General features: G+C 38.2%; 10 protein-coding genes across 17 annotated transcripts; 4 read left to right on the plus strand and 6 right to left on the minus strand.

Moving 5' to 3' along the window:
• Positions 1–757: 757 nt before the first annotated feature.
• On the plus strand, positions 758–6,631 carry LOC114821547 (uncharacterized protein At4g06598-like). Its single transcript, XM_070813469.1, has 5 exons — positions 758–942; positions 2,043–2,785; positions 4,729–4,808; positions 4,925–5,047; positions 5,950–6,631. The coding sequence occupies exons 2-5, from the start codon at positions 2,064–2,066 to the stop codon at positions 6,159–6,161; spliced, it is 1,137 nt and encodes a 378-aa protein (XP_070669570.1). The 5' UTR covers positions 758–942; positions 2,043–2,063; the 3' UTR covers positions 6,162–6,631.
• Positions 6,632–10,259: 3,628 nt separating this feature from the next.
• Positions 10,260–11,099, plus strand: LOC114821447 (agamous-like MADS-box protein AGL103). Its single transcript, XM_029093567.2, has one exon. The coding sequence runs from the start codon at positions 10,260–10,262 to the stop codon at positions 11,097–11,099; it is 840 nt and encodes a 279-aa protein (XP_028949400.1).
• Positions 11,100–11,812: 713 nt separating this feature from the next.
• On the minus strand, positions 11,813–14,971 carry LOC103402570 (COBRA-like protein 6). Of its 2 annotated transcripts, none has more exons than XM_029094549.2 (6): positions 14,838–14,971; positions 14,663–14,742; positions 13,613–14,060; positions 13,022–13,175; positions 12,475–12,758; positions 11,813–12,385 (listed from the first exon to the last, which is right to left on the minus strand). In XM_029094549.2, exons 1-6 carry the CDS (start codon positions 14,890–14,892, stop codon positions 12,099–12,101), a joined length of 1,308 nt encoding a protein of 435 aa, XP_028950382.1. In that variant the 5' UTR covers positions 14,893–14,971; the 3' UTR covers positions 11,813–12,098. The 2 variants fall into 2 exon arrangements, with proteins under 2 accessions (XP_028950382.1, XP_028950381.1); XM_029094548.2 differs by having other exon boundaries at positions 12,475–12,761.
• Positions 14,972–19,032: 4,061 nt separating this feature from the next.
• On the minus strand, positions 19,033–22,253 carry LOC103402540 (ubiquitin-like domain-containing CTD phosphatase). The gene is made up of 7 exons (XM_008341286.4): positions 21,827–22,253; positions 21,592–21,730; positions 21,382–21,496; positions 21,229–21,292; positions 20,068–20,233; positions 19,449–19,703; positions 19,033–19,338 (listed from the first exon to the last, which is right to left on the minus strand). Exons 1-6 carry the CDS (start codon positions 22,114–22,116, stop codon positions 19,458–19,460), a joined length of 1,020 nt encoding a protein of 339 aa, XP_008339508.1. The 5' UTR covers positions 22,117–22,253; the 3' UTR covers positions 19,033–19,338; positions 19,449–19,457.
• Positions 22,254–23,137: 884 nt separating this feature from the next.
• On the minus strand, positions 23,138–28,038 carry LOC103431810 (zinc finger transcription factor YY1). 2 transcript variants are annotated; one of them, XM_029095116.2, is made up of 6 exons: positions 27,762–28,038; positions 27,032–27,090; positions 25,617–25,819; positions 25,210–25,299; positions 24,348–24,491; positions 23,138–23,844 (listed from the first exon to the last, which is right to left on the minus strand). In XM_029095116.2, exons 1-6 carry the CDS (start codon positions 27,845–27,847, stop codon positions 23,542–23,544), a joined length of 885 nt encoding a protein of 294 aa, XP_028950949.1. In that variant the 5' UTR covers positions 27,848–28,038; the 3' UTR covers positions 23,138–23,541. The 2 variants fall into 2 exon arrangements, with proteins under 2 accessions (XP_028950949.1, XP_028950948.1); XM_029095115.2 differs by having other exon boundaries at positions 25,617–25,822; positions 27,762–28,034.
• A 1,985-nt stretch (positions 28,039–30,023) lies between these two features.
• On the minus strand, positions 30,024–31,640 carry LOC103431811 (serine/threonine-protein kinase-like protein At5g23170). Its single transcript, XM_008369980.4, has one exon. The coding sequence runs from the start codon at positions 31,409–31,411 to the stop codon at positions 30,356–30,358; it is 1,056 nt and encodes a 351-aa protein (XP_008368202.4). The 5' UTR covers positions 31,412–31,640; the 3' UTR covers positions 30,024–30,355.
• Positions 31,641–32,598: 958 nt separating this feature from the next.
• Positions 32,599–33,777, minus strand: LOC108171239 (serpin-ZX-like). Its single transcript, XM_070813063.1, has 2 exons — positions 33,608–33,777; positions 32,599–33,442 (listed from the first exon to the last, which is right to left on the minus strand). Exons 1-2 carry the CDS (start codon positions 33,775–33,777, stop codon positions 32,599–32,601), a joined length of 1,014 nt encoding a protein of 337 aa, XP_070669164.1.
• Positions 33,778–35,876: 2,099 nt separating this feature from the next.
• LOC103416436 (uncharacterized) lies at positions 35,877–37,401 on the minus strand. Of its 3 annotated transcripts, XM_070813200.1 has the most exons (3): positions 36,908–37,314; positions 36,094–36,806; positions 35,877–36,043 (listed from the first exon to the last, which is right to left on the minus strand). In XM_070813200.1, exon 2 carries the CDS (start codon positions 36,794–36,796, stop codon positions 36,101–36,103), a length of 696 nt encoding a protein of 231 aa, XP_070669301.1. In that variant the 5' UTR covers positions 36,797–36,806; positions 36,908–37,314; the 3' UTR covers positions 35,877–36,043; positions 36,094–36,100. The 3 variants fall into 3 exon arrangements, with proteins under 3 accessions (XP_070669301.1, XP_028950504.1, XP_028950505.1); XM_029094671.2 differs by having other exon boundaries at positions 35,877–36,806; positions 37,313–37,401; XM_029094672.2 differs by having other exon boundaries at positions 35,877–36,806.
• Positions 37,402–37,507: 106 nt separating this feature from the next.
• Positions 37,508–39,094, plus strand: LOC103416435 (large ribosomal subunit protein eL30). The gene is made up of 4 exons (XM_008354679.4): positions 37,508–37,800; positions 37,916–38,017; positions 38,655–38,723; positions 38,824–39,094. The coding sequence occupies exons 1-4, from the start codon at positions 37,674–37,676 to the stop codon at positions 38,862–38,864; spliced, it is 339 nt and encodes a 112-aa protein (XP_008352901.1). The 5' UTR covers positions 37,508–37,673; the 3' UTR covers positions 38,865–39,094.
• An 8,999-nt stretch (positions 39,095–48,093) lies between these two features.
• Positions 48,094–52,434, plus strand: LOC103402544 (transcription factor TCP8-like). 4 transcript variants are annotated; one of them, XM_070814070.1, is made up of 2 exons: positions 48,094–50,530; positions 51,782–52,434. In XM_070814070.1, the coding sequence occupies exon 1, from the start codon at positions 48,695–48,697 to the stop codon at positions 50,513–50,515; it is 1,821 nt and encodes a 606-aa protein (XP_070670171.1). In that variant the 5' UTR covers positions 48,094–48,694; the 3' UTR covers positions 50,516–50,530; positions 51,782–52,434. The 4 variants fall into 4 exon arrangements, with proteins under 4 accessions (XP_070670171.1, XP_070670173.1, XP_070670172.1 ...); XM_070814072.1 differs by having other exon boundaries at positions 51,793–52,434; XM_070814071.1 differs by lacking the exon at positions 51,782–52,434 and adding an exon at positions 51,232–51,613.
• Positions 52,435–69,115: the final 16,681 nt, after the last annotated feature.

Genomic DNA, 69,115 nt, shown 5'->3' on the forward strand with positions numbered 1-69,115 from the left:
TATAAGATTCAAAGCTAGTCTATCCAATTTTTGATCAATTTAACCCATGTTACCTATAGATGACACACTTTATGAAGTAATACCGTTATTGTCTTGTCAATAAACCATTAATATTGCATATATATTACGAATCAAATTGCCAACATACCCTCCAAATTTAACTCTATACATTATTTTTTCAAGAAAATAAGTTCTTAAACGCATTAAAACTATTAACGTATACTTTAAACTGTATTACATGTAAATCACGTGACTCGACAAAAAATTGAATAGAATAGCTTTGAGTCTTACAGTGGAAATGCAATTGACAGATATAATGAGTTAAAGGGCTTATTTTTCTTAAAAAAATAGTTCAGGAGCTGAATTAATAATTCATGAACTAAACCAACACATTATTCTAAAAAGAATTATAGTTAGTAATAATTGTAACGATTCAAGGACTAAATCGGCACATTATTAATAATTACACACAAAAAAAAAAGAGATTGTCTAAGAAAACAAACAAAAAAACTTGGTTACGAAATGTAAAATTTCTTTGTGGTTTCAACTTTGTTGACCATCTTTAATCCCAGAATAGGATTTTAGGTAGGCAAAAATGAACTGGAAAGGGAGAATAAAAAGGTACCACTTGCAACTTGCAAGGCTGTGCATCCAAAATATCTTTTCAACATACAAAGTGGACAATTAAATTTTACAAAAAATATTTAAAATAATAAAATAAAATAAAATAAAAAGGACAAAAAACAAAATATAAGTTCAATCCAACCCCCAGACATTAACCAGAAGAAATAGTAGACAGAGAGAGAGAGAGAGAGAGAGAGCTTCGTCTCCGAAGAGGAGAGCGGTATTAAATCATTGATATCTCAGAAACCCTAGGACAAATAAACAACTCTGAATCTTTGATCATTGCGTTTCAAGATCTCGATTGTTCGTTCAATACAGGTAAGCAATACATATATTTGTTTGTGTGTATTTTCTCAAAGCAAAAGGAAGCATTTTTAGCTTCGTGTGTGCATCTCCGTTTCTGTGTTTCGTTAAATCAGCAGCTGTTTGTGATTAGTTTTGCTGATAATCGCACACATTCTCAGCATTTCGTCCAATAAATCACTTGATGATTATCTTTTTCGTTGCAAATGATGATTTTTGAGGGCTCTTTCTGTGATTTTTCATTTCGGAAATTGTGAGATTCATTGTCTGTTTGGGTGATGAGAAAATGTGGGAAAATGAAATGAGCTTTGCAGGTTTGAATCTCTGAAGATTTTTGTTGTTTGGGGCTGAGAAAACAGAATCCCTCATGTCAACCAACTGTGATTAGGACCTCATTTGTTTAGGAGATTCTATTCAATTCAAAGGTTTCCATCTTGTATCTCTTCTTTCCATGTTTTCTTCAGGAACAAATTTGAGGGTTTGAGTCAGAAGCGTGCGGTGATTGGGAATTTTTGGCTTTTCATTAACACAGTTAGCCTTGTGGTTGGGCCCTCCGATTCATTTAGAGTGTAAGTGTAAGTGGTGGTATTTAATGGGGAGAAAGCGGAAAACCCAGTTGGATGGCAGCTTTAGTTTTGTGTTTGTTTGGGTTTCGATGTTATTATAGTGATGAAAATGGTTTCGTCGTGATCACCATACTCCTCAAAAAGTTGGATGGTTGTAGTGTTGTCCATTTGAATGTATTTCTATGCTGGCATATCTGTGTTTTAAGCTTGTGTATGTTTGGGTTTCAAACTCGTATGCCTTATGAATCGTATTGATAATTTTGAAGTTTCCAGTAGACGTGTTCTTGCCCATTGATGTACGTGTGTATTCATGTCAATGTGGAGAAGGATATTAATAGCAGAGTTATAGTTATTACGTCATCTTTCTGTTTACAATTGTTTAGTGGCAAGTTATTGACTTTATCCCATGTTTTTCTTTTCCTATTTTCCTTTGTTGATGGTGACATATTTATCAATTGGCTTGTCAACACTGTGCTTTAGTTATACATTTTTTTTCCCATGTTGTATACCTTTTCTGCCTCTGTCATCTTACACTATATCGTTTGACAGGGACTGGTTTGTGCTTCAGCAATGGCAAACTCCAAGAGTTCATCAAATATCAGAAATTTTATGTATTCCGGAAAGCATCCTTTACTTCCTCCTAAAAGTCCATTTCCTAGTGTTGCCCCATCATATGCAGATTATGTCTTTAGTCCTGCAATTGGATCAAAAATTGTTCAGAAGCCTAGAGAGGGAAATGCACATCACCAGAGGACTTCCTCAGAGAGCCTACTTATAGAGGAACAGCCTTCTTGGCTTGATGATCTCCTTAATGAGCCAGACACACCTATACGCAGAGGAGGTCATCGTCGTTCATCAAGTGACTCTTTTGCATATGTGGATGCAATTAATGCTTCCAACCTTGATTATTCCACTCAAGACGAGTACAAATATCATAATATGATTTCTGCACCCTCTTGGGGATCTCAAGACTTTGATCCTCGAAAAGATTTACGACATGCTTCATTATACACAGAACTGAACTTGGTGAAGCAGAAGAATAAAGCGTGGGAGTCTTCTTTGAATAGTGTAAATAACCTGGGTGGCCTTCCTTCTGCCAGGGATAACATTGTTCTTCAGAGTTCAAGATCATTATCTACACCACAAGAAGCTGATGGGATTGCCTCTACAGCAAATGAAAAGCAGGATCATGTTGATTCTGGTCTTCATGATCCAAAGGCTTCTTCTGAGAGAAAGGACAATTCCAATGCTAAGCCTTATGCATCTGAGACAGATGCAAAACGTGCTAAACAGTATGTAGTTTCTTTAGTATTTTACCTATACTTTTACTCATTTTACCTGATATCAACAAAGCGACATTAATCATACATAAATTTTGGTTTTCTCTTTTCCTGCCTGTACTTCATTTTTTTCCTGGTTGTTGCGTAGGTTTTCCAGATGAATTGATTTAGTATTTCTTTGCTCCCATACTCATTTTATCTGACATCAACATAGCAAAATTACTCTTACATATTAGGTTGTCTCTTTGATCTGTCTCTACTTTTCTTTAGGTTGTTTTATAGGTTTTCCAGATGGAATAAACATACACCCTCTATCTCACACACTCAATTTATTCCAAAAAACATAATTCGAGGCTGCTTTACAAAAGTCTTTACTGTAGTTAGAATGCATATAATTTGTGTGGATAAGAATTGTTCCCTTAAATGGATCTATGTGATGACTAGCATAACGGAATGTAAATAATTGGGAAGAGCACTTGAATAGATGAAATAAGGACTATGGTACTTTTCTAGTATGGTACGGATACAGGATCTTTCGATGCTTTGTATGTGGTATGTTAGGGGTAATTTGTTGCTTCTCTGCAACTTGGTTACTTAGTGGGCTACATGGGGTTGGGATTTGCATTGTTACATCTATGTTGCAAGTGTGCAACTTCAAGTGCATCCATACAATCATACACAAATGCATAAAACTTACATGCAAGCACATCACATTAATATACTGCAAGCATTTAAGTATATAAATAGCTGTATTTGGACAAATTTGTCCTTAATTGCAAGCATACACCTGTAATATATTACAAATATGAAGAAAGTTTAGTCTATTTACTTTAGATCACCTGGTGTTAGGCATGAAATTGAGTTGTTGGCCAGTATGTGGCCCTGAGTATTAGGCGTGACTAGGTATGTGGAATACATTTTTGCGTGATTACGTATGAGGCGTAGCTTCATATACTTTTCTAATTTGGGAAGACAATACAGCATGAGAAGCTAAATGTGGAATACTACCTATCATCTGTTTTATAGCTAATGTGGAGAAGTACGTATGCTAATTTAATAGTTTTAATTTATATAGTTTAGTTTTCTGTAAAACCGGAGGAAGATAGTTGAAGGACTGGACTAGGACTGTCCCTTTGCTCTTAAGCATTTGAATGCTGCTTGTTCAAATCTCAAGAGTAATTCACTTACGGGCTATCTCCATAAGTTTTAAGTTAAATTTCCACAGATTTCTTTTCAAAATTGGGGTGGAGTGAAAGAATTTTCTTAAACCTTGATAAAATTTTGATGAAAGAAGTTTTTCCTAATTGTTTTACATACTAAATTGTGAATACTGGCTCTTAGTGACTGCTTATCTGGATAACTCCTTCAGACTGCTTATCTCTTCTTGGCGAATATCGTTCTTTGGCGTGCAAGGGCAAGAAGGCCAGGGTGATGTGGGGTTGCCTGGTCTTGGTGGTGATATGGGTGGTTTGGATGGAGAGAAATAGGAGAATTTTTAAGCTTACGATGGATTGTGTTTTGAGGAGCTTTGGGACAGAATTTGTTTTCAGTCTGCGCTTTGGGCTTTTGTTTCCTTGGAGTTCAGAGATACCCCTTTATCCCTAATTTGGATTGATTGGAAGGCTGCTATTTATTTATTTTTCTCTAGGGTTTTGTTTGGATTTTCAGTTTTCAGTCTTGCTGCGGTTTTTTCCTTCTCGTTTGTGTGTCTCTGGTTGTTTGATGTGATCTTTTTGACCTCTCCTTTGTTTTTTTCCCTTTCTTGGGTTTAGTATAATCATTTCTTTCTCAACAAAATTATTAACTCGCTCTGTATCATGATGCAGATGTTGGGTTTGATATAATCATTTCCTTTTAACAGCACTAATGTTGATAATTCTAGAAACTTGGTTGGTGTATTCTTGAATTCAAATATTAAACTATATTTTAGTAGACTGAAATACTAGTTATTGTAGGCAATTTGCTCAACGTTCACGGGTTCGGAAACTTCAATACATAGCAGAGCTGGAGAGGAATGTGCAAGCTTTACAGGCAAGTGTCAGCAAAAGCTGGAAGTACTCTATTTAAGTTTGAATTGGGTTTTCTTCTGAGGTGTTTTATGATAATTTATGATTCACAATAGTGTTCCTGCATGTGTTACTCCACAGGCAGAAGGGACTGAAGTTTCGGCTGAGCTTGAGTTTCTCAACCAGCAGAATATGATTCTGAGCATGGAGAACAAAGCCCTCAAGCAGCGCTTAGAAAGTATAGCACAGGAGCAGCTTATCAAATACTGTAAGCTTCTACCTTGAACATTCAGGTTTTCATAATCTATGCATTTTCGGCTTCATCTGTTACTTGAATTTGGATAGAGTTAAATTAGAACTGTGTATTAGGATTTTGATTATTTGAATCAGAAGCTGAAAAAGTTATAAGCCTGAAGCTTTCTCAAAGTACATTTTACACTTCATACCCATGGCAGTTTGAGGATGATTGGTACTCAAATGGAGAACAATGAGAAACTATGCTTTGAAGATCTGGAGAAAATTAGATAACACATAGGGGATGTTAGACTTCAACATAATATTTAACAATTTGAGTGCGAGGACCATGTGGATTGTAAAAGCCTTGGGTTTGGAATTTAAACGTTTTACCTACCGTCACTCTTTTATCACCTGAATACCTGGAATTTTTGCTATAGTGGTATAATACTCACTTTTTAGCAGGCTCAAGGTACATTTTACACTTCATACACATTTTAGGGAGAATTCAAGTCAGAACGTTTGCATTTAAAATGCATGTGAATGCCCTCTCCAGGGCTACCTCACAATGTAGTTCAATGTCAAATGGATGTTTCCAGTCATTATTTCTTAAATGCAAAAATTCTCACCTGAGGGTTCCTTTTATACAGGTTGGTAGGTCTTGGCTAAACAACTATGGTTGATGAACTGTTTTTGTTTAGAATTTGGTAGATGTTAATGTTTCACGGGTTTGCAATTGGATGCCTTGGCTCTTCCTAAAATATTGAAAGTTACAATAAACATGATTTAAACTGCGCTAAAAGATGCATGGAAGATTTGAAGGCCCATGTATCTGGAAGCGGTTTTGATGTATCTGTCATGTCAACAGCAGAACTTTCTTTACCCCTTTTTGGTATTCATTATTTAATAAGGTGACTAAGATGTTTCCATTTTCAGTGGAACAAGAATTATTGGAGAGGGAGATTGGGAGGCTACGAGCCTTGTATCAGCAACAACAACAGCAGCATCAACAGCAACAGCAGCGACCTTCTTCTAGCCATAGCCACTCTAACAGCAGAGACCTTGATTCCCAATTTGCAAACCTGTCTTTGAAACACAAGGATGCAAATGCAGGTCGTGACCCTGTAACAGGCGCACTTCGCATTTAGATGTCCAATGTAGCCAAAAGTTGTGTTTTGCCTCCACTTTTCTTCCACTGATCGATGTTGCATGCCACGCCTGACCAAGTTTCTTGCTTCCCTTGTGTGGGATAAGGCCGAGCTATTCCATTCCCGGCGCCTTCTTTCTCTGTCTCTCTGTCTCTCTCCTCACCTTGTGCGATTTGATTTCTGTTTATTGCCCTTGTCTGTTAAGTTAATGTCGGTGCACCTGGTAGCCAAATCCCAAAGTAAATTCTACTTGGGGCAGTTGACTTACCGGTGGTGGTAACTCAAAGCAGGTTCAGTATTTCAATCGTTATTGTATGTCTGAAGTAAATCATTTATTCATAAAATGTTGTATGTTCCATTTTTTGCCCGTTGCAGAGTTCAGCATAGTACAAAAAGATGGGCCGATTGGATGGTAGCAAAAAAAATGTGAACTTGTAAAATGTTTCAAATGAAATCTGTGGTTTCTTTGATTTTGTTGTCACTGTTGGTATAATTGATATGCACGTATCGCACCTGTTCAAAATTTTAGTTATTTTTCTGTACAATTCTCGTATGCCATGTCAGCATATTGGACAGAAAATTTGACCACGGATTTAACTATAGGAGATAAAAGTCGGAAACCCTCCCTCCTCTTAGTGTAGAATATCGTTTGTATTTGAGAAAATGACTTTCAAGGAGTATAGTGGCTTTCGTGAATACTTTCAGATGCATCTCGTCTCTGACCAAACACGCATGTTGAAAACATTAACCTTGTAAGTACAAAGATTTGAGAACGTCCAGCAGTTGGTGTTTGGTCTATAGAGGATGTGGAAATGTCAAAATGATGTAATTTTTAACGGAGGTTTGCCGGTTGTGCAAATAGCAGTGCGTGTCTGCTGTAAACAATGGGTCGAGTATCAAGTGGCGGTGAAGATGAAGAGGCCGCCGGCTGCAGAAAGTGCAGCAGCGGACCGGGGCTGCTGCTGCGGATGGATTTGTTAAACTGAACTGTGATGGGGCCTGATCTTCTTCAGGAGAAGACAATGGCTTTGATTGGATAGTGAGGGAGATACGGCGGGGTGTTTCATCACTGCGGGAAGGGAAGGGATTGCTCCTTGTTGCTCAAGTTTAATGGCTGAGGCGGAGGCGGTGCGTGCAGGCTTAATAGGTTTCTAGTCTCATCTGCGTGCAGTGTCTTTCCGTTTTGCTCAATGGTTTTAATTATAATGGTGACGTGTAAATCAAGTAACAAAATCATAATCTCCTACGAGAAACAGCTTGGAATTCATGCCCAACGACAGTGCTCGAAAGATGGCTTTTGTAAGAGAAAGACTAGTGTATACAAGGAGGCCGACGAGCTCTCCAAACTTTGTGACGTTGGTGTAGCCTTGGTTGTTACGAAGCTGATCAAAAGAAGGGGATTAGGCCAATTCAGCTGGAGACGCGGCCGCAAGATCCAGCTGAATTCAATCGCATTCTCGACAGGTACAAGGCTTCCAAGGATGTTGCTACCCCGGTTTCCAAAAGAGAAGCTTCAGTTTGTCCCATTTTTATGAGGCCAAGAAGAAGAAAGATGATGGCGCTGATGATTGTGATGGTGATTATGATTGAGGACGGAGATGATGATGATGATGCCGATCCCAAGCTTCAAAAACAAGGCAAGAAGCAGATTTCCGAGGACAAGTACCCAATATAGGATGCTTGGATTGACCTGTTTCCGGAAGATGAATTGATTAAACTCATCGCTTCACTCGAATCCAAGATACATGCCTCGACACTGGAGATTGATTCCATGGAAAGATATAAGATTTATGCTGCAAAACAAAATTTAAAATTTATCCCGAACTGCGTCAAGCTCAAGCAAAACACCGGGACACTTGAAGCCTGCGAATTTTTACGTGCAGAATCCCCCCTCTCAAGACCCAGTAAAGCCATTCATTCATGACGCATTTGGTAAAAAAATTACTCACGAATTGGCCCAATGGGGTGGTTTTAATAAGAATTCGGTGAATGCTGCTACTACTAGTACTAGTACTAGTACTTCAGCCTTGCAATGGAAGAATCCGATGAGTACTACTTCTGCTACTAGTACTTCAGCCATGGAATCGAAGCCTCCACTGCCTGTGAAATGTCCAATGCTGCCAAGTGCGTGAATTTCAAGCTCAGAATCACACAAGAAGATTAATTAAGGACACCATCTCTAATCCTTGGTTATAGAACTTCTAGTCTTCTACTAATGTTTGGTTTTGTTTAGAGATTTGCGATTGTTTTGCAATTTTAATTCTGTTGGAAGACTATAAATAAATTCGAAAGGATGTGTGTACCTTTATGCGGAAGCTTGAATCTCAACATGCTCTTACAAACACGAATAACTATTCTGACTCTGCGTGCACATCTAGAACCTCGCAGGTTGTCGGGTTGGCTACGGTATATCGAGTTGCCCCTTGGTTTTCGCCTCCCAAGACCTAGAGCCAAAAGTGATAGCCCTAAAGACCTAACTAGAATATTTGAACCGTAGAAAAGCTTGTGTTTCTTATATCTTCTCTCTTCGCCAAAGCCTCCTTATATAGTGGTTGGGAAGAGTGTACAAAGACTGAAAAGCCCATGAAAATCCCAAGTATATTCTAATATGAATATCTCTTGATTTTCATCTATTTATCACATAGATAATTAGGAGGTTAATAACCTTATGTGGGTGGAATATCCTTTGATATTATATAAGATAAAGCCTACAAATTCAATTAATTCACTGTTGGAAGTCGGTTATTTCGCTTCTGCTTTCGTTCTTGATAAAGTTATCCTGCCAAATTGTGTGCAATAGTAATTAAAATGAGATGATTAGTTGCTGCAAACTGTCCAATTTGTCACTCTAGTAAGCCGAGCATGATGAAGTGCATCTTGTACATCTGGTCGGTTTTAGCATCTGGTTGTTTCATTTGAACACAATATGTTGGCCTGTTGCAAATTCATTTGAACAGCCATTATCGAGTCCGACTCAACAGCAAGAGGTAAGAATCCTCCATCAATTGCGAATTCCACCCCGGGTGGCAATTTGCACACAATCCACCTGCTACTCCTACCATAATAACCACATACTAATAGCTAATAAAACATGTTGATCAGTAAGCAACTCCCAGGTCAACTATGGTCACTTGAGATGGGAAAAAAGTGGCGTGCGATGGTAGGGGTAAAATATGAGAATTTACCTGTCTAATGATATTCCTCTTCATTTGTAAGTACGGGGTTTTAAGTTCATCTCACATGGAAAGCGATGAGATATTATATTTGGCTTTTTAGCCAAATGGCCTCTAAGATTGGCATAACTCCTCACTTTGATCCATGAAATTTAAAATCGGTAGCAGTAGTCTATGAGTTTGTCTACCGTTAATCATTTTGGTTATTTCGTGAAAAATCTCTGTTAAATAAGGACCAAAATGACATAAGTACCCTTAATTTTTTTAAATCATTTGGCCTATTGTTTATTGAATTGAGGGTATTTTTGTCATTTTGGTTCTTATTTAACAGAGATTTTCACGGAATGAAGAGATGTCACTTCTATCGATTTCAAATATCAAGAACCAAAGTGAAGAGATGTCAATCTCAGGGACAATTTTGAATAAAAATGCCTCTTATACTTGTGTTGAATTCGATGTATACCTAGTTAGTGGCCGGCCTATTGTGTGACCTAACCCAATCTTCCTCTCCTTAAATTGAATATCATTGAATAAAAAATAAAAAAAATTACCGGATGCCATTATTATCTTCCTTGCGGGAAAAGGGAAAGATGATTTTTTTCTTTAAAAAAAGGGTATTGTACATGGGGAAAAAAAAGAAAGATCAGAATGTCGATGACGTGTAAATCAAGTAATAGAATCATGATCTCCTGATATATTTGGAAACTAGTTTTCTCAGTTTAATTTCTGTTTCCTATTTGAATTTGGTTTCCTTGTACAACATGCACCTCTTCCCGTACTTCCCTCCCTCCCTCCCTCCCTCCCTCTATATATAACTCAATCACCACCCTATTTGCTTGCTCATTGTGTATTACTTACAATTTAGAAATCGGAATTCGGAATTTGGAATTTCAGAGAGATCGCAGAGAAGATCGAGCAGAAGAAGATGGTGGCTCCTACAAGAAGAAGCTTGGAACTCATACCCAACGAGAGTGCTCGAAAGATGGCCTTTCGGAAGCGAAAGAAAAATGTATACAAGAAGGCCGACGAGCTTTCCAAACTTTGCGACATTGATGTAGCCTTGATTGTCTACGAAGCTGATCAAAACAAGGGCATCAGGCCAATTCAACCGGAGACGTGGCCACAAGATCCAGTTGAATTCAATCGCATTCTCGACAGGTACAAGACTTCCAGGGAGACTGCTGCCCCTGGTTTTTCCAAGAGAAACTTCGATTTGTCTGATTTTTATGAGGCCAGGAAGAAGAAAGATGAGAAAGATTACAGTAATGGTGACGACAATAATGATGATGGTGATGATAGTGATGACGATGAGGATGCTCATGTTGATCCCGAACTTCATAAACCGGGCAATAAACAGATTTCTGAGGACAAGTACCCACCATGGGATCCTCGAATAGACCTGTTTTCACAAGATGAATTGACTAAACTCATCGCTTCACTCGAAGCCAAGATACAAGCCTCGACACTGAGGATTGACTCCATGGACAGATACAAGCTATATGCTGAAAAACAGAATCGAAATTTATCCCGGCCTGAGTCAAGCTCAGGAAAAACACTGCAACATCTGAAGCCTGCGAATTTTGATGTTCAGAAGCCCCCCTCTCAAAACCCAATGAATACTACGACGACTGCTTCTACTACTAGTACTTCAGCCACTCAATCAAAGCCTCCGACGTCTGTGAAATGTCCAATGCTTCCAAGTGCATGGATTTCATTCTCAGAATCACAGAAGACTTCATTAAGGACGTCATCATCTGGTGGATGAGTGGATCTAATCCTTGGTTATCCAACTTCTACTAATGTTTAGTTTGATTTTTCTTTTTGGACAATAGTAATTTTGATTGGTTCATCTTTTGATTTACCGTTTGGCTATAAATGAATTTGACCTTAAGTTTTTGTTTAGAGATCAATTAGCGATATATTGTTTCATAATTTTAGCTCCATTAATTCATTGTTGGAAATTGGTTATTATGCTTTTGCTCTGATTCGTGATAACATCCTAATAAATTTATCGCGAATGCTTTTGTCCAATCAATTCTGTTTGTAGTTGTACTTTGAGTACATCAAAAACAACAAAGCTAAGTGAGTTCGGCTGTATGAATATTAAAACACCACTGCGTTGAATGAAAAAATTTGAAGGAGCCCAGGTGAGTTTAGTTGTAAAAAAAATGGCTAGATTTGCATAATTCTGATGAATTCGGTTCGACAAATATATATAATGAAAATGATGGAAACAGATTAATTTTGAGATTAAGTTAATGTAAGTACACAAATGAAGTACATGGTTTTCATATTTCTGAAGTTGCTACAAAACTTAAACAGAATTGCATTTTATGGCTAGCCCATTGTGAGGTTTAGCCTACCTCCCACCCTTTATGTAGATAATATCGAATGTATTCAAATTAGAACTAGCCGTTAAATTGACTGGTAAGAAAGATGAAGTTGAAAGGATGGAATTAACTTAGGTTTCAACATATATTGGGGAAGGGAAATGGCTATGACCCATATTGGCTGCAATCACCAACCTATAAATTCTGGCTTAGATTGGTCTGCTGCCTTTGCATTGTCAAAATATATATACAGTGAAACTTGTCTGGTAAAATATATATACCATTGAACATTAAAACATTACTACTTTAATTAATCGCAAGTTTAACAACAGTAGACATGGTTTTTTCAAATTTCAACGGCGCTAGAAAACCAAAAACGAATTTCCTACAAGTAATGAATCGAAGATCATCAGCATTAATTCTCAGACAATATGTCAGAACACAGCTGCAAGGATCAACAGCGAGACAAAGACTACGATGGAACGCTTTGATGCTGTCGCACTAGGAGCCGCATTGGGAAGTCTAGGGTACTCGTCCGGAGGGGCCATCACACATTCATCCCCGTTGAATGAAATTTTCCTAGGAAAAGTCCATCCCTCTCTAAAAGTGAAAGTCCCTGCATCTTTGTGCAGTAGCATCTCAGTCTGCACGACCCCATTCTTCCCCCTAGTGAGTAACAGGTCGTTGTAGTATTTGATTCCCCAAAACATTCCTGTATCATCTGTAGAAAGCAAATGCACCTTAATGTTATTTCAAAGTTGTGTATTCTAAACAGAATAAATTATGGGGCTTTCGGTTTGTTTAACTTACTTATGGTTCCATACTGATTGAGAGGGTGGTAGTTGAAGCTGAAAAGCCGAGTCAAGCTTTGCAGACTCGGGTGCTGAACGACTAAGGTCCAGTAAGAATAGTTTTTAACGAAATTGTAATTGGAGATTGTAATCTTGACCCTCCAGTACTCCTTGTAACTCTGCTTGACATGCCAATGTACTCTTATTGGGCACATGTGCCGCGAACAAGTCACCAAAGGTGATGGTTCTTCAGTCTCATGGGTGTGCGGAAGTTGCAGAAGAGGTGGAGATTCTTCACCTGGCCTGCTGATTTGTAGTATACACAAAAATTGATTCATTGTAGAGAATACCAAAGAAATATTGAAGCACGAAGTATAAGACACAAGGTTCTTAAAAGCAACTATTTCCAACAAAGACAAATAAAAACTTCAAAGATTTGAAATAACATGTCCCAAAGCTGTTTAAGTTCTTTGTAAATGTTTCAGAAAAGTCTGCTTTAAATCATCAAAACATGTTTTAGTTTCATATTTCTTTGTTAGAGAATCGATAACCTAGATCTTTCTTACTTCACGCATTTCACTCCGGGAAGTCCTTGGCATCCACAGCTGCACTTGGGGCACCGAACAATGGTGCTACTGTAGAACGCAGACAAGGAAGCACAGCACTTTGGAGAAGGTGATGCTCTGATCAGGGAGTAGATGCAGGTCACATTCCATGTCTCTACAATAAAACCACATCAAACATGTTACACAAATAAAATTAACTCTCACTAACCCTAAAACATTTCACTAATAGCCAAGTGCTTCTAGTTTATTATTGACCCGAAAATGCTTTTTGACAAAATACATGCTTCTCCAAGAAGCGTTTCAAAGTGCTTTCGTCACCCTAAAAACATTTGCCTAAACTTTGTGAAACCTTATTTTAATTATCCAGCCAATACCCCAGGTACGCTTTAAGTAGTGCTTCTGTCACTGTAAGAAGCACTTTTGCGTCCAAACTTTGTAGGAAAGTAATTCTAGTTATCTAATACACCAAAGACGTTCTTTTGTAGCCCTAAAAATTTTAATAAACGCTTTTATCTACTTCTTGCGAACCTTTGGTAATAAACGCTTAAAGTTATATGAAAGCGATACTGAGTGAAATTTTTGAATGCTCACCGAGTACTTGTTTCCATCGACGACCATCATGACTAAACTTTGTCGGTTGGACTTGGAATGGCATGCCGCAGGTGTAACCAGGGAGTCCAATGGTGAAATTGATGGGCATAACTATGTCTTTCCCTGCAAAGGATCCGACGCTCATCGCAAAAGAAGATCCGAACTTGGAAGAGTCTTGGATCATGGAAGAGAGCTCTCCTCCCTTGCAGCAATTGAAGTACTGCTTGTTGAAAGGGGCTCCGGGCAACAGATCGATAACCACCGGCTTCCTTTTACAGCAATGAGGAAGGTCTGGTGAACCCTTGAACTTGGAGCAGTTTCCTTGCTCAATGGCCTCAGCTCCCCACATGTCCCATATCACTTCATCACCTTTCCATGTCCAACCCAACTTCCAACCGGGCCGGTCCACGTGGCGAAACTGCTGGAAGTTGTATATCGATACTTTAATCTGAAATAATAATGTAGTAAAAATCAAGTAAATATTCTTCTTACGGATGCTCAGTTTAAATCTCCTTAACCAAATCCAGTAGAAAGGATTCTGTTTTGCAATTATCTGCAATAATTAGGTGGTTTTTTAATTGCCCCAACATCGTTTTGAGACTTCCCTCAGTACAAGAAAAGATGTCTTTTGTGACAAACATTTATCGCGACAAAACAACAAATGATCATGAAAAGTGTCCCGGTAAATGCAACATTTGTCAACGTCTAGATTTACAGCAAATCCCACATAAGTGTCGTGGAAGCTCTACTAACAATGGACGCTTTGCTCACCCGCACATTTTTTTTCACGTGTGAAATGTTAAAAATAACCAAAATCCAAATCAATAGAATATTTCTTCATATATTCTTTTTTTATTATTAATCAAGAATACTTCACGAGAGATTAAGTGTATATGTTTGTTAAAAACTCCCTGGCCCTGTGGGGCTATTTTGGAAATTCAAGTAACAAAATACAGGACCTAGACAAATATCTCAAGTGACAGACTGCAGGTTTTCTCTTCTGGTAATGCAGTGCAATGAAATGAAATAACAAAAAACTCACGTACGTACATCAGATGAGCTTCCACTTTGCTGCAGAAAATCCCATCTGATTGTTATGTTGGCATATGGATCTAATGGATCATACCCATCTGCATCATATATTAATTGTCACCAAAATTTCAACAAATGAATTAAACAAAAATCTTAGAGATAGGGAGAGAGAGAGAGGTAGCTAGTTACTTACATGATAATCCGAAGGAGTTGATAAGAGAGAAGATGAAAACCAAGAGCAGGTTCATCTTTTCTCCAAATTCAAAATCTCCAAATTGAACTGCAATAATATATATCCAGACACTTGAGAGAGATTATATTCTCAAAAAGCTAATTAATCTTTTTTTCGTATGTAATTTATTATTAGTGTGAGATAATGCAGATGACGATGATCAATTTCTAAATTAGTAACTCACAGTCACAGTCACTAGTGCTGGATCACTGCTGTATATTGCAATATGAGAAACTTTTAAGTGTGCTCGGAATATAAGGTGGTTCACCATATGTCATTATATTAGTGAAGGAAGTTTTATCTTTCAAGTGTCTTTTCACTTGTATAATGACATATGATGTATCATCCTTGGTTCCCGGCACATTGAAAAATCTTTCATTGCGATATAAAGAGATTTTTCAGTGTGTTCGGAACACAGGATGATACATCATGTGTCACTATACAAATGATGAGATATTTGTATTAAAAAATTAACAACTTGAAAAATAAAATTTCCCTCCACTTATATAATAATACATGGTATACTATTCATGTTTTGAGCACAAAATAAAAATTTCTCTTGCGATATATAGCTAGCTAATTCTTTGACCCCATTAATTACTAATTAATAATTAAGTAAGATTCCTCTCTTTATAAACACCATGTTTTTAATTAATTGCTGAAACTTGAACTAAATAAGCAAGCTTGCTACACAGCACTATACATATTTGTTTGTATTTTTACCCAAATATAAAATATGCTTCACCAGTCGGTCTGCATTATTGGGCTATCTAGCCAGGGGACCTTATTAGTAATTAGGGTTTAGGGTAAAAATTATTTAGACAAGAAAGGACATTTATCAAATAATAATGATGGAATCGGAACCTGAATACATGTAGGATCCTCTACTTGTGTCTTTTGGTGCTCCATGTTTTGCAGGTGTATTCAAAGTTACATTTGAGTCACTTAGTACTACGGTCGAGTGATATTTGAACCACATTATTATTAGCCAATTGTGAAGCTTAGTCCATTCTCTCTCATTCTTTTAATGTAGATAATATCATTTGTTTAAAAAATGTCCAAATAAATAAAAAATTGAGTGTAAAAGTTATTGCCCACACCAAGTAGAAAGAAAATATGTCATTCTGACAAGAAAGCTATGATCTATATTATGATTACAATCATCTTCGATTCACGTGCTCGAGAATTCGGTACTCAATATAATCATCATTTGATGGGAAGATATGATGTAGTAACATCTAATAAGCATATTGATCGTCAAATATTGATTGTACAATATACTTATAAATATTGTAGTCAGTTCATACTAAATAAACCAAATTAGAACATTCACATTTAAGTATGTCCATTGGACTGTGAAACAAAAAACTCAATGCAGACAGACCTTCAGTCCACATACCACAGAAATCGATTGTCAGTTGACGTAGGTTTCTTTTCGTGTCTAGAATTGGACTTATAAGGCAATAGTTCAGCGGCATGTAACATCTCTTGTCAAATAACACACTATCAAGCGTAAGTTTTTTTCTACATGGTAATGTATTAATAAATTAAGACGTCATATGATGGTAAACTCATTTCATATAAATTGCTTTTTCAAAATTAACGCAAGTCATAGTTTGATGTAAGGACAAAAAACACAACACGCTCACACATGCGTAAAAATATATGAAATTTGTTTCTATTATTTTTTAATTAGGGGGCAACCACATGAAAAATAAGCCTGCAAATAAAAGCAATTTCCAGATTCAAATTTAACGCAAATATAACATAAAGGGTTGTAAGCTCACCAGATTTCAGAGACTAGAAAGACAAAATTCATGAGAAAATCAGCATAGAAACAAATATCCAAGTACCATCCCTGTGTTCATTCCATGTTTGCAACCATTTTAGAGACAAGGTTGCTGAAGTCGAGAAAACGCTAACGTCGTTATCAAGCTTATACGCGGATATATAGGTATATATAGAGAACCCCACAGTGCCCGGGAAGCACAAGATAAGGACTTGGATTGTCTGCCCTTCCCATCTCATACCCTTCTCATACCCTCCTATTTTTGTGGTCACGGTTAAACCACGTCAAGATTTTATATTCCCATTACATTTTGTCTTATTATTTCTATAAAAAAAAATCAATATAAAATGTTGACGTGCCTTAACTGTAACCACATAATATAGGAGGGCATAGGAAATGCATAGGATGGTGAGGGCAGACAATCCAAGTTCGACAATATGTGCAAAAATTTAAGAACAAATTTATACAGATATGGAAATAGTGAGTCTCAGTTGCAGATGAATTCCCGTCACTGGCTTCAGGTTAACTCAGTTCATCCCTGAGATGGAGCGAATATGGGCAATCCTGGAATTGAAAGAAGGTATTAGATGGGACATTATATTATATTGCTTGCAAACATGGTGAATACGATAATCAACGAAAAAACAAAACAATAAAATTGCAAGAAGGTAATTTATTATTAGTGTGAGATACTGCAGATGACGATGATCAATTTCTAAATTCAACAAGGTAATTTATTATTAGTGTGAGATAATGCAGATGACGATGATCAATTTCTAAATTAGTAACTCAGCCAGAGTCACTAGTGCTGGATCACTGTATGTTGCAATATGATAACATATGATATACCATCCTTGGTTCCCATAACAATGAAAAATCTTTCATTGCGAGATAGATAGATTTTTCAGTGTGTCCGAAATACGGAATGGTACACTACGTGTTACTATATAAGTGATGAAATATTTGTATTAAAAAATTAACAACTTGAAAAATAAAACTTCCCTCTACTTATATAATGATGCATAGTGTACTATTTGTGTTCTGAGCACAATGAAAACTTTTCTCTTGCGATGTATAGCTAGCTAACTCTTTGACCCCATTAATTAATAATTAATAATTAAGTAAGATTCCTCTATTTATACACACCATGTTTTTAATTAATTGCTGAAACTTGAACTATATAAGCAAGCTTGCTAGACAGCACTATAGATATTTGTTTGTTTTTTTTACCCAAATATAAAATATGCTCCACCAGTCAGTCTGCATTATTGGGCTATCTAGCTAGGGGACCTTATTAGGGTTTACGTTAAAAATTATATAGACAAGAAAGGAAATTTATCAAATAATAATGATGGAATTGGAACCTGAATATATGTAGGATCCTCTACTTGTGTCTTTTGGTGCTCCATGTTTTGTAGGTGTATTGAAATATATATTTGAGTTACTTAGTAATACGGTCGAGTGATATTCCTCTTTACTAGTAAGTGAGAAGTCTTTGGTTCGATTTTTTGTCAAAAACAAATTTGAACCATATTATTATTAGCCCGTTGTGATTTAGTTTACTCCATCATCCCTTTAGTGTAGATGATATCATTTGTTAACAAAAAGTCCCATTTGAATAAAAATTTTGAGTGTAAAAGTTATTGCCCGCACCAACTAGAAAGAAAATATGTCATTCTGACAAGAAAATTATGATCTATATTATGAATACAATCATCTTCGGTTCACGTGCTCGAGAATTTAGTACTCAGTACAATCATCATCCAATGATCAGATATGATGTAGTAACTTCTAATAACCATATTTGACCGTTAAATATTGATTGTACAACATGCTTATAAGTATTGTAGCCAGTTCAGACTAAATAAACAAAATTAGAACTTTCACATTTAAGTATGTCCATGGGACTAGGAAACAAAAAACTCAATGCAGACAGACATTCAGTGCACATACAACAGATGTCAATTGCCAGTTGACAGGTTTCTTTCCGTGTCTAAAATTGGAGGACTTATATGGCAATACTTCAGCGGCATGTAATGTCTCTTGTCCAATTACACATTATGATGCGTAAGTTTTTTTTTTTTTTTCCACATGGTAATGTATTAGAACGTCGTATAATGGTAAATCTATTTCATGTAAATTGCTCTCTCAAAATTGACGTATGTCATAGTTTGATACAAGGACAAAAAACACAACGCACTCACACACTCGTAAAAATATATGAAAATTGTTTCTATTATTTTTTAGGGGGCAACCACATGAAAAATAAGCCTGAAAATAAAAGCAATTTCCAGGTTCAAATTTAACGAAAATTTAACATAAAGGGCTATAAGCTTCACCAGATTTCAGAGACTAGAAAAAACAAAATTCGTGAGAAAATCAGCATAGAAACAAATATCCAAGTACCATCCCTGTGTTCATTCCATGTTTGCAACCATTTTAGAGACGAGGTTCAAGAGAACACGCTAACGTCGTTATCGATGCTTATACGCAGATATATATAGGTATATCTTGAGAACCCCACAGAGCCCTGGAAGCACAAACAATATGTGCAAAAATTTAAGAAGAAATTATACAGATATGGAAATAGTGAGTCTCAGTTGCAGACAAATTCCCGTCACGGGCTTCAGGTAAACTCGGTTCATCCCTGAGATGGAGCGAATATCGGCAATCCTGGAATTGAAAGAAGGTATTAGATGGGATTGCTTGAAAAAAAAGGAGAATATGGTAATCAACAAATAAACAAAACAAGAAAATTGCAAGAACGATAAAAGAAATGATACCTTTAAAGATCATTGATGCCGACGTCTTTTGACATTGTCCTCAGAAAATGACTGCCAGTTATGGTGATCAAGGTTGCTCAAATCATCAAGTTCTGCAATGGCAAGCAAGTATGTTGTGAGCTTCAAGAGCTCCTGATCACTGTCTCGACTAGAATGGGCCTTCTTGAATGGCTTGATGATCAAACCATTTTGAGGGTTCATCACAAAGTTTCTTCGCAGATCATCAAACATTATGGTGTTTTTTGAACTGTAGAACTGAGTATAACAAGAAATTGCTAGTCATCAGTCAACTGAAAGTTAGACAGCAAATGAAAATTGCATTACTCGCATACCAGACATTGAAATTTAACCCGTCCCAAAGTAACTACTATTACTAAAAAGACAAAATCATTACTGTGTCTGAGACTCTTAAAATGATGGTATTCCATCTAGAAAAGTTGAAAACAATTTAAAAAAAATCCCCCTGTAAGTCGAAATGGGGAAATTTATAAATGACATTATTTATCTTCATATGATATGCAAAGGAGATAGCAAACTCTCAACATCACTCAGAGTTTATAAATAAATAAAAGGGAAAAATGAGCAAAAAGCGATGGTTAACAAGTACATTGTTCCATACCTCAGGGAATTTAGCCCAAATCAAGCCTAATGGCTTGCAATCAAAGGTTCCACGAGACTCGCATTGAACTGTGATCATTGCCATATGGTCTAGAAGAGCTGTGATTTTGTAGTTGGGATTGCTCAGCACTCCAAGCTGACCCATCTTCAATTCAACCCATTTCATGCTGTATAAATGAAACATATAAGAATTACTACACAGGTGCACGTACCCAATTTGTTTACTGAACTTAATATAAAGTCCATAGTTATTATTATCGTCACAATTCCCTGTAATTTACAATCAGAAAAAGAAATTTGAAGCTCTTGACTTGCTAGTCTACTTAATCTTTCACATATGCCATCAGGCCCATCACACAAAACAAAGATGGGAAGAAGACAAAAGGATTGATGCAAATTCACTTCAACTTGAATTTAAACCTTTTGTATGTAAGGGGAAAAAAGCCCTAAACTGTTTTGTACGAGTCATTTACTTTCGGAAAGAGTTGATACTTGAGTAATGAAAAGAATATACAGAAGATCTCTCAAATTCATTACTCTTTTCAACATAAACATCTTCTCTAAAATTTACGCACACACATATTTAGCATAACCTCTTCAAAATCTGAAGTCCAAACTTAAGGTATAGCAACATAACATGGTAGAGTTTACGATAACAGATTAGATCTCATCTACTTTGATGCTAACATACATATGCAGTTTCTGGTACTCGTGATTCAAACAATTCATCTGACAAGAGATAATAGAAAAAAGGAAGGTATAATACCAATTTCAAAGAAAATTTCTGTCAAAGAGCAGAAAAGAATAGAAAGAGAAAGACAAAATCAATTCAACAAGATTGAAAGGAAACGATCCCATTTCGATATTGAATTCAATTTTATAATGATTGAATTTGGGTAAACAACTATATTAGTAACCATGATGAAATCGAGGTGTTTAATTGCTTCAATTGAAGCCATGGAAATCCATGTGCGAGTAACTATAAATGAGAGTTTATTACAGGATATGAAAACATCCACACAATGCACTTCCAATGCTAAACAACAGTCGCCTAGGCACGTTTAGAAAATGAACATGATACTTAATAACACTGAAACAAAAGAGGGAATATATCTTTGTTATAGAATTCCTTTAGCATTGCATTTTCTAACTGACAACTTACCTAGTTGCAGACCATATCATGATGTCATATTCCGCATAAGCAGCTGTAAGAAACTCGTGAAGAACTACAAAACACAATGTGTGTAAAGTCAAATGAAAGACACATGAAGACTCTTGAAAAGTAAAAATTTCATACGAAGAAAGAACAACTGACAAGGCCGCATAAGTTGAAGCGGGTTCTCTGCTGTGGACCGGTGATCAAACAGAGTATAATCAATATCCAGCACAAGCAGTTTCTTTCCTTCCCGGCAAGGATTTCGAAGTTCAATCTACAATCCAATTCACATAATAAAAAAAATACATAAAAACAAAGCAGTAAATCACATTCATCTGCAATCAAAAGTGAAAGACGGAAACTGCTAACCTTATATTGATCGACACGCCTCCTCAACTTGTTGGCATACTTATCTTTAATCTCAACAGCTTCATCTTGGGCAATCTCAAAATCGTCAACAATCTCCGGAGACTCCACCGGATCCACTATAATATCATCCTCCATGGTACTGATTCAATTCCATTGCAGAAACATTTTATCAAACACCTGGTGTGCATAAATATATAGGCATTTAAACATGGGCAAATGATAGACGGAGACTTACCCGATCATGGTCATCTTTTGGGAGGGCTTGAAGGGAAGAGAGGAGAGCAAAACGGTGTCGTCGGCGAGCTTGGACGGGAGGAGTTTTGGGTAGAGAAGCTTTTGACGTTTGGGCAAGACGGTGGTGAGTTGGCAGATGCGGCGCTTCAGCTCGCCCACCGTGTCGTCGCCGCATACTCGAACGGTGTACTCCTTTCCGCTCCACTTCACTGTCAGCGTTATCTCCTCTTCTGGCGACGATGGCGTTGAGGTTGAGGTTGAGGCTGCGCCTGCACCTGCTACTCCTGCCATTGCACCAACAAATTGCTTTCTCTCTCCTGAGGTTTGAAGTCTAGAGAGAGGGGTACCAACAGACGCTACTTTTCTTCTTTTTATATATATTCTGATTTTTATTCATTTTCCTTTTTCATAGACTTTCAATCAAATTTCCAGCCCAACCCAACTCACGATACATAGGCATGAAACGAATTTATTGTCATTTGAATATTAAATTTACTTTCTGGAAGAAAGTATTTAATGTCTTTTCAGAATTCGTTTGAATTTTTACTAAGAATTGGTTCTAAAAGTACTTTCATTAAAACATTTTCAGTCATTTTTAAAGCGGGTAATATTAAAGAGACAAAACTTGCAAACTAAATGATGTGTCACCAATACAAAAAAACACATTTATCAACGTTTAACTAATAATTCAATCGTTAGCTTCCATATCATTTAATTTACAAAATTTAATCTCTATATTATTACTCTTTAAAAACGCTTCAAAACAAGCTCTATGGAATTAGTGTAAATTGTCGATTTGTCATTAAACCGGGTTTGGAATGATTCTCAAAATGGGGCATGATGTCTCAATTTACTCATATTGCACCGTAAACTATAAAAATGGTATTATTCTATGTCTTTAATATGATTATTTGTATGACAAATATTAAATCGATGACGTGATGAGTTTGAGACTCTTATATAAGCTAACGTGTGAGCCGCATCTGCACCATATTGCCAAAAAAACTCATCAATTTATTAGATGATTAGAGGTCGAAGAGACAAAAGAAATAAATTGATATAATTTTAAAATTCCAAGATGTAACGTGAGAAAATTGAAACCTCATAACTCATTTTTAAAATCGTCTCAAACTTGGCTTAGACTTTAAATTATATCAATTTACCCTCTAAAGTTAACTCCTTAGAGTATTTTTTCCAAAATAGCAAGTCCTTAAATTCATTAAAAATGTCAATCTACCCTCTAAAGTGTATCTTGCACAAGTCACTTGACTTAAATTTACAAAAAAAAAATTTGATATAATAACTTCGAATCTTACAGTATGAAGAAAAATGATAGTTTATGATGAATTCTAGAGGTTTTTTTTCTCAATAAAAGTAATCTATGGACTTAATTTCCAACTGGATAGTAATGTATGGACAAATGCCTAATCAGTAATCACATTTGCCCCCTTCCAAAGGGAAGATAACAAAGTGCATCCAACTCCATTTTTAGAAAGAAATGACAGTAGGTGGGTTACATACAAAGTGCCTCCAACTCCATTTTTAGAAGATGAAAAATTGACGGACAAGGAAACAAAGAAAAAAGAGCTTCGTCCTCTGTTTCCTCATCATCGTCGCCATTGTTGTCACCGCACCTCCAACCAGCTTCAACATTGTCACGGTCCTCCTCTGTTTCTTCACTTTCTTAACATTTCTTCACTGTCCTCTTCTGTTTCTTCACTTCCAGTTAGGTCTGAGCATGTTTTGCTGGCTCTTGACATTCACACGTTTTCCGGCATAGGCATCTTGATCACTGGCTTCATCGATCTCGTTGCGAGCCACATCAAACACATGGCCAGGATGCATTTTCCTATAATGCAGTTTAAGCTTGTCTTCATGGATGTACGTCTTACTACACCCGTCATAAATGCAAGCATAAGGGCGATCCGAGGATTCTTTGTCATAAGGAGGCTCGGGAGTTCTGATTTGCTTCTCTGCAAGTAGGATGGCATATTTTGGCACACAAACTGGCTCGTCGATCTGTAAAATCAGTGTTAATATTGAGAATCAAGTCATACTTCCCTATGTTAAGAAAGTCCAGAAAAATAGATGTATGACACTAATATCAGCGATCATAAGGTCCAAATTTTGGCCTTGTTTTTCAGATTTTTTTGTTAGAAAGAACTAAAAAGGACCTTTACCTGCACTTTTTTTCGAGACTCACGAATTTTGTCTTTGGACTGATGAATCTAGAAGAATCGGATTTCAATGCTTACGTAAATTGCTAAACAAGACTTTTGAAGCTCTAGTTTCTTACATTAGTGAAATCCACATGTCAACTTTTATACTCCATCATAATAAAACATTCAAATTTATGGAAAAAAAAAAAACATATTTGCCTTCATGTTAAAGGCATCATACGTCAAATTAATACTAGTTTGAGACACAGGTATAAAACATTCACACACTATTCCGTACCAAAAACAAATGAAGACAACTTCAAATATTTCATAAACAAGAAAAGTGAGGCAGGAATAGCAAACCGTTTCATGGTAATCGACAATGTGGTTTTTAAGCTTGTACTCATATGCAAATCTCCTTAGACAGGCTGGGTATGGACACTTATAATAGTTGTCTGCTGAATGTGTTTTCATGTGGTACCTAAGGTAGATTTCCAGGGAGAAGGCCTGCACAAGTCATATTCGAAATTGATTATAACACGGAAAAATCAGTTATGCATGTTAAACAACCACAAACAAAGGAAATTTATGCCCGAAAAAGACATCAAATTTATGAAAAGCACAGAATGGTTCAAGTAAACAGCTAGGATGATACTACAGTGATGGTGACAGTTTTTCTGCTTGATTGCTGATTGGATGTGTAAAACTAAATACTTGTATCACAACAATCATTATCTTAAGCAGCCATCGTTAATGCTGGCCAAAACTGCAATTCATTACCAGATTCTATTTTCCTTTAAGTAGGGTTCTAAAATCTAGCATCAAATGTGAAGAGCGGCAATTTAAAACAACAATTCAAAACCTACCCACTTGTAGGGTCTAGTCTAGCCTATATTAGACATACTACTCTGATTCATTCCAAAACGGAATGTGAGCTACACACATTGAACTAATAAAAAATAAACAGAAGTTTCAGCAGATATCATTGGTACGTTGAGGATATGTTTGATATTCAAATTACTTTGCCAGTGTGCACAGGAAACTAACTTAACATAGCAGGGAAGAAGATAAATTGCGTCCTTCAAACAGATATTGTAATCGTATAGTTTGTTGTGTGTGTTGTTTTGGGTGGGAGGGTTTGAAAGACAGCTAAACCGTTAAAACTTCAACATTAGATGGCAAGAGAACTTGAAAGAAAACGTTGTAGTAATGGATAAGATGATACCTTGCCACAACCTTCACGAGGACATACATAATTCTTTTCTACGGTATGAATATGAAAGTGTCTTGTCATCTTTGAACTATCCAGAAATTTCTGTAACATTCAAAATATTATTTTTCAAAGTCAACTAAGATATAAGAAACTCTGCCGGAATATCAGATATATCCTTGCTTTAAAAGTACCCACATTAGTGCAACAAGAAACTATAGGAATTGCACATTTGGGACTGAACAAGACTTTACAAATGCCAGGAAAAAATTATTAGACAACTACATAAACAAAAACTTTCTTCTTGTTTTTTTGCTTTTGGTTTTACCAAATTAAGAAACTGACAACTCTTCTCCATTTCTTTTGACTTTATAGTAACTTGCTATCTCAATCCCATAGCTTACTCTATCTGGAAAAAATACCTTTCCACAACCCTCAAACCAACAAACATGTTGTCTCTCCGCATGGATGTCAGCATGCTTCCTCAAAGCACCAGCATCAATAAAGATCTTCCCACAGCTGTCATGGCTGCAAAGAAAAAGCACTTCGGTTGTTGGTTCTGGCTCTAGCTCTGGCTCTAGAGCCATTGTTTTCTTTGATTTCTCGTCCAAAGCCTCTGATGTATCTGCTAACGAAAACAGAAAATGAGAAAAATCAGTCCAAACTCATATCATAGGAACAAAGACATACAACAGAACATGCTCGCCCATCATGTTAATCCAACATGGCTCTCTTAAGCCTAAACTCATTAGTGATTCAATAAGTCTTAGGCCAAAAGTAAAACTAACGTGTTTATAAATCTAATGCATCACTTAAATGACATATCAAGAATTTAATAACTATTAAATCAGATGTTGGGCAGTGGAATTTAATAGCTTTGCGGAAGCGAAAACACTGAAAACATAAACTTAAACAATAATAAAGGATAACTGGAATCGCTCCAGGGGCATCACACCCATTCTTGGCCTCTCACCAAGAATTTTGGCATCTCACCAAAACAATCCCATCGCAGGATAAGAATTCCAATCTCTGGAAAACCAAACTTTTCTATTCATCAACTCTTCATTCGTTCAATCTGAATTACAATGGGGGTATTTTTAATGGCTTATACCTAAAGAACGCAGGAAAGTAAACACATTGGAAAGAAATCCTAATCCAAAAATATGATAGAAAACCAAATCTAATCCGAAATACAACTGGAAAGAATTAAACCTTGTAAAATAGGAAAACAAAATACTAAAACCCTAGAGAATAAGAGACAAAAAAAACCTTTGATTAGCACCTTCCATTTTGGTTCCGCATTAAAGTACGACTTAGAAAACACTTCAGAAGTCAAACCATAAACTTACTAAAGCAGAAGGATCTCAGTTCAGACACTAATCCCTACTGATTTTGAAGAAATATCAACTTGGGAGAGTATAATGAGTGAAAGTGCGTAACGTATGTATTGGCACTGACCGAACAAGAGCACTCGTGTATACTATTACTATGATGCAAATAAATGGCCTTGATGTACATTTTAATGGCCTACGAATCATGTAATACTACTATTATTTACAAAATTACAAATCAAAGAAAATAAAGAAAATTGAGTAGATAAGACTTCTATGACGAATTACATCAGTCATAGCTCGAATAGCATGTAGAACTCACACATCAAACCGAAGGCAATACTAATTCCATATCTTTATCTCTTTTTTCCTTTTTCTGTTTCTTTAAATTCATAAACACTTACCAATTCATTATCCTTCTCATTCATATAACTCGTACTACAACGTAAAGTGGTTTAGAAGTATTTTCAGGAATCACCGTACAGAACATGGTAGGGAAGAAGTACCTTTCACCCACTTCATTAGAGAGCACTCTCCACCTGTTGCTATGACATCTTGTGGAACCCTGACCACGATTTTGTATCAAGCCATTAGCCAAAGGTAGGTCAAATACTTCAAATTATCCAAGTGCAGCTATCTTCTTTCTTTTGTTATGAGAGTAATGCTTCGTACATAAGGTCCTACAAGACCCCGCCACTGTGGCCGGAAGCTTACTTCTAGGCAAATAGTTCTTTAATCTTTCTTTTAGGCGAATAGTTCTTGATTCTTAATCACCATATAAAAGAGAAAATCTTGGGATACAATAAAATTGGTCGTTTTTTTTTCTTCACTTTCGTGTTCCTAAACATTAAATGAACATAAAATTAGGCCATTTAACTCAGCTGTACAGTAACCAAATCTTCAAACTGACATTTGATGTTTTCTTTCGTTTTGAAATTGCTAAACAAAAACTTGACTTTCAAATCATCAAAGAACCCAACGCACCCTTCTCACTTCTTACCAACCATCAACACCTACAACTAGGTCCATAAAAGTACCTAACTTTATTTCCACTGTAAATCGAAACCATAAACGCAAGAATCGAACGACATTTCAGAGACTATGAAAACTGAAATTGCACTAACATTCAAAACCCAGGAAGTCGAAAAGATTGTGCTGGCAATTCTTCGTTTAAAGTAATCGGAGATGAAAGTTAAATCATGAAATTAGAAATAAAAGAAAAGGGAAAATAGATACCATTCTTTGAACCATTTGACAGGGAGAGTCTTGGGTCGGAAGGTTGGGCGCCTCTCGGAGGAATTGTGATGGAATTGGGACTCCATCTAATTCTTCTTCTTCTTCTTCTGTTTGTCGTCTTTGTTAGGATTCCACGGTTAGGAATTGGGGGTTAGGGTTAGGGCAAGAACTAGGGTTTTGGTAATAGGGAGAGATCGTTACGGAAATTAAGCTTCAGGTTTTAGCAGCTCCGGTTGTGTCGGTTCATCCCTTGCCGTCTGTTTGGCGGGAGTTGCCAAAATTTAGGAGTTTTTATAATTTATAGCTGAAATTTAGTACACAAATTCATAAATATTATTTTTTATAAAACAATTTAAATATAGGAAAAATACCGAACTAGCCTCAAAATTAAAACCTAATTGCACTTAAAGGTGAAATCCAATTAAGCATAGTTGTTCCCACAATATCGGTTTTATCATTTATGGTCAAAAGTTAGCCCATAAATTCATAAATATTAATTTTTATAAACAATTAAATATAGCTCAAAATACACTTAAACATATCGAACTACCCTCAAAATTAAAAGCTATTTACACCGAAGGCCAAAATGTGATTAAGCATTGCAGGGCCGAACCAGGCCTAGTGCAGGTAGGGTGACCGTCGGGGCCTAAAAAAATTGGAGGCATCAAAATTATTAGGGTGATATATTTATATATGTTTTCATAAGAGTATAAATATATATAATTTGGTTCAATGATAAAGAAATTTAAATAGAACTTGTGGTTTTGTTGTTTGAAATTAGTGAGAAGGTCTTGGGTTCCGAACACCATGTGTACTTATGTACTTTCCAATTTTTACAAATTTCTTTCCATAAGAATATAAATTTATAAAATTTGACTAAATGGTCAAGAAATTTAATTAGAAGCAATTGTTTCTATTGTTTAAAATTAAAGAGATGTCCTAAGTTTGAAATGCTATTGCATGTTTATTTTTTCAATTTTTATGAATTTTGGTTTGGTTATTAATTTATTTTTAGTCACTAGCTAGTAGCTATTTTTAAACATTCTTTCCAATTCAAGTCTAATCTTCAACAAAGAGTAATGCGTCGACCAAATTTTTAGACCACATTTGCAAACCATATAACGTGTCATCAAAATGTTTAATTTAATGCTCATTCATTACTTATAAATATGAATTAAAGACTCGAAAGTATCATTATTTTTTTAGTCTCATGTTGACAAGGTTAGTAAATAAGAAAAAAAAAAACGCCTCAAGATTTATACAAAAACACTTGAAAAGTTCAGGTGAAAAACAAAACTCATCATATATCTACTTGTAAGCCTGGAATTTTTTGGTTTCCCTCTCTCGATACAAAATAAATTAATTTTTTCGTGTTTCTAAATTATTGAGTTTGAAGTGCTTTTATAAGTATAATTTTATCGATGTCTTACGTGTGAAAGCAAATAATTTTCTTATATGAAGTGAGGGCACATTTTTTTGGCATCATCTCGGGCCTCAAATATCTCTGGACCAACTTGAAGCATCGTTGTTCTCGAAAGCATCATTGCTGAGTTTTTACCATTTATAGCCAAAATCTAGCACACAAATCCTAAATATTTATTTTTATAAAATAATTCAAATATAGCTCAAAATCCACTTAAATAGACCGGAATACCCTCAAAGTTAAAACCTAATTACACCTAAAGCCAGAATCTAATTAAGCATCATTGTTCCCCACCATCATTGCAGCATATTGGGATCCGCTTGCGTAGACTTTGAATTTGAATTGTCATATATATATATATAATTCTCCTCACGTAACAATGAGGATCACCGTAAAATTGATGCTAAATATGCTCGTCTTCCAACGCACTTTTTGGGGAGAATGGTGATTTGCTGTAAAGACTTTCTTCTGTCTCCTTTTTCTTTGTCTTTACAGATCCGTATTAAAATTCTTCCAGAATCATCAACGACCTCTACGAGATCGTGAAGTGGTGGTGACAGGAGGGTTTCGAGAAGATTGGTCCACATCAGCTGCTGGAGAGAGATTTTAAAAGAAACCTTGCCAAGGTTAAAGTTGCCGAAGTTGAACTCAAGTATCGATGAGGTCTGGAAGACGCCATGTAAGGTGCTCGAGGAAGAACTTGAGCGGTTGATCAAATATGCAAATTTCGTGCTTTGGATTTTAGGCCATTTTTGCTATTTAATTTTGTAATTGAATTTGTGTTTGGAATGGTGGAAGGCAATGCTTGTATCTCTTAGAAATTTGAAGACAACCATAGAAAAATAGAACGACAAAAATAGCATTGTAATAAAAAACAGAACCAGACACTGCAACGCAGTCACTCGGAACAAATTGCCGATCTGCACCGAAGAAAAACTGATATATAATTGCCATTAGCATGGAATGACAGGCACCGAGAAAAGAACATCGTGATACTCTCTGCCCACCTAATGTTTGGGAATCTTCTATTTGCACTTTACATTAGAGTGCATGCCCGGCAGGTTTTCTAAAATTTCAATACATACACATGGAAAGACTCACCCGCCCGAGTTGCTTACTCAACGAGTCGGAGCGAGTCGACTCACCCGTTAAACCGTATCAACCTTTCCTCCTATTCCATTTCAGCATCAGCCAATACCTGCCACAGCAATAGCTTTCCACTTGGGACGTGAACACCATCATCACTTTGTTCTAGTACTGTTGCACATTTTTCCTGCTGCCATTTTTTTGCCAACTTTTTCTTCCTCCTCATGAGTACCAAGTTCCTCAACATATTGATCCAAATCGGTAACCTAACTCGTTCGATAACAGAATTTTCCATCTCCCTAACGATCTCTCCGATCGTCAGACGATTTTCTACATTGGACGATACACAACTTGCTGCAACATATAAAATGTGCCTTATTGTGCTTGACATGTATACGGGAAACCCTATCCTTGCATCACAAATCTCGTCGATTCGCTCTTCTTCGATTAATGCCACTGCCCAGTCCACTATCGAAGCGGGTGACTTAGAAACATCGATGACTTTCCTGCAGCTAATGATCTCAAGCAACACAACACCAAAACTAAACATATCACTTTTGGTGCTTAATTTGCTAGGCGTGGTGTAACAAGGGTCCAAATATCCAATAGTTCCTGCAGCGGGTTGACTCACCTGACTCGGCGAATCAAAGAGCACGGCAAGTCCAAAATCCGCCAACTTGGCATTCCAATCTGAATCGAACAAAATATTTTCAGACTTGATGTCCCTGTGGATTACCGTAGGCTTCCCTTCGTGAAGAAATTGGACCGCCCGGGCGACTTGGATGGCGATTTCTACACGTTTAGGCCACGAAGGCGGTGTAGCTGCAACATGAAGTAGGTCATGGAGAGAGCCATTGGGCATGAACTCCATGACAATGAGCTTGTTGTTGCCGTTCGAGTGATCTTGGCTTGTTCCAAGAAGGCTTATAACATGCCGGTTCTCGGGTAAAGACGATAACACGCATATTTCGTTTTCTAGCTTGGAGTAGTTGTCACGATGTTGCAATGGCTTCTTTAGGGCAACAGTTTTGTTGAGTAGCATGGCCTTGTAGACCATTCCATGGCTGCCTTTGCCGACCATCCGAGTCGGAGAGAAGCTTCCTGTTGTGTTCACAAGCTCATCATAATCAAAGTTCACCATTTAACCAAGAAATCTGGTACCCTGCAAAGTGTAGGGTTTTATTGTTTGACGATGATGAAGTTGATGGAGGATTGAAGGTGTATGTAGGTGAGAGTTGGCCGGAGGAAAACTGGAAGTGCTTTTGGAGATGCCAGCAAATAATGCGGCTGTGGGGAGACGTCAAAAGAAGAATTAGTAAACAGAAAAGAAAGAGTAATTGAGAAAAGGAAAAGGTAGCAGTGCTGCTGAGAAAAAGAACAGGGATTCTGACGAGGGTTATCAGATATCGATGCTCCATTAGAAATTTTTATAATTTTAGATGCTGGTTGGCTTGCCTGGTCCTTTTTGGGGTCCCCCCTTAACACCTTTTTGATATTGGAGTACAATTCTCCCTCCCTTAATTCCCTTCCCCTTCTCTGCCCTCCTCCCTCATTTTCTTCTCTCTCTCTCTCTCTCTCTCTCTCTCTCTCTCTCTCTCTCTCTATATATATATATATATATATATATAAAAAGTCATCACAAGATATCGACGCGGCTCAACTGTAACCGCTCAAATAGGAGAGAGAGTGAAATCTAGAGGGGAGAGAATCATATTCCTTTGATAATTCTAAGTTGAATTTGAATTTAATTTTCTAGGGAATAATACTTGCATCCCTAACGACGAAAGTGCACATATTCCACTATGTGTAAATAACGTATCTAAGGTTGTTCCTTTTGTGACCAAAATGTCATGGGTTTGAGTCGTAGAAACTACTTTTTAAAGCAAGAATAAAGTTGTATACGATAGACATTTTCCAACCCTCACAAAGCGATTAACCTTATTGGCTTGGGTCTCCCCTGTACAATCGGTTCAGAAATCCAACCATTTCGTAAAGTGGACACAGATCGACGGGGAAATAATGCAACTATCTCTCCACCAAAGTTTTGGCAACATAAGTATGCAAGATTAAGACATGAATGTAAGACTTTGGGTTCATACTTTCTTAATAGACATGAGAAACAATATTTTCAAAAGTTGACAACAAATAAAAAGTAAACATAGTACTAATCTGAGAACAATCCATCATCACGCGCATCCAATTGGCTATCAAAACCAATATCTTAAAAGATTAAAAAGAAATAAAAGTCATCACATAAAAATAAAGAGTTATATGGACTACCAAGAGAACTAAGAACAGACCGTTTCTGTCCCTCGATCCATGATAAAATCATTCTTTGAGCGGATTGAGCACGTGACCAATGAACTGAACCGTTCCAGTAATTTCCTCACTGATCAAGAACAGGAATGGGTGATCAGCCACAAAGTGTATCCGTTTAATCGGTTTAAATGACTCACCACAACAACGCAACTCGGCAAAAACAGAAACAGCTGCAGCTTTTGTGCCTTCTTCATCAACCTCAATGAAGGATTTATGAATTATATTGGCCTTGCGAAGAGGTGACTCCACCATCTCACTCAAATCACCATTCCCATTGAAAGGCAGAACCAGTCCTAAATCCTCCAGAATTTTGGAAGCTTTAAAGCCAGAGGTAAACTTAAACCTTGGGATTTTGAAGGCACCAACTTCGACTCTTGTTTTGGGGAGATAGCGATCTAAGAAACCAGGCTCGGAGCAAACTCTGTCGACCAAAGCTGGGAGCCCATCTCTTTCATTAGGAAGTAAAAAGTACATCGAAAACTGCCGCTCCTTGTCTTTTCCTGGTTCATACTCAAGCTTTGCGACCTTGAAGCTGTCAAAGGCTCTTACATACTGGTCCTCGTAGCTTCTGCACATGAACGGTGCCCGGACTTTAGTACCATTGAGAAGGTAAAAGTTATGCTTGAATGTCATTGATGCATCAAACTGGTCGTTCCAAACTCCTTTGAAGTACAAGGCATTTGCAATTATAAGCTTGGAGTCTCTTTTAACCGTCCCAGGAAGAAGAACCTCAGTGATAAGGCCGTTCGTCTCCTTTTCAACCCATGAATTCACTTCAACTCTCGCTTTGTCAGGGTCAGTCTTGATACTGACTTGTTTAATCGCTGCCTTGTAAACAGTGTCCACAACCTCCCTGAAAGATGGTTTGATAGAGAGAGACTCCTCAACCCAGAGGGCATTGGCAAAGTTGAGACAAGGGCCGCCTCTAGCGGATCCGTCTGCTAAGACCAAAGTTACAAGATGGGCGGCGAGGGAGTTGAGTTGGTCGGAGGACTCGGACTTGAGGAAAGAGAGCTACTGGTCCTTAGTGAGACCCTTTGAACCGGCTGTTATCAAGAACAACACGACCTGGATGGACAACGGCGAGTACACAATGTTCTTCCCTTTGCCTTCAGTCATGAGAAGATGCTTGGTGATTTTGAGTGCGACATCGGTTAGGTTGCTGGTGGAATACTCTTTGGGATCCATATCGATCGTTAACTTATGGGAGGAGGAGACACCAGCTGCAAGTAATTGGAGAGATTTAGATATAAATTGATCAAACCCTAAAACACACTCATGGCCGTATTGCCATGTATCCTTTAATAACTAGGCTTTTATACATCATACATACAATACACATGCACACACACATATAAATATGTATACACACATATTTATACATGAAGAAAACCGATTGAGAAATTGATAGAGATGTGGATAACTTATAAAACCCTATTATATTTATCAAGTGATTAAAATATAGCAGATGTTTCATGGTACTTGGTTGGTTCCCCTTCATTCGTTGGTTTGCAATTCAAGAAACCCTACATACCTCTTTATTTCTCAAGCACCTTTTTGTACCTTAATATTCTTCAATTAATTCGATCCAACGGCCGAAAGTTAAAAGGATGTGTGCGTAGCACACCCCAACCTAAACGCCAAACCCTTTACTACGTACTTTGAATATGTAGTCAAATAGATAGAAACCCTAAACCCTCGAATCAATAGAAACCTAGATGTGCAGAAAATTTGAAGAAGTACTTAGGCTACTGATATGAAAATTGAATAGAGATTAGGAGTAAATTTTTCGTTCCATACCTGAGTGCTTCTTCGTTCGTGGTGAAGACGACGAGCTTCTCGGACGAATACGCTGAGTTTTTTAACACTGATGAAACACGCGAGTTGTTGTGGTACTATGGGTCCTCTATATATATTCAGTTGAAAATATTGAGTTTAGGATTAATTAAGAATTCCTTCTCAAATTCAATTTAATAATCTCACAAACTCAAATACTTTTTCATAATTAGTATTTATAAGATAGAGCAATACTAGGAAATAAATCAAATCAAATCTTTGTCCACAGAAAACCTAGATCAAATCAAATCAAATCAAATTAAATCTCTAAAATAATTTTCTTTATATTTCCCAACACCCCTTCTCACAATATATAGGTCATTTTTCATGAATACCCAGGATTTCTACCTTTATGTTTACTCAGGATACGTCATTTTTCATGAACACCTAGGATTTCTACCTGTATGATTTTTCATGAATACCCAGGATTTCTACCCGTATGATCTATCACGTTGTAAGTAGACTTAAGCTTAGCCCAAGATTTCAAAATTATCGTCAGCTCACCTTAACTTCGTTATGTTTTCCATCCAAATAAGTTGTGTTCAAGGTTATTTTGGACTTTTTACCTCTTTTTCATATGTTTATTTTTTATTTTTTATACAAACATATATTACATTAAGGAATGAGAGAATAAGTTGGTTTCAGACTTTTGACCTTTGTTTCACAAGTTCTCTATGGTACGAACTTGAGAATTTTGGCTACTAAAAAAACATGTTGCGTTCGTTTTAAAAGCTTATGGTGAAGTACTAACACGAAGTTTAGCAAATTTTAATATTTGATAATTCAACGTGGTCAATCATATCAATAAAAAAAAGAGTTGAAACGTCCGAACTCCGAAACAATCTTGAAGTGTAGTGGGGAGTTAAAATGTCTGAATAACCTTGAAAAGTAGTCGCGTGCAAGCAGGGGCTGATCCACAATGGGTCAAACCGGGCCATTTGACCCTGTGGAGCCAGAAATCTGGCTGGAGAGCGCTTTCAATGACCCTGTGGTTGTCTGGGTTTTAGTTGTTCGTGCCTACAAGGTGTTCAACGAAATGCTCAATGGCGCCATTTTGTTCACCAAACTCTTCTTACACTAAACTAATAAGAAGTCCGGTTTTATTAATGTTCTTTTCTCGTTCTCTCTTTCCTTTCTGTTTTTCTCTTTGTACAAACCGGTTGTTTCTACTTTCGCTCAACCCTTTAAATCTACATAGGATTTCTAGCTATACGACTGCAATATATGAAAACGATGTGAATCGAACTGAATCAAACGCTTTGGTTTTGTTGTAACTTGGTTTGGTTACGGTTTTACACTAAAACTTAACATACCCGGACCTCGTTCACCCCTACACACGATTAAGATATTGATCGATTTTGAGAACTCTTATTCCTGCAGAAGATTTTGAGAAAACTGTATTATTCATATCGATCGACTTTGGTAATATAGCTCAACTGCTGAAACGTAAGTAGTGGTAGTAAAACATGAATTGCTTTCAGAAATTTGACAACCCAATGTAGCATTACCACAAGTAATCAAACAACCAAAAGATTTGCTACAAGTTATATTTAGGCAGGGAGGAAGAGAACCTGGAAAAATACAGCAGGAAGGTATAAGTTGAGCGAAAAAGATATTACTTCGATTAGAATCCAACTTCATTTGAACCTAACAATTGTCTAGGTCAACAATCAGTTCAGAAGTCCAACCATTTGGCGAAGTAGACACAGGTTGATGGGGAAATAATCCCATCCGGTGTACATTGACTTATCCGCGGACAAACTCCACATGGAATAGAAGCCATTGCGCCAACTTTGGTTTCTCCTCTAGTACCTCCCTTGCTTTTGCATTTATAGCAAACTTTTCCAATTTGAATCGAAGCAAACTCCCCCATCCCGGTGCTCTTCACCTCCATGACTCGATTGTCCAAAACCAAATCCCTCACAATCTCCTCCGTTTGCTGTTTTGTAAACTCGGTCTTGAATATTTTAGTCTTTCTGATTGCGTCTGCAATTCCCTCCAACGTCGCAACCTTCTGCTGATATATCATCTTCGCAAACTGATCTTTTACAAGGTTTATATAATCTTTGTCGAGTTTCCCCTCCGAGTACCAAGCCCCACCGGTTAACTCCTTGGAGGGCTCAAATTCTGTAGCAATGTAATGCTTTCTCCCCTTGCTTTGGACATTTACAACCTCTTGTATCAGTTTCTTTGCTTGAAGTGTTTTTAAGGCTGCGTTAAACACCTTGTCAGGGAGGTTTGTCTCTTTCTTCATGTCTCGTGTCCAAATCCCCATATCTTGCTTGCCATGGATCACATTGTATAGAATTCGCTCGTTCTGGCTCAAAGAGTCCGCCGGGGAACTAGAGTCTGGCTGTTTCCGTTTGCTCATTGCTATGATCCTGTCGAGGAGAAAAAGAAACATCAGAAGAAACTTATCGACACTTGCATCACAAAGCCGAAGACCTGCCCGTTGCAGATTAACACTACTGGAAAAACTAACCAATGAACAAGATAAACTGGAATCGCTCCAGGGGCCTCACGCTCGTTCTTGGTTTCACCCAAAACTACTACGATTGCAAGATTATAAACTCGGAAACTTCAACTTATCAACTATCTTAACAATTGAATTACAATGGTATACATAAACACTTAACCCTAATGGAAAATTGAAACCCTAAAACAAATAGAAACAGGAATAATCCTAATAAAACACAAAAGAATCCTAACCCTCGTGAAATTTCAAGAAAAAAAAGGACATGGAAGAATTAAAAAAAAAAAACCCTAGAAATTTCAAATTTAACAACTTCTGCAAAATCCACTTCCCAAATTTCAAACCAAATTAAACTCCTTCAAAATTTTGAAATTAGCCCAATATATATATACACACATATATAAATAAGCATACCTGTAAAGCTCTGTTCGGCTGAACTGAAGGAAGAAGCACGCAGAGAGTTGCAGAAGTTGCAAACCTTTAAACGACAAAACATAGCTTGCCGTTTGTGGGCTTTAGTATCATCATTAGAATATGGGCCGGCCCAAACCGAAAAGCAAGTAAAAAAAACCCTAATAAAGTCACGTGATCTGCACGTGCGATACCTTCATCATCCCTGCTATTTAATACTTAAACACCCTGAACGGACCATCCGCCTCCTTCTGAAACCTTCGCGCGGTTCTTCTGGGTGTCGGCCTCCGCGCGGTTCTTCTGGGTGTCGGCCTCCGCGCAGCTAGAGAGAGAGAGGGAGGAGAGGGAGAGGTTGCAATCGACAATGGTGGCGCCAAAGAAGACGAAGAAGACCCATGAGAGCATCAACACCAGGCTCGCTCTCGTCATGAAGAGCGGCAAATACACTCTTGGTTACAAAACCGTCATCGATTCCCTCCGCAGCTCCAAAGGCACCCGATTTCTTCCTCGTTTTGATTCTTTGGTTTTTGAATTCTAAGTACTGGGTTCGTTTCAAGTTTTTGTAATTGGGATTTGATTGTGTTGTTGTGGAAATTGTATTTGCAGGCAAGTTGATCATTATCTCCAACAATTGCCCGCCTCTTCGGAAGTCGGAAATTGAATACTACGCCATGCTTGCGAAGATTGGGGTTCACCATTACAACGGAAGTAAGTGGTTCTCTGTATAATTAATCTGGGTTTGCTTGCTTTAGGTAGATTTTTTCGTGAACTTATGATGTTACAAGTTTGTAGAATTGGCATGGATGTTTGGTTGGTGTCTTTGTTGTATACTTTGCTTTTCGCCTGATACATCGATGAAACAGAACTAATGTTATTGTTTATGAATGTTATGGGCTTGGATGTTGTGGAATTTATCAATACCTTGTTGGGTCGTTTTCTTAGCATCATCTACGACAATTTACAAATTCACGTAAAAAAAGTGGTTTAGTTAAACTAGAGAGTTTATCTCGCCTCGTTTGGTGGCTTGTGTTGGATAATTCACTGTATTTAATCCATTTCTTGCTTCAACATGGAGAACTAATGTTGTATTTGCCCGTCGTGTTACACGCATATATCTCCATTTTGTTCACAAGTAGGAGTAATGCGAGACATTTTCCGTGTTGTTTTGTTATATTTTCTTTCTGCCGTGTTGTATCTCTTTGATGGTGGAAAGAATTTGAAATAATAAAGTTGATTATACTTGCTCTATTCATTTTCGTTTGGTAAAGTTTGTCAACTAGTATATAATTGAGTTTGCAATACTATTACCTTTTCATTTGGTTGGTCATACTTGTTCTGTTTTCAGACAATGTTGAGCTCGGTACAGCCTGCGGCAAGTATTTCCGTGTTTCCTGCCTTAGCATCATCGATGCAGGTACTCAAAAGTAGTATTACCATTCTGCACGATTTGTTGCACAAACTACTGATATGATAACCAATTTGGCTGACTTGTCACATGTTATAATAATTTTCAGGTGATTCGGATATCATAAAGACTCTACCTGGTGATCATTGAGGAACGCTGGATATCGCCCCCATTTTTGAAAGTACAATTGGGTTTGTAGGCTTGCTTTCATTGAAATACTCTGGTTTTCTATGAGGATGTATTTTTTTTTCAATTAGTACGAGGATACTTCCAATATATGAGGTTATCTTATCTTAGAAGTGACCTTCATGGTGTTATGAGAATCGTCTAAAGTTAAATTTTATTATGTTAGAGAAGTCCCATTCTGGGTTTTCTTTTCATCTGTTTTTTCGGTAATGCTCCCAGTTTACACCGTCTGTGCACACAGGGTTTCCAACCTTGATCTAGAATTGCTTACGTATATCTCAGTCTTCTCCTTAACTTGTCGTAGTAAACACCGGAAAGATGGAATGTTGAATCTTAGTGTTATAACCTTGTTTATTTTATGGACTTTGCGTAAGCTTGGTTCCAATTTACCATTAGACTTCTGGCAACAATGGTGGATTCTGGTATGGTTTGGTTCTGGTTCTGTCGTTCGCCCTTCACTTCACAGCCTAGTCCATGTCATCAAAATGGCCATTGCTCGTGAGTCCGTTAGGCTTGCGAAAATTGTGCAATTGAGGGGATTTGTGTGAGGGAAGGAGACGATGACCATTTGATCGGACCCAAACATCATCTGTTTCAGATGCGAGAACGATCATGTTGCATAAGCAAAAGCGCTGCTGACGGTGCTTGGTCCCCGAAGCAAAAACACTCCTGTCGTTGCCACAACCATGATGGAACTCGTATGGCATCAGAGACCGATATCAGAGATCGACTCAACGAGGATTCTTTCATTTTTCCTGTTGAGGTTGTGTGTTGGTACCTGAGAAAAATGGAAGATGCAGAATGCCAGAGGACACGGAGGGTTTCAAGAGTCCTGAAACCAAAGGAAGTAAGTTTTGGGTTGGATTTTGTTAATATGACACCGATACATGAGAGATATGTTGATACGTATCGATATTTAATACTAATACATCAATATAACATTGTTAATACGACATCTTTGCTCACGTCGCTCCGTGTATTTTAAGTGATCCGCTCGTACCGTAGAACTGTCGGCCAAGTCGCCTCTTGATCCTCAATGGTGTTTTGTTTTGATCTTGCTTTCGAGTGTTCGTCCACTTATGAATTAGCCATTTGGGCCTTTTCAGTGTTCGTTCAATCCTTAGAGTTTGCCTTAGTCTCTTCATGCGATGCGGATGTTACATCTCATGTCCTGCTTAGTTACAAGTTCACGTCACTAAATTCGTTTATTTGGCTTTTGTTGGGATTGCCCATGATGGCTCATTATACTTGCCATTAGACCCCTTCCTTTCGAACACCCTTAACTCATCGATTCATATTTTTGGTTGTCATATGCATTTTCTTGAAAAGGGTGAAAGCGATTTGACAACCACCATTAAGCGGCATTACCATTCTAACTAGACATGTTTAGACCATGTATTCATATGGGAGTTCTTGTGTTCAATTTTTTGTTTCAATTACGAAAATTAAACTCTAAACTTATCTTAATCATAACTCAATACTCTACTGTAAGTTCGACAAATCCAAGGACATAATTTTGACGAAGTAATTCGTTGTCAAATATTTGGCACGACTTGTGAGACTGATCAATTTTAACACTTGAAGTAGGACATCCTTGAATGATTTGAGGGAGACATTATTATTACATTTTGGTATTGTCACACACGCCAAACTGCATACTATTGAAGATGCTCTTCTAATACTGGTAAAACTCGAAATTAAAGGGGCCTCAGAAATTGATGTTTCTGAAATCAAATTATGTGACGGATATGTTGTACAACTTACTCTACAATGTATTTTATCAATCCGATCGTCTGCTTTTTAGGTTTTTCTTAGAGAATTGTTATTAGTACTTTAAAAATCTCATTTTACACTCTTTACTAGTGTGTTTTTCTTTCTAATTATAGAAAGTTTGGAGTGCAAAATGAAATTTTTAGAGTGTCAATAACAATTTCTTTTTTTTAAGGCTTACTTAAATCGAAACCATATGATAGTTGGATTAAATGGTTTTGAATTTCTCTAATTTTTTGCAATGAGGCTCTATCAATGATGGATTGAAATTTAAACAGTTCGGCTCGTTAAAGAAATTTATGAAGTTAGCACAACAAGGTTTTCATCGGGACTCCCTGTGTGTGTATATATTATTTACATATATAAAGACGCAGGTCCTGCACTGCACTAGAGACTGGAGAAGTAGAGAGTAGAGCCCACCCACAGCGTACCATGTACCGGGTATTTAGATGCTATGCATGTGGAGCCCTATCAATGACGAGAAATGCTATCCCGGCCCACTTGTAGACATAACTTTTACTTGTTCCTTCAGGTGGCGAAGAGCCGACACCGAGGTGCCAAACCTTCCTGTCGATGGGGACAAATGAAAGATTCTAGCTATGGTGCATGGTAGAAAACGTACCTGTAAATATCGGGATTGCTATGGATCCATCTAAAATAAACAAGCAGTTAATGCTTGTAAGCTTAGTGTCGAGTTTAAAGAAATATGAAAAACACGGTTCGAGAGATATTTCATTATTTGGTACGACATTAGCATTACTTAAAATTGTACAAAATTTTGGACCTCAACACTTGGCTCTACCACAACTCCCATTAGAAGCTGTTAGTCTTCGAGATGCTCTCAATTTTGCAATCCTACGAAGCATCAAGCATATCTCATGTTCAAGTGAAAGGAGATTCTAAACTTGTCGCTGATGCGATCCTTGGTTGATTCTCAGTCCCGTAAAAAGTGCGTACTATTATTAAGGATATACGCTTCTTAGTATGACATTTTGATTCTATACCATGAAGTCACATTTTTGCGGAGGTTATTTTCTAAGCAACTATCCTCTTAGTTTGTGATGGTGAAAATTGTTCTAGAAATTTTAGCCTGTAGTTCTATTTTTTCAGAGCTAAACAACGCCATTTTCATATTATATACCAAGAAGTATTTTGATTTTCTTATCTTCATGGTGTTGGAGAATATGATCCTATATCAGATAAATGACAAAAAATAATATACAACTAGCACACAACAAATTTCGCCCCTAATATCACCTAAGCCTTTTGTAATAAAGTCGACACTAATTATAGGTGGTTAAGAGCATTCCAATGGAAACTCTAAATGGAGTCCCTACAATCGTACGTATAGTATCTAAATATAGGGACAAAAGGCTTCCAATGGGTCAGAATAGAAGTCGCCAAAGTATCTCAATATATAGTGACTCACCCGATACCTCAAAGAAATCCTCAAATGTGAGGACTGTATATAAGGACTCAAAAAGTGAACCAACTGTTACCTATGTGGAAGGCATCTTTTTGGATTTTTTCTCTTTTTGGGAATGCTACACAACAACTTCTCTTTTTGGTTTTTTTTTTCTTCCAACGTTAGAGATAGGTGTTTTTCGTTTTCATCAATGGTCCCAATACTCCAACGAAATGAACAACGTTTTTTTTTAATATTTTAGTCCTTACATTTATGTATTATGCTATAAGGACCTCCCATTGCTGACAATATTCCTTTAGGAACCCGAATATTCCCTTAAAAGTCTCAAAATGATCCTCAAAGTTAGTGATGATAGTTGCTAAATAAAGACTCTCATTGTAGATGTTTTAAGTTAAGACAATCGATAATGTTAGTGGACCATATTGAACCTAAAATGTTATCAACTTTGACTTGAATTTGAGTAAAGGGAAATGCTAATGAGATTCTTTATAAACTCTATATCACCTTATATTTTGAGCACAATATTTTATATTGTTGACATAATATTAATGTTAAAGTATGATGTGACACAGAGTAATAAAGGATCACAGTTTTTAACCTCTTACTTTATCGGGCAAGAAAGTAAATGAGTAAAGGGATAAATGTTAAAAGGAGAAAGTAAAAGGGAACAGAAAGAAATGAAGATCAGCACTGAAAAAACATTTAATGATGGGATATTACGGTAAATTTAGGCTGACAGCCGTGCACAAAATCTGAAAAAACAGACCAATAATCAACGGCTTTAATCGGTAAGTCGTCATCCTCCCATGTGGGTGGTCTGGCATCTGCTTGTGAGATCTGGCTTCTCTGCCCTCCTAATTCTCATAGCCTATTCCCTCTTATTTGTGCTGTTACAATTAAGTCACATCAATATTTTATATCATTATTATTTTTTGTCTTATTATTTCTATAAAAAAATCAATATAAAATGTTGAAATCGCTTAACCGTGACCGCACAAAATAGAAGATGATGAGATTGTATGAAACTGGAAGGGCAGAGAAGCCGGTCCCTGCCTGTGAGCTGTGACAACACCATTTTTGGAATTTGATGTAATTAATTTGGAAATTTAATTAAATTGGTTAGTTGGAAGATTTGGAATTGGGATTTAAGTGATATAATAATAATAATAATAATAATAATAATAATAATAATAAATAAATAATAAGAGGGTGCGATGCGTCTCCATCGAGTACGGAGAACCAAACAAAGGAGTATAATGCAGCAACAGTAATTCCCCACTGTGACCACTGTTCTTTCCCCCCCACCTCACAAGCGCTGCAGTGAAATTAAATCGGATGAGATTTAAATAACTAAATCACTACTTTACGAGAAATTTTTTATTAGGTCTGCCTCATGCGACAACAAATTCTAAATCGAATGAGATTTACAAGAAGTGAGTTCCAACCCCTCGAATATGTTGTCGAATAAAATAACTATAAATATGTTATAAAGCATCATGAGGAGGAACTTCTTCTCATCCGTTGGGGATCAGCCAAGTTAATTCTTGGTGAAAAAAATACTGTTTGACTACTCAAGAATGAGGGAGAATTCCTCTTCAAAATGCTTCGTGGCAAATAGATAGATAGTTCGTATTACTTTTACCGATTCTAACCATAAGTTTTTATATAGTTTGAAAACTAATGGTTCTCATATTTTATCAATATTTTAACAAATATGATCTTTACATGGTGATTTATAAATGCTTCAGTGAATCAACAACAAAGTGTATTGAGAAGGAATTCCTTCATAATTTTGTCGAGTCAGGTATTTGCAAATCTCTTTCAAATGCTTTTGATCTACTCTAGAACCAGAATGACATTCCTAATTCCATCTAACATTTTATAATTCATTTTTAAATAACTTTGTTTCGAGCCTTCCAAATCCCATACTACTAAATATTACCCAAAGTGCGGAATCCAAATGAAAAAAATGGAACCGCAACTGATACGTGCATTGGAAAAGAAGAGAGTGGTCAAGGTCTGCTTTAAATCTCGGGTATTGGCTTTTCTGATCACATTGTGCATGTTAGAGAGTAAGGTTACGTTTGTAGATCAATGACCAAGTCTTACGAGTAGTTTGACTTGCCTAATCCTTCATCATCCTCATTAAAATTAGAAAAAAGTTGAAACCGCAACTGATACGCACATAGGAAAAGAAGAGAGAGGTCAAGGTCTGCTTTAAACCTTGGGTATTGATTCTTTCTGACCGCATTGTGAGTGTTAGAGAGTAAGGCTACTTTTGTAGTTTAATGACCAAGCATTATGAGTAGGTTTTTATTATTATTATTATTTTTTTTTTTGTCAAAGAAGCCTTATGAGTAATTTGACTTGCCTAATTCTTCATCATCCTCATTAAAATAAAATAAAAATCATTGTTAGGGTTTAATTTTTGTATTTGTTCTATTGTCTAATACAAAAATGTTTATATATTTGTTGTTGAATTAAAAATGGTTATGCTGATAAAGATAGGGATGTGGGTTGGATTTGTGTGGTTATTCATAGAATTAATTAAGCTAGATGATTATCTGTTCAAATTAAAATAATTTATAAAAGCGAATGGGTCCAAGTTGGATTGCCTGGCTGAGTAGTGGCAAGCAATTAGTCTATTGTAATTAATTGTTGCTAGTTCCCTTTCAAATATGATTAAATGAGAAAGTTGAAAATGATATGCGCGCCCAAACCAAGTGTTTAGGAGTGCCATTTGGGCTAGTTGGGCAGGTTAGATGGTCAACCTAACTCTAACTTAACATTCTCAATTCAAGTTTGGATTAGGTTTGGGTTTATGCAGGTTCGAATCTCATCATTTGTAAGTGAGAGATTTTAAGTTTGAGTTTCATTGATGACGAGTAAAAAAGAAATTGACAATTCAAATGCTCACCACTTTACACTGTAGTAAGGTCAGCGCCGAGTAAACCCAGACGAAAATTAGAGTTCAAGACATATCACAACAGTTATGTGTAATGCTTTGTGCTAAGCGAGCCTATTTTTGTGGTCACCTAAGAGCACAAAATTAAGGGAAAGAGGTGTTCAAACTAGAAAGAGTGATGCAAAAAATGGGGAAAAAAATAAAATAGGGTTCAAGTAACATCTGCACCTTTCAACAGGGGAGATTATCTAGATTTTGAACATTTTAATTGTATTTTATCTTTTTCTTGCATCTGAAGTTTAGTAAAGTTTTAGAATTCAGTCTTCACCTTGTAAGACGGGGTCTAAATTTTACTCTCGTAGATGTCATGTGTTTAATAAAACACCAAAAAGAGATCTAGGCTTTATAATTTTATTTTACTATTTACTATATTAGTAAAACATAAGATCTCCCTTGTAGAAGATGTATCATCATCATATAATTGATATGAGTAATCTATCTTTTGTGATAAAATTCTCGCACTTGTCATGGTTAATAGTGAGCCGTTAACCTGTCTCTGTAAAATATTAACAACCGCATTTGCAATGGCTTGCCATTGATTAGAACCGTAGTCATAAAAATCTTAAACAAAGTCTTAACAATGGGGATTGAATTACTATTATATGTAGATTTTTTTTAAGTAAAAATAAACGGAAAAAAAATTGAGAATTGAAAGAAATTGTCTATAAAAATCCTGTATCCCTATCATCATCATTGTTGGTAATGATGCTTTATAATCATTCTGCTAACTTCACCTTGTTAAAAACCTTAGTCAAATGGGAAAGAGCTAATGCGACAACCAATTCACAAATTATTGAAGCTTCTGTAAAAGCTAGACTAAACAATAAAGTACCAGACTAAGCAGTAAAGTACATTGGATTTTCCCTCCGCCTCTAGCTGTGTTGCAATCCCTACTACAACTTGTCTTTTCACCACCCTCAAATGATGGTAATGCTTACCACTATATTTGTCATCATTAAATAAGTTTAAATTTCGAGATCTGGATAGTGTATAGATATAAATCTCAAAATTTAACATAATCCAATGATAATAAGTAGGGTGGTAAACAAGGCTACTCAACAGTTTGAGATAATTACAAAATTTAACCTAATCCAATGATAATAAACGTGGTGGTAAGCTACCCAACAGTTAAAGATAAGCACACCGCTTCACTAATTAATGGGAAATTAAATAAGCAAATGTATGAGACAACAACCCAAAAATTTAGGCATCCAATCAAATATAATGGTGATTAAGCCAAGTTGTATTGATCTGTTAGATCAGTAGGAAAAGAGAATTCTCTCAAACTTTTACTCTGGGACATTTACTGAGGTATTTTATTTTAGGCACTAATTCAAAAGTTATCAAGATAATTAGCATAAATGTTACCAAAACTCAATGTTATTATATCCATCCATGCAATGCCAAAAAGAGAACCCTCATCCAATATTTAGTTAGATATATGCATGCTCGCTTACTAATCCGTAATCGAAATGAGAATCTTTACCCAACTTTTAGTTCGATACATATATTAGTAGTCATCATAGAGTCTTTTTTCATACAACATTACTGCGAAGAGATTTGGAAAAAAAAACACAGTAGAGCAACTATAATTATATACTTATTAAATTCATCATTCATGAGAATTCAATCGTAAAGACCTCTCACTTGTAAGTTAAAAAAGAATACCACTAAGTTGTACTACTAGTGACACCACTTGTGAACTAAAGTTTGATCAACTCTCTTCCTCAAACGAGACTGATTTAGAGGAATCAACTATCTAACTGAATCAATAATATGAAATCGTTTAGTCATTAAATTGTATAAAAATATATGATCGGATCGGTAAAAGTATTATCTATTTGTTGCAGTTGATTGACTAAATGACCATTGTTTTAATTTATTTTTTTTGCAAAAATGATCTTTACATAATGATTTACAATATTAATGGATCTGATCAAAATCATGAAGTTATGTGAATTGGTCACGAAACATTTTGATGAGGAATTCTCCCTCATTATTGAGTAGCCAACAATTGTTCTTTTTCCACTATGAATTAACTTGGCTCCTCAATGGATGAGTAGGAGGAGTTCCCCCTCAAGATATTTTATAACATTTTCACATAACTTCATACTTGTGATCAAAACCGTTCATATTATAAATCACTATGTAAATATCATCTTTGCAAAAATTCAATAAAATATGAGATTGTTTAGTCATTGAATTGTATAAAAACAAATGATTGGATTTGAAAACATTACGAATTGTCTATCTGTTTCATACAATCGATGGATTAAGGACGGAGATGATATTTATAGAGTAATTTATAACATAAATAATTTGAATTATAAACATAAAAATCTGTGAATCGATCACAAAGTATCTTGAGGAGAAACTCCTCATTTATTTGAAGGAGCCAAGCATTCCTCTTTGCACTAACCAAAAGCTCTTACATATTACATATAAGTTGCTAATTACATTTTAGCTAACAAACAAGAGGAACAGTTCATCTCTTTTCAAAGCAACAAGTAAGCAGTCCTCTTCCAATCCTCCACCGATCTCTATATATTAGAAATCAATGGGTTGGGATGAGCTGTCCTGCTAGTGCATTAGATGCTTTTATCTGCATGCTTACGTGCGCCGTCTAGCTGCTTGCCGCTTGCTTCCCTGCTCTCGACTGGGAGAAACTTGACTCACCCTCCCACTCCCTCCCTCCCTCCTATATCAGTAATTTACCATTTCATAACATATTCTGGTCTGACCCTGAAATTCTGCAGAATGGTAAAAGAAATATATGAGTGGAAAACTCTGATATTTATCTTGTTTATGAATGTGGGCACCTCTATTATTGTTAAAAGGGCCGCTGGAGGACTCTTGAGAAGACCAAGTTGCCCCTAGAACAGTGTTGGTTGGGTGGGTGACTTTGGGTTTTCAAAGCACAGAAAAAAAAGAATAGGAAAATTAAGGAGAATGTTTATAGAGAGAGAGAGAGAGAGAGAGAGAGAGACTGTTGGATGTAAAACCAAAAAAATATGAACAAAATTACTGGGGACGAGGAGGGGTTCAGGCAGGCATAAATGTGGGTGTAAAAAAGAGAGGTGGATTCCTATCATTCCTTTTACCAGACCCCACGAGTGGAGGGCGGAGGGGTCTTCTCTTTCTCTTTCTCTTGTCTTACTTCCTTCCTCATAGCTAGTAGCTCCACCACAAAGGACCCTCACCTGCTTGACCTAATTTCTCTCTCTTAGATATTTCTCTCTCTAAAGAGTAAGTGCTACTTCTGGTGCTGCGCAGGGGAAGGACAAGAGTTAATCATAGACCAAGAAAGTAAGAACCCCACAAACTCACTCTTAGTTGGTCTTAGCTTGGTCCAACTCCAATCCAAACCCTGCCATATTTTTAAAGAGATTCTCACTCCACCTCACCCCCTCTCTCTCTCTCTCTAAAGTCCAAAGTCCAACCCAGCTCAAGAGAGAGAAAGACGAGAGAGAAGAAAAAGAAAATTACTATTGTGGATGACTGATGAGTGAGAGAGAGACGAAGTGGATCAAGATCAATCAGCCAACAGCAACTTAAAACCCAAGAAACAAAAAAACACATAAAAATAAAGATATCATCTCTCTCTTCCTCCAAGTCCAAACCCTTCCCTACCAAATGGACTTATCAAATTTCCAACCCAACAACAACAAGAAGCAGCAGCAGCAGCAGCAGCAAAACAGCAACACTTCCACTTCCACTTCTAACAACACCACAAGTCTCCACCACCACCATCTTCTTCCTCATCTTCAACAAAAATTCCAACACCACCACCAACAACAACACCCCTCCTCCTCTTCCTCTTATTCTTCTTCTTCTTCTTCCCACTTTGTGGGCCCCTTTGATGGCATCAGATCTTCTTCAGGAGGAGGGGGAGGAGGAGGAGGACATCCTTCCATGGGCTCCATCTCAATTCAAGCTGGCCTCACCACCACTTCCCATTCTACCCCACCACCACCAACAACTTCTGCTCCTTCCTCCTCATCTTTCTCCTCTTCCTCCTCCACCTCCTCCCCCTCCTCCACTTCCACCTCCACCGCCCCTCCCCAACTAGTCGACGCCTCCCTCGCCATCGCCACCAGATCCGATCCCCACCCACCCACCAGACCCGGCTCCCTTCTCGACTCCGCCAAAAATAACCAAATTCAACAGCAACTGACCATTTCACCCGCCACCACTCCGCCTCCAGCAGCAGCAGCAACAACGACTCCAGTGGCCAAACGATCCACCAAGGACCGACACACAAAAGTTGAAGGCAGAGGCCGACGCATACGAATGCCGGCAACCTGCGCGGCCAGAGTCTTCCAGTTGACCAGAGAACTGGGACATAAGTCTGACGGCGAGACCATCGAGTGGCTCCTCCAGCAAGCTGAGCCTTCCATCATCGCCACTACCGGAACAGGCACCATCCCAGCCAATTTCTCAACCTTGAACATATCCCTGCGCAGCAGTGGGTCAAGTCTCTCTGCTCCGCCTTCCAAGTCCGCCCCTCACTCCTTTCACGGCGCCTTGGCTCTCACCCACCGCCCTCACTACGACGAGGGTTTTGCCCATTCGGGTCTGTTGGGGTTTCATCAACAACCTCAACAGCAGCAGCAGCAGCATCCACAGCATCATCATCAGCCGCATCAGTCTCCTCTCATGACAGCAGATGAAATTGCAGAAGCGCTTCCAAGTGGCGGCGGAGACAGTGGCGGAGGCGGCGGTGGAGAATCGACTGAGAATTATATGAGAAAACGCTTTAGAGAAGATTTGTTCAAGGATGACAATCAAGAGCGAGGAGAAAGCGGCAGCGGTGGTGGAGTAGGATCGCCGTCCAGGAACAAGGCATTTAAGGGTGGGAGTAGTTGTGGGTTACAATTGCCAAAACAGCAGCAGCAGGGAGAGGAGCTAGGATCTTATTCTTCCGGGGTTTTGAGGCCTTCAAACATCTTACCCGCCACTGCGATGTGGGCAGTGGCACCAGCCCCAACAAGCGGTGCTGGCAGCACATTCTGGATGCTGCCAGTAACTGCTGGTTCGGCTGTACCTTCTATGGCCACCGGAACATCTGGGGCAGGTCCTTCAGAAGCAACCCAAATGTGGACATTCCCGTCCGCAACCGCCAGTCACGTAAGCACATTGCAAGCGCCATTACATTTCATGCCGAGGTTCAATCTTCCGGGCAGTCTTGAATTCCAGCAAGCCGGCAGCCGAGGGAGTCCCCTCCAGTTGGGCTCCATGCTAATGCAGCAACAACCGTCTCAGCATCTCGGCCTCGGAGTTTCCGAGTCGAATTTAGGCATGCTGGCAGCGCTTAATGCTTACTCTAGAGGAGGTTTAAATATGAATTCCGATCACCAGCAGAATCATCAGCATCCGTTGGATCATCATCAACAACAACACCACCAGCATCAAACTACGGATAGTGGAGATGAAGGCCCAAACAGTTCTCAATGACATGAATAATATATGGTCAGTTTTTTATTTTTATTTTTATTTTTGTGTAATTTACATGATGGCATTGGCATGCAGCTTGGTTATTGCAGTCCTCCTTCCAATTTTTCATTTAATTAATTAATATTAATTAGAGGATGAGCAGGAACACTAGAGATTTGTTGGGTTTGTGTTTTTGCAGATTTGGAAGTTGAATTTGTAATGAGATGAGTGCATGGATTTGTATTGAACCATGAGAGAAGTTAGAGAGGTACATGAAAAGATAGGTTTCATTTAAGCGGGTGCTAGATATCATACCGTTTAGTTTCGTAACTATAAAACAAAAGATTGCAGGAAAAAGAGGAAGGGAGGGATAATGATATATATTATTGCTTTACTTTTCTTTTCTGTGTATTATAATCACACACGGAGTGCTCTTTATATAGAGCCACATCCATGACAAACCAAAAAGTGAAATGTTGAAAACTTCACATGATAACAATCATACTACTGTGGCATTTTTGAAAACTTCATATAATAACAAATACACTACTGTGGGCATTCATTATCATAATTTTACAACACTCCCCCTTAGATGCCCACATTTCAACATTAGTTGCCTAGTTAAAACTTTGCTCGGAAAAACCCAGTGGGAAAAGCTGTAGCGAAAGAAAAAGAGTACAACTTTGCTTGGATTGTTGATATAGTGTTAAGTATGCTTATGTTGCCTCGTTATATAGGAAAAACCTAGTGGGAAAAATCCTAGTCGAAGGAAAACGAGTTCAACATGTACGTATCATGGATGCTCCCCTTAATATGTATCTCCCCCTGATTTCGCGTTCTTCAAGTTTAACTGATTGGTAAGTCGACGTAATCCGATACCATGCACTAGCGTCTGAAACGTGCACTTTGGTAGAGATGTGGTAAATAGGTTTGCCAAATTTTCATTGGAACAGATTTGTCTGACTTCAATAACTTTAGCCTTCGGAAGCTCATGTGCACTAAAAAACTTTGGAAATATGTGTTTAGTTATTTCGCCCTTGATGAATCATTCCTTCATTTAGGCAACATAGGCTGCATTATCTTCATGAATGATAGTTGGAGTGTCTGTCTTTGAAGGTAGACCACATGAATTCTGGATATGATGGATCATTTATCTTAACCAAGAACATTCACGACTTGCTTCATGTAAAGCAAGTATTTCAAAATGATTGGAAGATGTAGCAACTAATGTTTTCTTTGTTAAGCACCATGAAATTGTTGTATCTCCATTAGTGAACACATATACAGTTTGTGAGCAGGCTTTATGTGGACCAAAGAGAAAACCAACATCTCTATATCCAACAAGGATCTGGTCATTTGTGGATTTCTCTAAGTAGAAGAGACCCATGTCTGTTGTCTCACGAAGGTATCGTAAAACATATTTGACTCCTTTCCAGTGACGAATTGTTGGAGCAGAGTTATACCTTGCTAACAAGTTGACTGAAAAAGCTATATCTGGTTTAGTACATTGTGCTGAATACAATAAAGCACATATTGTACTCATATATGATACTTCTGGACCAAAGACCATTTCATCATTTTCTTTTGGACGGAATGGATATTTCTTAATGTACAGAGAACGAACGACCATTGGCGTGCTGAGTGGATAAGCCTTGTCCATGCCAAATCGCTTCAGGATTTTTTCAATGTAAGCTGATTGAAAGACCAAAATTCCATTAGCACAATGTTCGATTTGCAGGCCGAGACATTATTTTGTTTTCCATGGTCTTTCATTTCAAATTTTTCTTTTCAGATATTTAGCAGTTTTATAGAGCTCTTCAAGGGTTCCAACTAAGTTCATATCATCAACATATACTGCTACTATACCAAATCCAGAATTTGATTTCTTAATGAACATATAAGGGCAAATGACACTGTTGGTATATCCTTCTTTGATCAAATATTCATTGAGATGATTATACCATATTCGTCCAGATTGTTTCAGCCCATATAATGATCGCCTTAATTTGATTAAGAGCATACCTCGTGGTTTGTTAGTCGTTTAAGGCAACTTAAGTCATTATGGGACCTTCATATATATGTCAGTATTTAATTCTCTATATAGATATGCGGTGATGACATCCATACGTCGCATGTTAAGTTTTTCTGAAACCACCAAACTTATTAAGTAACAGAATGTAATTGCATCCATTACAGGAAAGTATGTCTCCTCATAATCAATTCTAGGTCTTTGTGAAAAACCTTGTGCAACGAGTCGTGCTTTATATCTTGCAATCTCGTTTATCTCATTGTGCTTTCTTGTGAATACCCATTTGTAACCCCCAGGGTTTACACCAGGCGGGGTTTGGACTACAGGTCCAAAAGCACTTCGCCTTTCTAAGGAATTTAATTATGCATGAATTGCATTTTTCCACTTAGGCCAATCTTATCTCTGTTTGCATTCATCAACACAACTGGGCTCAATATCATCGCTTAATATGATTTTAGTGGCTATTACGAATGCAAACATGTTGTCGATGATTATTTTATTTCGATCCCACAATTCATTAGTACATGCATAATTTATGGAGATTTCTTTGCTTTCATGTACTTCTGTCTCTTCAGGGACATGCGTCTCATCAATGACATTTTGTTTTTAAGAATCATGAAATGTGGATTTGTCATTCTTTTTCTTTTCCTGAATGATTTCATTTGGATTCATTTGTGTCCTTATCTTTCTTTTTCGAGGGGCTGAATCTTTTGAACTTGTGGGTCTACCACGCTTCAGGAGTGCACAATTCTTGTAGGCGCATTTACAACTGGTATATGTGATTTTGTCACTTTCGTAGCATCATTAAATGCATCTGGCATTTGATTAGCAATACTTTAAAGATGAACAATCATTTTCACTTCATTTTCACATTGAGTGCTTCGTGGGTCAAAATGAGATAAGGTGGGTACAATCATGTCAGCTCTTGTCGTTCTTCTGGAATGGTATTTTCTCCCCCTAACAATAGGAAGACAGTCTCATCAAAGTGACAATCCACAAAACGAGCTGTAAACATATCACCAGTCAAGGGTTCCAAATATCTAATGATAGATGGTGAATCAAAACCACATAAATTCCCAATCTGCGCTAAGGTCCCATTTTAGTGCGTTGTGATGGTACAATAGGCACATAAACAGCACAACCAAAAACTCATAAATGTGAAATGTTTGGTTGATGCCTAAATACGAGTTGTACTGGGGAGTATTGATGATTGGCTATAGGTCTCAATCGAACCAATCATGCAGCATGTAAGATGGCATGTCCCCATGCAGAAACTGGCAATTTTGTTTTAATGAGCAGAGTGTGAGCTATTAATTGAAACATCTTATAAATGCTTTTGCTAAACCATTTTGAGTATGGACATGAGGAATAGGTGTTAAACATCAATGCCTTGTGTTATGCAGTAATTATCAAAGGTTTGAGACGTAAATTCACCAGCGCTATCAAGTCGGATTGACTTAATAGGGTAATCTGGGAACTGTGCTCGCAACTTAATTATCTAAGCAAGAAGTCTGGCAAAAGCAATATTTCGAGTAGACAAGAGGCAAACATGTGACCATCGGGTAGATGCATCAACCAAAACCATAAAGTATCAAAATGGTCCACAAGGTGGTTGAATAGGCCCATAAATATCCTCTTGAATTCTTTGCAAAAAATGATGGGGATTCAGCATCAATCTTTAGTTATGATGGTTTAATTACCAACTTCCCTTGATAACAAGCCTTGAAAGGGTTATCATTTGATATAGCAATGTGTCCGCTCAATAATGGATGTCCATTAGAGTTGATAATGATTCTACGCATCATGCTAGATCCTGGATGACCCAGACGGTCATGCCAAAGCATGTAAATTTTTGGATCAATGAACTTCTGGTTCATGACAGTTTATGCTTCAATTGTCTTTATGTATGTATAGTATAATTCACTCGATAAACCACACAACTTCTCCAATATACGCTTAAGGGTATCATTAGAGGTAATGCATATATATTCCACATTTTTTGCACTTTTCGTTTCAATGTGGTATCCATTTAAATGTATGTCTTTAAAACTCAACAAATTTCAAGTAGATCGAGTAACATACAACGCATTTTGTATGGACAATATTGTTCCATTTGGTAACATGATATGGGCCTTTCCTGAGCCTTTAATTATATCTGATTGGCCTGATATTGTTGTTACCTTTACTTTTGTAAGCATCAAGTTTGAGAAATATTTTTGATCTTGAATTATTGTATGTGTGGTTGTGTTGTCTGCAAGACAAATATCTTAAGGCTAAATAGCCAAAATGGTCCCTGAGATTTGCATAACTCATCACTTTGGTCCCTAACATTTCAAATCAATCAAAGTGGTCCCTGAGATTGTCCACCATCCATCATTTTGGTCATTCCGTTAAAAACTCCGTTAAGTGTCCTTGAGCTCTTAGCCGGAAGTTTGAGCAATTTTCAAAGCTTCGTAACTCAATCATTTCTTAACCAAATTCGACCCATAATATATCAAAATAAAGATAGGAAAGTGTAGAATAATATTATACCTATTTAGAAGCCCAATGGGTACCAGAGATGGCCAGAAAATAGCCTCAAAGTTGACTGGTTCGAGAGAAAGCTGGAAAACTCGCCGGAAACTGGGTAAACTTTAAACGTTCATAACTTCTTCAATACTCAACAAAATCAAGTGATTCAAAAACAAAAATCATACTTCTCGATGAGACGTAGAGAATGGTACCTTTTTCGATATCTAACTCACCGTGGTTTGGCCATAAAACTACTCGAAAGTGGCCGTGTATAGACTTTTGAGTCGTTTTCCGGCCAAACCACAGCAAGTTAGCCATCTAATTGAAACAATATAGGATATGGTGGGCGATTGTATTGCACCACTCAAGCAACAGGAAAATTTAAATCGGTAGAGCAGGATGGGCGATTATACCGCCATCTAAAATTGCAGTAAAATTAAATCTGCAGTTCAAGATGGGCGATTGTACCACATCATCTTTGATTGCAGTAAAATTAACATAAATAAACACTGGGTTAGTAGTCAGGAGCTACACCAAACAAGAAATAAAAAAAATATAAGTAATTGTTATATTGAGAACTAGGAGCATGCATGGTGCTAACAGATCTTGGCAAGCGTACATCAAACAGGTGAGGCAGAGGAGGAAAAAGAACAGTAAAATCCTTGGAGGAAGCATTTTTCGGCGAAGGGTAATGAGAATTGGTTAACATTAGTGAGTCGTGCTGATAAATTGTTATAAATAGGAAAAAGTTAGAGAGATAACCTTTACTAGGGACAAGAGACAAGCTGGTGCTAGATATCACACTGTTTAGTTTCGTAACTATAAAACAAAAGATTGCAGGAAAAAGAGGAAGGGAAGGATAGTGATATTATTGCTTTATTTATTTTCTTTTCTGTGTATTGTATCACATGCGGAGTGCTCTTTATATAGAGCCACATCCGTGACAAACCAAAAAGTGAAATGTTCAAAACTTTACATAATAACAATCATACTAATGTGGTCTTTTTGAAAACTTCACATAATAACAAATACACTATTGTGGGCATTAATTCTCATAATTTTACAACAGTTGGTTATTTTTTTTGGTCATTTTTGTTTATTTTCTGGAATTCAATTTCTAGAATGGTGTGGAGGAAATCCAAGATTAATATGTAATTGTTGTAAAATTATGAGAATGAATGCCCACAATAGTGTATTTGTTATTATGTGAAGTTTTCAAAAAGGCCACAGTAGTATGATTGTTATTATAGGAATTTTTCAACATTTCACTTTTTGGTTTGTCACGGATGTGGCTCTATATATAGAGTGCTCCGTGTGTGATTACAATACACAACAAAGAAAACAAGTAAAGCAATAATATCAGTATCCCTCCCTTCCTCATTTTCCTGCAATCTTTTGTGTTATAGTTACAAAACTAAGCAGTGTGATATCTAGCACCCGCTTCTCTTCTGTCCCTAGTAAAGGTTACCTCTCTAACTTTTTCCTATTTATAACAATTTATCAACATGACTCTCTAACCTTAACCAGTTCTCATCTCCTTTCGCTAAAAAATGCTTCCTCCAAGGATTTTACTGTTCTTCTTCATCCTCTGCTTTACCTGCTTGATATAGCCTCGTGAAGATGCTAACACCGTGCCTGCTTCTAGTTCTCAATATAACAATTACTTATAATTTTGATTTCTTATTTAGTGTAGCTTTTGAATACTAACCCAGTGTTTATTTATGTTAATTTTACTGCGATCAAAGATGGTGCGGTATAATCGCCCATCTTGAACTACAGATTTAATTTTACTGCAATTTTAGGTGGTGCGGTATAATCGCCCACCCTACTCTACATATTTAATTTTTCCTACTGCTTGAGTGGTGCATTATAATCACACACCCTATGCTATATTATTTCAATGAGAGTGGTGCGGTACAATCGCCCTCCTTATTGATCATGTAAATCTCAAGCCTGAAATTTTGAGTGCTTACCTTTTTGGCTTGAAGATCAAAATGAAAAAGTTGTAAGAACCAAAAGTTCTAACACTACATTCTTCCAGAATACATATTATTGCAAGTTCTTACAAATCTCAATTTTCTTTTAGAAAAGAAACTGGCGAACTTGGCAAAACTTGATTTTGTTGCCCTGGATATTACTGGGAAGAATTACGTTACCTGGGTAGTGGATACCAAGATCCATCTGGAGGCAGGGAATCTTGGAGAAACCATCAAGGAGGAAAACAATGCATCCTCTCAAGATTGGGCAAATGCCATGATCTTTATCCATCGCCACCTTGATGAAGGGCTGAAGAGCGAGTACCTAACGGTTAAAGATCCATTAGCCATATGGAAGACATTGAGAAATAGATACAATCACCAGAAAATGGTGATTATTCCAAGGCCTTGTTTGGACACATCTAAAGATCCAAGATTTCAAGACGGTAGCTGAGTACAACTTTGCAATGTTCAGAATTAGCTCCCAGATGAGGCTTTGTGGGGAGACTATCACTGAGAAAGATATGCTAGAAAAGACTTTCAGCACCTATCATGCCTTCAACGTGCTCCTGCAACAGCAGTATAGAGAGCGAGGATTTACTAGTACAACTAGCTAATATTGGTGCTCCTTGTGGCTAAACAAAAAAAATGAGTTTTTGATGAAAAATTATCAGTCTCGACCTACTGGATCGGCGTCATTCCCAAAAGTGAATGATGTTTCCCTTAAAATGAATACCACATCCTATTGTGGCAATAATTACAAACGAGGACGTGGCCACAGGCAAGGCTGATGGAACGAGAAAGGTAAGAATCATGGTGTCCAATTTCACAACCAGGGTGCAAGACATAATTTAGGCCCGATCTTCAAAAATGTATATCGCCACAAAGGTAAAGCTCATATGAATAAAACTCTTAAAAATCCTAAAGGAGCTTGCCATAGGTGTGGTGGCATTTGGCACTTTGCACGTACCTGTCGTGCCCCAAAACATATGGTGGACTTGTATCATGTCTCCCTCAAGGAAAAGGGTGTCGAAACCAATTTTCTCAATCAGGCTAAACCAATGGATATACTTGATCCATTGTTTGATTTATTAGGGCAATTGAACACAACCCAATTGGATGTCTCAAATTTCATTGTGGAAAGAGGGAATGAACTGTATCGGTCCAATTAAATCATTTCTGTTTGATGTACTCTTATTATCTGAATTTGTAGTTTAAAGCTCGCATTTTCTTTCAATAAAATTATTAAGAATAAATTAGTTTTAACTATGATTCCCTTACTCAGAGAGCATAGATAAAAACAATGGTTATTTTGAAAACAAGAGTAATGGTGGAGATATTTGTCATGCATATAGCACAACCACATATGCAATACTTCAAGATCGAAAATATTTCTCAAGTTTGATGCTTACACAAGTAAAGGTAACAACAATATCAAGCCAACAACAACAACAACAACAAAGCCTTTTCCCACTAAGTGGGGTCGGCTATATGAATCCTAGAACGCCATTGTGCTCGGTTTTGTATCATGTCCTCCGTTAGATCCAAGTACTCTAAGTCTTTTCTTAGAGTCTCTTCCAAAGTTTTCCTAGGTCTTCCTCTACCCCTTCGGCCCTGAACCTCTGTCCCGTAGTCACATCTTCGAACCGGAGCGTCAGTCGGCCTTCTTTGCACATGTCCAAATCATCGGAACCGATTTTCTCTCATCTTTCCTACAATTTCGGCTACTCCTACTTTACCTCGGATATCCTCATTCCCAATCTTATCCTTTCTTGTGTGCCCACACATCCCACGAAGCATCCTCATCTCCGCTACACCCATTTTGTGTACGTGTTGATGCTTCACCACCCAACATTCTGTGCCATACAACATCGCTGGCCTTATTGCCGTCCTATAAAATTTTCCCTTGAGCTTCAGTGGCCTACGACGGTCACACAACACGCCGGATGCACTCTTTCCATCCAGCTCGTATTCTATGGTTGAGATCTCCATCTAATTCTCCGTTCTCTTGCAAGATAGATCCTAGGTAGCAAAAACGGTCGCTTTTTGCGATCTTCGCTAGATTGCTCCGGTCATTAGTGTGGATAAGTATATAAATGGATAGAGATAGGAAAGCAAACACAAGATGTACGTGGTTCACCCAGATTGGCTACGTCCACGGAATAGAAGAGTTCTCATTAATTGTGAAGGGTTTACACAAGTACATAGGTTCAAGCTCTCCTTTAGTGAGTACAAGTGAATGATTTAGTACAAATGACATTAGGAAATATTGTGGGAGAATGATCTCGTAATCACGAAACTTCTAAGTATCGGAGTGTGGTGTCGTCTTGACTTGCCTTATCTGTCTCATAGGTAGATGTGGCATCTTCTCTGGAAGTACTCTTCCTCCATCCAGGGGTGGTATCTTTAACTGGTGGAGATGCACAAGGTAATGTATCAATTTCACTTGAAGCTTACTTGTAGTTTCAGGCTTGGTCAAGCGCGATACAAACCATGTAGTAGGAGTCCCCCAAGTCGCCGAGCTAGGGGGTCTGCTGAAAGAGGTGACAGACAAGGTAAGCAATCAGAGCTCCGACTAATTGTTCACCTTCTCCCCATCTTGCAGCAACATGAAGGATAAAGAGAAGAAAAATGAGAAGAGATGATATGAGATACTTTTGCTTTTGAAGAAGTAACTTTCCACAGGCTTATTCTTGAACTGAGCTGGAGGGTTTTCTGGTTTCCTCCAGAGTATAAGGCCAACTGAAGAATTTGAGGGTCAAAACAAGTCCATCAAATCTAGAGTACGTTCCACCCTGCTGATATGGGATACTTTTGCTTTTGACAGAGTAATGGATGTATCGGCATGTGTGCTGTTACGCTTGTCTCCACATGCTTCCTTGTATCCTTCGCACTTGCCCTATCTGTTCCTCAAGCAGATGCGGAATCTTCCCTGGAAACATAGGATGTTGAAGATGAGTACTCGAGAGCAATGCCAGGTAAGTAATCAGGTAAGGGGTTCCAGGCAGTCAGTTCCTGGCTGGAAGCTTGATTCCAAGTGCTGACTGATTGCTCTCTTTCTCCTTGTCTTGCAGGTAAAAACAAGGCCAAAAGAAAAGACAAGGAAAAAGCATGATATGGGATACTCTTGCTTTTAACCCTGATGATATGAGATATTCTTGCTCTAGTATAGCTTGTTTGCAGAGGTATTATCGGGGGGAAAGAAAGCTGAATATTTCGAAAGGCTTTGTTGGGAGTGCCCTCTCAGATATGATGAAGGGTTGAGCATTTTTGCAGGTCTGCCTGTCCGTTGGGGATGGAGGTCGACATATATAGGAGTCTCCCTAACAACAAGTAGTAATGCTATTCCTTTACCCTGCTTGGTCATAGCACGGTTGTGGGAGCTGCCAGTTTCACATGTTTTAACTTTGTCAGAGCACTTTGAAAAAGTGGTCTGTGGTATCTGGCTCTCGAGATTCGGAGAACGATGCCTCTTCGATTTTTGAGAAAGCAATCATGCTGGGGGTCTGACTCTCGAGATTCGGAGAGCAGTGTCTCTTCGATTTTTGAGGAAGTAATCATGTTGGGAGTCTGGCTCTCGAGATTCGGAGGGCGGTGCCTCTTCGATTTTGGAGCAAGCAATCTTGTTGGGAGTGTTGTCTCGAATGTGAGTAAAGGTTGGGCATGTTTGCTAGTCTACCTTGCCACGAAGCACAAAGGTTGACACACAGGGACTTTTCAATTATCCAGCAATGGTATTGTTCCTTTACCCTCTCTTCGATTTTGAGAAAGTAGTCATGTTGGGAGTCTGGCTCTCGAGATTCGGAGGACAGTGCCTCTTCGATTTTGGAGCAAGCAATCTTGTTGGGAGTGTTTTCTCAAATGTGAGTAAAGGTTGGGCATGTTTGCTAGTCTACCTTGCCACGAAGCACAGAGGTTGACACACAGGGACTTTCCAATTATCCAGCAGTGGTACTGTTCCTTTACCCTTGTGGGTAATAATATGGTAGCTAGACCTTCAAAATTTATGTGTCTAAACTTTGTTAGTGCTGTTTCTTTGCTATTCTTTTACCTTTCTTGGTCAGAGCGATGTAGTGGGAGCTGCAAGCTTCACGTGCTCAACTTTGGCAGAGAACTTTGGCAAAGTTATCTGTGGTACCCATGAGTTATTGTTGCGTGTGGGAAGTGGGTGATTGAACAGTAAGATTCATGTGTTTTCTACTTCACCAGAAGTCTTCGACATAATGCCCATAATTTCTGCAAAGCTGAGTGTGCGTGTGACAGGTGCTGACAAGGCTAGAAAAGTAGGTGCCTCTTCGATTTCTGAGATCGGCCCTCGTGGTCTCTGAGCAGCCCAACTTTTGAGAAAGCGAGCGCCTCTTCGATTGATTCGGAGAACGATGCCTCATCGATTTTTGAGAAAGCAATCATGCTGGGGGTCTGGCTCTCGAGATTCAGGGAGCAGTGTCTCTTCGATTTTTGAGAAAGTAATCATGTTGGGAGTCTGGCTCTCGAGATTCGGAGGGCGGTGCCTCTTCGATTTCGGAGCAAGCAATCTTGTTGGGAGTGTTTTCTCGAATGTGAGTAAAGGTTGGGCATGTTTGCTAGTCTACCTTGCCACGAAGCACAGAGGTTGACACACAGGGACTTTCCAATTATCCAGCAATGGTACTGTTCCTTTACCCTCTCTTCGATTTTTAAGAAAGTAGTCATGTTGGGAGTCTGGCTCTTTAGATTCGGAGGACGGTGCCTCTTCGATTTTGGAGCAACCAATCTTATTAGGAGTGTTTTCTCGAATGTGAGTAAAGGTTGGGCATGTTTGCTAGTCTACCTTGCCACGAAGCACATAGGTTGACACACAGGGACTTTCCAATTATCCAGCAGTGGTACTGTTCCTTTACCCTTGTGGGTAATAATATGGTAGCTAGACCTTCAAAATTTATGGGTCTAAACTTTGTTAGTGCTGTTTCTTTGCTATTCTTTTACCCTTCTTGGTCAGAGCGATGTAGTGGGAGCTGCAAGCTTCACGTGCTCAACTTTGGCAGAGAACTTTGGCAAAGTTATCTGTGGTACCCATGAGCTATTGTTGCGTGTGGGAAGTGGGTGATTGAACAGTAAGATTCATGTGTTTTCTACTTCCCCAGAAGTGTTTGACAGAATGCCCATAATTTCCGCAAAGCTGAGTGTGCGTGTGACAGGTGCTGACAAGGTTGGAAAAGTAGGTGCCTCTTCGATTTCTGAGATCGCCCTCGTGGTCTCTAGGGAGCCCAGCTTTTGAGAAAGCGAGCGCCTCTTCGATTTCTGAGATCGACCTTCGTGGTCTTTGAGCAGCCCAACTTTTGAGAAAGCAAACGCCTCTTCGATTTCTGAGATCAAACCTCATGATCTCTAAGCAGCCCAACTTTTAAGAAAGCAAACGCCTCTTCGATTTCTGAGCAGGCGCCTCTTCGATTTCTGAAGCTCCGTCGAGTGCAGATTTTTATAGGGGCTGGCATTAAGTTCCAAAGCACACTTGAATCTCCACCAGTAGAAGCTTCATTCTTGCACTTCTAAGATCTTGATTTGTCCGACCTCTTCTCTCTTCAACACCTTTGAAAATGTCTGGCCCCTCCGACCGTCGTTTTGACTTGAACCTTGTTGAAGAGGCAGCCCCGCCTTCTCCAGACAACATATGGCGCCCATCATTCGTCTCCCCTACTGGTCCTCTTACCGTTGGGGATTCCGTGATGAAGAATGATATGACCGCTGCGGTGGTGGCCAGGAACCTTCTCACTCCCAAAGATAACAGACTACTTTCCAAACGGTCTGATGAGTTAGTTGTTAAGGATTCGCTGGCTCTCAGTGTTCAGTGTGCAGGTTCTGTGTCTAATATGGCCCAACGCCTATTTGCTCGAACCCGCCAAGTTGAATCATTGGCGGCTGAAGTGATGAGTCTCAAACAGGAGATTAGAGGGCTCAAGCATGAGAATAAACAGTTGCACCGGCTCGCACATGACTATGCTACAAACATGAAGAGGAAGCTTGACCAGATGAAGGAAACTGATGGTCAGGTTTTACTTGATCATCAGAGATTTGTGGGTTTGTTCCAAAGACATTTATTGCCATCGTCTTCTGGGGCTGTACCGCGTAATGAAGCTCCAAATGATCAACCTCTGATGCCTCCTCCTTCTAGGGTTCTGTCCAGTACTGAGGCTCCAAATGATCCCCCTCCGGTGCCTTCTCTTTCTGGGGCTCTACCGACTGCTGAGACTTCTCCTAAGCAACCTTTGTGAAGGCTCCCTCTTGTGTGTTTATTTTGACTCATGTATATGTACATATTTGTAACTTATCGGGGATATCAATAAATAAGCTTTCCTTCATTTCAACGTATTGTGTTAAATACACCAAAGCCTTCTTCGCTAAGTTCTTTGAATTTTCTTTTGTTGAAGCTTGTATGTTGAAGCTTTCTGAGTGGAGCATGTAGGTTGGGGTAGTGTTCCCTTAATTTCCCGAGTGAGGAAAACTTCTCGGTTGGAGACTTGGAAAATCCAAGTCACTGAGTGGGATCGGCTATATGAATCTTAGAACGCCATTGTGCTCGATCCTGTGTCATGTCATTCGTTAGATCCAAGTACTCTAAGTCTTTTCTTAGAGTCTCTTCCAAAGTTTGCCTAGGTCTTCCTCTACCCCTTCGGCCCTGAACCTCTGTCCCATAGTCGCATCTTCTAATCGGAGCGTCAGTAGGCCTTCTTTGCACATGTCCAAACCACCGTAACCGATTTTCTCTCATCTTTCCTTCAATTTCGGCTACTCCTACTTTACCCCGGATATCCTCATTCCTAATCTTATCCTTTCTCGTGTGCCCACACATCCAACGAAGCATCCTCATCTCCGCTACACCCATTTTGTGTACGTGTTGATGTTTCACCGCCCAACATTCTGTGCCATACAGCATCGCCGGCCTTATTGCCGTCCTATAAAATTTTCCCTTGAGCTTCAGTGGCATACGGCGGTCACACAACACGCCGGATGCACTCTTCCACTTCATCCATCCAGCTTGTATTCTATGGTTGAGATCTCCATCTAATTCTCCGTTCTTTTGCAAGATAGATCCTAGGTAACGAAAACGGTCGCTCTTTGGTATTTCTTGATCTCCGATCCTCACCCTTAACTCGTTTTGGCCTCCATTTGCACTGAACTTGCACTCCATATATTCTGTCTTTGATCGGCTTAGGCGAAGACCTTTAGATTCCAACACTTCTCTCCAAAGGTTAAGCTTTGCATTTACCCCTTCCTGAGTTTCATCTATCAACACTATATCGTCTGCGAAAAGCATACACCAAGGAATATCATCTTGAATATGTCCTGTTAACTCATCCATTACCAACGCAAAAAGGTAAAGATTTAAGGATGAGCCTTGATGTAATCCTACAGTTATGGGAAAGCTTTCGGTTTGTCCTTCATGAGTTCTTACGGCAGTCTTTGCTCCTTCATACATATCCTTTATAGCTTGGATATATGCTACTCGTACTCCTTTCTTCTCTAAAATCCTCCAAAGAATGTCTCTTGGGACCCTATCATACACTTTTTCCAAATCTATAAAGACCATGTGTAAATCCTTTTTCCCATCTCTATATCTTTCCATCAATCTTCGTAAGAGATAGATTGCCTCCATGGTTGAGCGCCCTGGCATGAACCCGAATTGGTTGTCCGAAACCCGTGTCTCTTGCCTCAATCTATGCTCAATGACTCTCTCCCAGAGCTTCATTGTATGACTCATTAGCTTAATACCCCTATAGTTCATGCAATTTTGTACGTCGCCCTTATTCTTGTAGATAGGCACCAAAGTGCTCGTTCGCCACTCATTTGGCATCTTCTTCGTTTTCAAAATCCTATTGAAAAGGTCAGTGAGCCATGTTATACCTGTCTCTCCCAAAAGTTTCCACACTTCGATTGGTATATCGTATGGGCCTATTGCTTTTTTATGCTTCATCTTCTTCAAAGCTACAACCAAACAACAACAATATCAAGCCAATCAGATATAATTGAAAGCTCAGGAAAGGCCTAGATCATGTTACCAAATGGAACAACATGGACGTACTAAATGCGTTGTACACTACTCGATCTACTCAAAATTTGTTGAGTTTTAAAGATATACGTTTAAATGGATACCACATTGAAATGAAAAGTGCAGAAAATGTGGAATATATATGCATTACCTCTAATGATACCCAGAGGCGTATATTGGAGAAGTTGCGTGGTTTATCGAGTGGATTGTACTATACTTACATAAAGACAATTAAAGCACATACTGTCATGAACCAGAAGTTCATTGATCCAAAAATTTACATGCTTTGGCATGACTGTCTGGGTCATCCAGGATCTACCATGATGCATAGAATCATTACCAAGTCTAATGGACATCAATTATTGAGCAGACACATTGCTATATCAAATGATAACCCTTGAAAGGCTTAATATCAAGGGAAGTTGGTAATTAGACCATCACAACTAATGATTGATGCTGAATCCCCATCATTTTTGCAAAGAATTCAAAGGGATATTTGTCGGCCTATTCAACCACCTTGTAGACCATTTCGATATTTATGGTTTTGGTTGATGCATCTATTTGATGGTCACATGTTTGCCTCTTGTCTACTCGAAATGCTACTTTAGCGAGACTTCTTGCTCAGATAATTAAGTTACAAGCATAGTTCATAGATTACCCTATCACGTCAATTCTCAAACCTTTGATGATTACTGCATGACACAAGGCATTGACATTGAACACTGTTGATGCACAAAATCAGTGAGGACTTTGGTACAACAAAAAGTGTTAAGTTTGTGACCTTCGCTAGATTACTCCAGTCACTAGTGTGGATAAGTATGTAAATGGATAGAGACAGGGAAGCAAACACAAGATGTACGTGGTTCACCCAGATTGGCTACGTTTACAGAGTAGAGGAGTTCTCATTAATTGTGAATGGTTTACACAAGTACATAGGTTCAAGCTCTCCTTTAGTGAGTACAAGTGAATGATTTAGTACAAATGACATTCCAAAAATATTGTGGAAGAATGATTTCCTTTTATAGAAGAGTTTCTAGCTTTGTTCTGACATTGACACGTGTCCTCATCTAATGAGGAGAGTGATGAGTCCTTTTATAGAATAAGGTCTCCTCACTTATTACATATTTGCCCCTTCATTTATTACATAATTACATTTGAGTCCCCCGAGTATTTATACGAGGTCTAAGTACGGAGGCCCTAAATATGGTACAAACAGTAGTCCCCCAAGTCTTTAGTCAAGATAGTCTTTTGGCTAGAGACTTGAAATTCAGTCAATGTGTGGGCCGAAGTAACTAGATGTCGTCTAGAACTGATACTCAATATGAGGCGGTGCTCAATGTGAAATGATGCTCAACTAGAAGTAGCACATGTTGTGAGGCTGCTCGGGTTGTGGCTTATGTTGCCTTGGTTGGCTCGGCTTGTGGCGTTGAAGGTGAGGGAGTCCCTTTTATAGAATAAGGGCTCGCTCCTCAATACATAAATGATGGGCTGGAGTTGGTGCTTACGGCAAGGCCGTTGTTCAGTAGGCGACGATGCTCTCTAATGATGGTGAGGAAGTCCCTTTTATAGAATAAGGGCTCACTCATCAATACATAAGTGATGGGTTAGGAGTGATGCTCGCAGTGAGGCGGTTGCTCAGCTGGCGGCGATGCTCTCTAATGAAGGTGAGGGAGCCCCTTTTATAAAATAAGGGTTCGCTCCTCAATACATAAGTGATGGGCTAAGAGTCTTTCTCTAATGAAGGTGAGGGAATCCCTTTTATAAAATAAGGGTTCGCTCCTCAATACATGAATAATGGGTGCTCTCTAATGAAAGTGAGGGAGTCCCTTTTATAGAATAAGGGTTCGCTCATTAGTACATAAATAATGGGCTAAGTCCCCCAAGTATTTTTCATGAGGCCTAGTTGCGGAAGCCCAATATATGGTACATATTGTAGTCCCCCAAGTCTTCAGTCAATAGAGTCTGTTGGTTGGAGACTTCAAATTCAATCCATGTATAGGCCGAAGTGGCGGTTGTTCGGAGGCGGTCTTTGTATACCATGCCCTGAAGCTTTGTAGGTGAAGCTTTAGAAGTGAAGCCCTTATAGGTGAGGCTTTGAAAGTGAAGCTTTGAAGCTGGAGCTCAGGTGCAAGCAGTTATTGGAAAAAATATTTGAGACGAAGGTTATTCCAAAAAAATTGCTCAGGATCATGCGAATTATGACTCTGTTGAGGACGAAAGGGATTTGGATCAGATCATGGCTGACCGCCGTGCCGCGAAAGTCGAGATCGATACCTGTGACGACATCCACACCTCATGCAAGCTCCCCCATATTCTCCATGACCAAGATACTGACGATGACAACTACCGGCCTTCATGGCCCATCATCTCAAGCTTGCTTGGCTCCCCAAAGTTCTCGGCTCTGTAAATGAAGCTTTCGAAGTTGGAGCTTTCGAAGCTGGAGCTCTGAAATGAAGCTTTCGAAGCTGGAGCTCTGTAAATGAAGCTTTCGTAGCTAGAGCTCTGTAAATGAAGCTTTCGAAGCTAGAGCTATGTAAATGAAACTTTCGAAGCTGAAGCTCTTTAAATGAACCTATGTGCTCTGTGGCAAGGCAGATTGACAAAAATGGCCAACCTTTACTCACATCGAGAAAACACTCCCAATAAGATTACTTGCTAAAAAATCGAAGAGGCACCACTCCCCGAATCTTGAGAGCTAAACTCCCACCAGGATTGCTTTCTTAAAAATCGAAGAGGCACTGCTATCCGACTCTCGAAAGCCAGACTCACAGCAGGATTGCTTTCTCAAAAATCGAAGAGGCACCGCTCTCCAAATCTTGAGAGCTAGACTCCCAACAGGGTTGCTTTCTCAAAAATCGAAGAGGCACCGTTCTTCGAATCTTAAGAGCTATGTCCCCGACAGGATTGCTTGTTCGAAAATTGAAGAAGAACCGTTTTCTGAACTTCGAAAGCCAGATTTCCTTGGATAAAACTTATCTGCAATCTTCACATGCAACATCAGCTTTCCAAATACCACAGACCACTTTTTCAAAGTGCTCTGACAAAGTTAAAACACGTGAATCTTGCAGCTCCCACTACATTACTATGACCGAGAAGGGTAAAGGAACAACGTTACTACTCGCTGTTGGGACAATTCCTATATATGTCGACCTTCATCCTCCACAGCCAGGCAAACCTGCAAATAAATAAAATGCTCAACTTTTCTTCATATCCGAGAGGCACTCTCAGCACAGTCTCTCGAAGTACTCAGCTTATTTTTCCCTGATAATACCTCTGCAAACAAGCCACACCAGAGCCAGAGTATCTCATATCATCAGGATTAAAAGCAAGATTATTCCATATCATGCTTTTTTTGTGTCTTTTCCTTTGACCTTGTTCTTACCTGCAAGACATGGAGAAAGAGAGCAATCAGTTAGCATTTGGAATCAAGCTTCCAGTCAGGACTAACTACCTGGAACTCATTGCCTGATTACTTACCTAGCATTGCTCTCGAGTACTCATCTTTAACATCTTATGCTTCCAAAAAAGATACCACATCTGCCTGAGGAACAGATAGGGCAAGTGAGAAGGATACAAGGAATCATGTGGAGACAAGCGCAATAGAACACGTGCCGATTCATCTATTACTTTGTCAACAGAAAAAGTATCCCATATCATCAAGGTTGAACGCACTCTTGATTTGATGGACTTGTTTTGACCCTCAAATTCTTGAGTCGACCTTATACTCTGAAGGAAACCAGAAAACCCTCTAGCCCAGTTCAAGAATAAGCCTGTGGAAAGTTACTTCTTCAAAAGCAAAAGTATCTCATATCATCTCTTCTCCTTTTTCTTCTCTTTATCCTTCTTGCTGCCTGCAAGATAGGGAGAATAAGAACAATTAGCCGGAACTCGAAATCAAACTTCTGATCTGAGACTGATTGCTGGGAGCTCTGATTGCTTACCTTGTCTGTCACCTCTTTCGGCGGATCTCCCAGCTCGGCGACTTGGGGGACTCCTACTTCATGGTTTGTATCACGCTTGACCAAGCCTAAAACTACAAGTAAGCTTCAAGTGAAATTGATACATTACCTAGTGCATCT

This window comes from Malus domestica, chromosome 15, assembly GCF_042453785.1.
Source record: "Malus domestica chromosome 15, GDT2T_hap1".
Classification (NCBI taxonomy): Eukaryota; Viridiplantae; Streptophyta; class Magnoliopsida; order Rosales; family Rosaceae; genus Malus; species Malus domestica.

Bases quoted from the DNA above. Each gene is read 5' to 3' on its own strand.
- LOC114821547 (XM_070813469.1), top strand. From the start codon at position 2,064: ATGGCAAACTCCAAGAGTTCATCAAATATCAGAAATTTTATGTATTCC. The intron at 2,786-4,728 runs GTATGTAGTTTC...TAGTTATTGTAG, and splicing joins GATGCAAAACGTGCTAAACA to GCAATTTGCTCAACGTTCAC. The intron at 5,048-5,949 runs GTAAGCTTCTAC...TTCCATTTTCAG, and splicing joins GGAGCAGCTTATCAAATACT to TGGAACAAGAATTATTGGAG.
- LOC114821447 (XM_029093567.2), top strand. From the start codon at position 10,260: ATGGTGGCTCCTACAAGAAGAAGCTTGGAACTCATACCCAACGAGAGT.
- LOC103402570 (XM_029094548.2), bottom strand. From the start codon at position 14,892: ATGAACCTGCTCTTGGTTTTCATCTTCTCTCTTATCAACTCCTTCGGA. The intron at 14,743-14,837 runs GTAAGTAACTAG...TATATGATGCAG, and splicing joins CAACTCCTTCGGATTATCAT to ATGGGTATGATCCATTAGAT. The intron at 13,176-13,612 runs GTGAGCATTCAA...GTTTTATTGTAG, and splicing joins TCGATGGAAACAAGTACTCG to AGACATGGAATGTGACCTGC.
- LOC103402540 (XM_008341286.4), bottom strand. From the start codon at position 22,116: ATGGCAGGAGTAGCAGGTGCAGGCGCAGCCTCAACCTCAACCTCAACG. The intron at 21,293-21,381 runs GTCAGTTGTTCT...TGTGTTTTGTAG, and splicing joins GCTTCAACTTATGCGGCCTT to TTCTTCACGAGTTTCTTACA. The intron at 20,234-21,228 runs GTAAGTTGTCAG...TCATTTATACAG, and splicing joins ATGATATGGTCTGCAACTAG to CATGAAATGGGTTGAATTGA.
- LOC103431810 (XM_029095115.2), bottom strand. From the start codon at position 27,847: ATGGAGTCCCAATTCCATCACAATTCCTCCGAGAGGCGCCCAACCTTC. The intron at 27,091-27,761 runs GTATCTATTTTC...AATCGTGGTCAG, and splicing joins GTCAAATGGTTCAAAGAATG to GGTTCCACAAGATGTCATAG. The intron at 25,300-25,616 runs GTATTTTTTCCA...TGAATGTTACAG, and splicing joins GGTTTGAGGGTTGTGGAAAG to AAATTTCTGGATAGTTCAAA.
- LOC103431811 (XM_008369980.4), bottom strand. From the start codon at position 31,411: ATGGTGAACTTTGATTATGATGAGCTTGTGAACACAACAGGAAGCTTC.
- LOC108171239 (XM_070813063.1), bottom strand. From the start codon at position 33,777: ATGGATCCCAAAGAGTATTCCACCAGCAACCTAACCGATGTCGCACTC. The intron at 33,443-33,607 runs GTAGCTCTCTTT...ACCATCTTTCAG, and splicing joins AAGGGTCTCACTAAGGACCA to GGAGGTTGTGGACACTGTTT.
- LOC103416436 (XM_029094671.2), bottom strand. From the start codon at position 36,796: ATGAGCAAACGGAAACAGCCAGACTCTAGTTCCCCGGCGGACTCTTTG.
- LOC103416435 (XM_008354679.4), top strand. From the start codon at position 37,674: ATGGTGGCGCCAAAGAAGACGAAGAAGACCCATGAGAGCATCAACACC. The intron at 38,018-38,654 runs GTAAGTGGTTCT...TTCTGTTTTCAG, and splicing joins GGTTCACCATTACAACGGAA to ACAATGTTGAGCTCGGTACA. The intron at 38,724-38,823 runs GTACTCAAAAGT...AATAATTTTCAG, and splicing joins CCTTAGCATCATCGATGCAG to GTGATTCGGATATCATAAAG.
- LOC103402544 (XM_070814070.1), top strand. From the start codon at position 48,695: ATGGACTTATCAAATTTCCAACCCAACAACAACAAGAAGCAGCAGCAG.